The 60,948-nt window shown below is 38.9% G+C and overlaps 3 protein-coding genes across 7 annotated transcripts; 2 read left to right on the top strand and 1 right to left on the bottom strand.

Moving 5' to 3' along the window:
• Positions 1-3,016: 3,016 nt before the first annotated feature.
• LOC148880017 (E3 ubiquitin-protein ligase At1g12760-like) lies at positions 3,017-20,929 on the top strand. Of its 4 annotated transcripts, none has more exons than XM_088961812.1 (6): positions 3,114-3,992; positions 4,277-4,396; positions 4,500-4,632; positions 6,997-7,122; positions 18,583-18,747; positions 20,404-20,929. In XM_088961812.1, the coding sequence occupies exons 1-6, from the start codon at positions 3,439-3,441 to the stop codon at positions 20,575-20,577; spliced, it is 1,272 nt and encodes a 423-aa protein (XP_088817938.1). In that variant the 5' UTR covers positions 3,114-3,438; the 3' UTR covers positions 20,578-20,929. The 4 variants fall into 4 exon arrangements, with proteins under 4 accessions (XP_088817939.1, XP_088817940.1, XP_088817938.1 ...); XM_088961811.1 differs by having other exon boundaries at positions 4,274-4,396; XM_088961813.1 differs by lacking the exon at positions 6,997-7,122 and having other exon boundaries at positions 3,017-3,992; positions 4,274-4,396.
• A 10,327-nt stretch (positions 20,930-31,256) lies between these two features.
• LOC148880016 (BON1-associated protein 2-like) lies at positions 31,257-32,153 on the top strand. Its single transcript, XM_088966650.1, has one exon. It carries the CDS (start codon positions 31,479-31,481, stop codon positions 32,007-32,009), a length of 531 nt encoding a protein of 176 aa, XP_088822776.1. The 5' UTR covers positions 31,257-31,478; the 3' UTR covers positions 32,010-32,153.
• A 22,655-nt stretch (positions 32,154-54,808) lies between these two features.
• On the bottom strand, positions 54,809-56,611 carry LOC148880015 (heat stress transcription factor B-2b-like). 2 transcript variants are annotated; one of them, XM_088961816.1, is made up of 3 exons: positions 56,437-56,583; positions 56,084-56,335; positions 54,809-55,928 (listed from the first exon to the last, which is right to left on the bottom strand). In XM_088961816.1, the coding sequence occupies exons 2-3, from the start codon at positions 56,330-56,332 to the stop codon at positions 55,254-55,256; spliced, it is 924 nt and encodes a 307-aa protein (XP_088817942.1). In that variant the 5' UTR covers positions 56,333-56,335; positions 56,437-56,583; the 3' UTR covers positions 54,809-55,253. The 2 variants fall into 2 exon arrangements, with proteins under 2 accessions (XP_088817942.1, XP_088817941.1); XM_088961815.1 differs by having other exon boundaries at positions 56,084-56,611.
• Between the last annotated feature and the right edge of the window lie 4,337 nt (positions 56,612-60,948).

The raw sequence follows: 60,948 nt of genomic DNA, 5'->3' as shown, positions 1-60,948 counted from the left end.
TTATGATAGAGTGGAATGGAAATTCCTGAAACAAACCATGGAGAAAATGGGCTTTGGGGAAAAGTTCATTTCCTGGATTATGAGCTATGTTTCTACAGTTATTTACCAGTTCTTAATAAATGGCTCCCCTTTAAAAAAATTTAGCTCAAAGGGGTTTAAGATAGGGGGATCCCCTGTCCCCCTACCTTTTTCTCTTATGCCCAGAAGTGTTCTCATCCATCATCAAACAGAAAGTGACCCAAAAAAGAATTCTCTAGCATCAAAATCTGCAAACTGGCTCCAACAATATCTCATTTGTTTTTTGCAGATGACAACTATTTTTTCTCAAAAGAAAATTTTAAGGGTGCTAGTACTCTGTTAGAAGCCATCTCCCTATTTGAGAGAGCCTCTAGACAACAGGTGAATTACCAAAATTTTGAGGTTTTCTACAGCAAAAACGTGCACATTAAATTAAAGAAGATGGTATCAAATGTGTTAAAAATTAAAAAGTGGACAAACCATATATCTATTTTGGTTCTCAACCCCTTGTAAGTAGAAAAAAGAATAAGATTTTTGAGTATATTGTTGAGAGTGTTACAAATAAAGCCAAGGGTTGGAGGGGATCTCTGTAATCTCAAGTAGGAAAAGAGGTCATTGTAAAATTAGTCTTGATCGCAACCCCAACCTACTATATGTTTTGCTTCCTACTCCCCAAGAGCATATGTAATTCATTAACAAAAAGCCAAAAAATCCTTCTGGTGGGGAGATAAAGAAAATAAAAGAAAGATAAGATGGATAAACTGCAATCAAATATGTAAAAACAAATAAAATGGGGGGCTAGGTTTCAGAGATCTTAGGTCATTTAATCTTGCTATGCTTGCTAAATTAGCTTGGAGGCTTTGTTCTGATTCCACAAGCTTATGGGCAAGAGTGCTAAAAGCTAAATATTATCCTGAGCACCATTTTACCCATGCAAAGCTTAGAAACTAGCATTCATGGGGGTAGAGGAGCATTTTGGAAGGGAGAAAAATTTTGGAAAAGAATATATGTTGGAAAGTGGGTAGTGGCACAAATATTAAAATTTGGGATGATCCATGGATTTCCAAATATAAATGGTTTCAAATTAATGGGGCCAAGACAAGAAAACAGTGAGAACATCCGAGTGGCAAATTTAATCAATCAAGACAATAGAAGCTAGAACACTGAAATAATAAACTCCTATGTCCCCCTGCGTTTGCCCAAAAAATCATTGAAATGGAAATTCCTTCAAACCCATGGGATGATAAATTAATTTGGATGGGGAGCAAGAATGGAAAATTCTTTGTTAGATATGCTTACTTTTTAGCAAAACAAATGCAAGAAGAAATGATAGAATATAATGAAGAATCAAATCAAAATAAAAAATTTTGGACATTTGTTTGGGTTCTCCCAATTGAACTAAAAATCAAACACTTCTTATGGAGATGCTATGTAAATGGATTAGTAGTCAAAGAAAATGTTGCAAAAAGAGGTCTATAAATATCTAGTACTTGTGAAAGATGTGGAAAAGAACCCAAGTCAATCCTACATGCATTGCTCCTATGTGATAAATCAAGATGTATTTGGCTGGGTTCGGGGTGTGACATTAATCCAAGCTATTGCCAAAACTTCTTAGTCTTCAAAGATTGGTTTATGAACATTTCTGTTCGGCTAGGGAAGACTCAATATGACAAATTAGCAGAAATTGCTCTAGTGTTGTGGGGAATTTGGAAAGATAGAAATTCTTATTATTTTGAGAGTGACAATACAAATCCTCTAGTAGTCATCCCCTTTATTTGTAGGTCAACAACGGAGAGATATCATCTTTGGCAGTAGAGATTAGAAGACTCTTCCAAGACTAGAAAGCTCAAGAAGAGCTTTTTTTGATTACCACCAAGTTAGGAGTTTATGAAAGTCAATGTTGATGGTGGTTTTTGAGGCAACTGGACAGGCTTCTTTTGGCTTCATAATTAAAGACTATTAGGGTTGCTGCTGGAGTGTGGGGTTTGGTCCAAGTAAAGCTTCATCGCCTCTCAAAGTGGAAGCTCAAGCCCTTCTAGAAGCAGTTTTTTTTTTTTTTTATTATTATTATAGATGAAATGAACCTTACAGATTTGTGTTTTGAATCTGATTGTGATTATCTTGTTAAAATGATCAATGATACAACAAGTTATGAAGACTCGGACATCCTCTTTTGTTGTAAGGATATCCAAGAAATCATATCTAGAAGGAAATACAAAGTTCAGTACAGTCTGAGAGAAGCAAATCAAGCAACTCATGTGGCGGCCAAATGTGTTTTTTCAGGGGCTTTTAAATCTCTTTCTACAAGTCCTTTTTATCTCATTGATAGTTAATATGGACTTGGCTTTTAGTAATAGGTTTTAGTAGGTTACTGTGTCTGGGGTCTTTAGTTTCTTTGTCTTTTTCTTATTTTAGTCTGTTTCTTTCCTGTTTATGTTCAGCTGGAGTGTATGTTTGTGCCTGTCTCTGTTGTATGTTCTTTCTCTGTTTTAATGAAAATCGTTTATTCACCAAAAAAAATCATTATGAGAGAGGGAGAAAGGAATGATGAGGTGGCTTCATAAGAGAGCAAGAAAGGCTAAAATGAAGAGTGTTTGAGAGTTCTCGGTTAGGGTAAGGGAAAAAGCTTAGGCCTGACCTAAACTTAAGTTGGACATGGGTTGAGACCTTGGGCAGCCTGAGCCCGACTTGACCTAATATGAGCCCTTCCAACATTTTATGATATATAGATTTACACATTATCAATCTATTCTACATTGAAAATTGGACTACAAAGCTCAACATGCCTAAGTTTAAGCCTAGCTTAAGAGGTTGAGCTAAGCTCAAATTGAAGGGTGCAAGAAAGACTAAAATGAGAGGGGATAATGGAAAAAGTTTAGACCAAGACGTGGCATCATTCTACTTTAGTATATATTTAGTTGTGTAATTTTATAGCTTTTATAATAATATAAGATAAGATGAAACTTGTATATAAAAGAGATGGGCCCAGCCCGGCCCTAAAATTTCTGGGCCTGATGCGGACCCGGGCCGGAATTGATCACCAACAACCGCGTGTACCGTACCAGTATTTTTCCTACGGACTCCGCTTTCTGATTGAAAACGTTTTTTTTCTGCACGGAAGCGGCAATTTGGATTTTTTCTCTCATCATCGTCTTCATTCCTAACATCGATTGTTCACCGAAACTCTTCTGTGGATCCCTTAACTAAGGCTACAAGATATCGTTAATTAGCTATCTTATTCACCTGATCTTGGTTCCAGAGAGGGAGGTTTGATCGGATTTTGGAATAAGAATAGTTTTTGTTTACCTGTTTGTTTCTTTGTTCGTTGTCTCGTTTGACGGGTCGACTTGAATCGGACAGAAGAAACGGCTGGATTGATTAGGGTTAGGGTTTCTGTCGTCCGAAGTGGAAAGTTCGAGGATGGCGACGACGAGGTCCTCGAATTCAAACCCCGGCGAGGCAATTGATTCAACACCGTTGCTTGGGAATGCGGCCGGAATTCGAGATGAAGATCGAAGTCGACGGGCTGGTCGGAGACCGAGTTTACGTGGAGCAGCTAGGTTTCTCCGGAGGGCGAGCAGCCACCGGATGATGAGGGAGCCATCGATGCTGGTTCGAGAGACGGCGGCGGAGCAATTGGAAGAACGACAGAGCGACTGGGCTTATTCGAGACCTGTTGTTATTCTGGATATCATTTGGAACATGGCTTTTGTGATTGTTGCCGTTTCTGTACTGATTTTAAGCAGAAATGAGTCCCCGTCGATGCCTTTGCGTTTGTGGATTGTGGGGTATGCCGTGCAATGTATCCTTCACATGGTATGCGTTTGTGTTGAGTATAGGCGCCGACACTCATCGCAGTCATCAGAGGAAGGTGGAAATGGGAGTAATGGGAATTTGAGTTCTAGCTCTCGAGATGATGCAGAGGATGCTGGTGACTATACGACCGAGATCCAGCAGGATGAGGATGGAACCGGGTATTGATCACTGGGAAAATTGTTCACTTTACATCCTTTCATTATACCAATTTATCTTCCCCCATTAACACGAAGGGTTTGATTGTATTGGTCACAATCATGTAGACGTTTTTGCTTTTTATATCAATGTTCCGAAAAGATTTTTGCTTTACAATATAACTGCTGAAATTTCCGTAAACACTCTTAACTTAATGTAGTCAAGGATCACCACATGGTGTATTTGATTACAGTGTTTTCAATGTAATCAAAACTATTTGCCTCCTAACCTCCCTGCTTTACAGCAGTGTTGCAAAGCATCTGGAATCCGCAAATACAATGTTTTCATTCATATGGTGGATTATTGGGTTCTACTGGGTTTCTGCTGGTGGCCAAGCTCTGACACGTGATTCTCCCGAGCTTTACTGGTTAGTGACAAAAATAGATCTTTTCCGGTACAGTTTAAACTCGTTGAGCTTGGTTTGGCTTTGATGACATTATTGCTGATCCTGCATTTATCCTTTTTTGCAGGCTCTGTATTATTTTTCTGGCATTTGATGTGTTCTTTGTTGTTTTCTGCGTTGCCTTGGCATGCGTGATTGGTATTGCTGTTTGCTGCTGTCTTCCATGTATTATTGCTGTTCTGTATGCTGTAGCAGATCAGGTATTTCAGCTTGATCTCTGTTATTTATTAGTTTGCGGATCATGTTAATATGCTTTAGCTAACTTCTTATGACCTAGAAATTTGTGTGTGTGTGTTGCAATTTGGTTAGAGTACATAAAGAAAATTGAAGCACAAGATTAAGCAGAAGAAGTTAACTGAAGAAATTAAGTAGCAATTCTTATACATTTTATGTAGCCATCATAGTTGTCAAGGTGATGCCTAGGCGACAAGGCACCCTTGGAGGCTCGCCTCGCCTAATTGCCAAGCAGTTTTCTATAGCGTGTTATAACAAATTTTTATATTCTTAATTTTTGAGGTTATAATTATAAAACAGACATTTTTAAACTAAAGTATTCATTTTGTGTGTTTATATACTAATTTCTTTTTATTATTTTCTTATTTGTTAGGGTTTAATCAACACAAACATTGGTAAATGCTGTATTAATTGAACCCTCAAAGACTTCAAAACCTGAACCAATAAGTAAGGGAGAACATAAAATGTTGTCCAATCAATACATTTTCTTCTTTTTCTTTACTAATTTTGTGTGTTTATATACTAACTTCTTCTTCTTCTTCTACCTTTTCTTTTCTTCTTTTCCTATAACAGAAATAGGGGTTCAGCCTCTATATTTTTTGAATTTTCTTTTCTTTCTTCTTTTTCTTCTCATGAATATGTTGCAATATGTTGATTTTCTATACTTTAACATGAAGTTTATACTTTTCTTATGAAAATTATGGATATTTATTAAGGAAATATGATTATGGAACCTAGGGAACTACCCTAGGATACATGTTTTTACTTTAAAAAAATCCATTGCCTAGGTTAATTAAAAAAAAATCCATCGCCTAGGCAACTAGGCACCCCCTTGTCACCTAGCCTCGCCTTGGCACCTTGAAAACTATGGTAGCCATTATGATATTCTTAAATTGAATATATTCAACAAGAACTTGAAGTGCTTAAGGAAATTTGAGAGCACATTTGTTGATGTTTGATAAAATAAAAACCATTTGGTCTTTGAATTGGGAACTATCAACTAGGCTGAAGACAAAACATTCTAAATTTAATTGGATTTGAGAATTGAGACAACCATCTACTGAGAAAAGAGAGCCTAAACTTCGTATCTTGGAGTTAGTGATGCTCTCAGCTTACTGAATCCAAAGTGTTTTACTTTACTAATCACTAGGAGTCTTAAGTGTTCTATTTCAATGATCTGCAGCATCTATCCATCTTGCATTCCTTTAAATAGGATTTGTTCATGTCTCAAAAGTAGAAATGATCATCATTGGTATTTTTTGAAGTTGTTTTATTTAAATGAATGGCTGAGTTAAGACTCTTATTTCTTATTTTAAGTTCTTTTATCCAATACCTTTTTTTTTTGTGGTTAAAGAGCAACTAGAATGACAGTAAGGATTTTCCCTCCTGGAAACATAAGGCTGTGTTTGGTTTGAAAGAAAAGGTAGGGGAAGCCTATACAAATCCCTTCCTTTCTCCCCACCTTTTTTTTCAAACCAAACACAGCCTAAGGTAATTTACAGTTTAGGTAAAGGAATGAAGGTCTTGCCTAAGCATTTTTGGTCTGTTTAGGTGAGTCAATATCCAGGTGATTGTTGGACCTGGATATGTCTTGGTCTTGCTTTGGTGTTTGTTCTTGCCTGACTGTTTCAGTCCTTCAGCTTCTACAAGGGTGGACTCTCAAGGGTTTGAATGTAAGGGGCAAGCTGCTTTGGAGGATTTTTCTAGCTGCTATCCTGTGAGCTCTTTGTAAGGGAAGGAACAGCCGGATTTTTGACAATAATTATATGTAGCTTCAGTCAAGAACAAAGTTATAGGTTTTCTATGTTCTTGGTTTAGTGTATAAAAGGCTTTAAATGGCGTCCAGTTTTTATTTTTATTTTTTGCAAGCTAGACCTTTTTTAAACTGATTTCTTAGGTTTTTTTGTATATTTCCAATGTACAGGCTCTCATTGTACATGGGCTGATGTATTCGGTTCTATTTCTTTTGCAATATAATACTAAACTGGTAAGAGCTGAAAGAGGTTTGATTGACAAATATATAAACTAAGAAATTCTAAGAGAGGTATGCTCTGAAGAGGAGCCAAAACTATACCAGGAGAAGCATCATTGCCTTATATAAAAAGACTAAAGCCCCTGTTTGGGAACACTTAAAATAAGTACTTATTTTAGGTGGTGGGACCATACAATAAGTGGAGAATAAGTACTCATTCATGTTTGGCAAAAAGATCAAAACAGTGCTTATTTTGAAAATAAGCCAGAATTGAGTGGCTTTTTTTAAGTGCTATTCAATAAGTATTTATTTCTTTTTTGGGACAAGACTGTCCCCCAACGTTTTCTTCATTTTCCAGGGGCTACCCCCATCTTCAAAAGAAGATCACTGTTCACTTTCTTCTCATCGAATGGAGACCTTAATCAATGGCGGTGATTGGGCACCCTTCCACAAAACCACCGCCTCATCCTCCGTCGCTGCCATTGTAAGTTGTAACTGAGTCTTTCTGAACCAACACCTCTATCTTTCTTTTATTTATTTATTTTTCTCTTTCTTTTCTTCTTCCTCCTCTTTATATCCCCTTTATTTCTTTCTTTCCTCCTCCCTTTTTTTCTTTCCCTCATCTCTTCCTCACACCACTGCTGCAGTGAACGTGGAAACAGGTTCAGTTATGCGATAAGTATTTATTTATTTGCCTTTGTGTTTATCCAATTTATGGTTATGCTAAGTTAGGGCTATAATTGCCATTTCTGCAAATATAAGTACTTATGGGATAAGTAACCCACCAAACACTGCAACACAAATAAGTACTTAAAGTAAGTATAACTGTATAAGTGGTTTGAGAAAAGACATCCCTAAAGAAGCTTGCTGAAATGCTGATTGGAAGAAAAAAAGGAATCAACAGCCTGGGCTACCAAATGAGAGGAGAGGGTAAAATTAAAAAAAAAAGACCCCAAACTGTAAAGGCTAAAGGCCAAGTGACTTCCCTTGCATGAAGTTCTCCCACTCCTTTAGAACATGATTTTATATTAAGGGACAGGTTGGAAGAATGTTGGGCAATCAAGAAAAGCACTTGTAAATGAAGATAGCAAAGGTGGGAATTTTGAGATGGATGAGTTACAAGACTGGAAAAGTATAGCATTAGAAACTAGTGGATTTGTGGGAATCAAGTAGTGACTAAGATGGTTTGACCATTTAACATTTCATTCCAAGTTGAGACTTCTAAAAGAGCTGAGGAAAGGTAAGGTTGTAGTTGTGGTAGTGAGGGAAGACCTAAAGACTCATACTATAGCAGAAGATATGGCCCTTGATATAGTTTCCAAATAGGACTTTTGTAACTGAACCTAAATAATCTGTATGGTATCTTATTCAGTTGAGTAGTAGGCTGGGGTTGTCCAAATCATGCTGTCATTTAAGGCTTGAAGCAGAAGTTTGTCAAGGCAAGAAGGATCCAATATAGGAAGTCATGGTTGTAAGCAGCCATTGGTGCAGTTTCTTGGGCTTGGGAAAAAAAGAAGGCTTTTGTTGTAGAGTTTTCTATATTATTTAGGGAAGTCAAGTCTTATTTTCACCTTAACCTCTCACCGAGGATCCATTTCCTAGCTATGAACTTATGAATAACTCTGCAATTTTATATTGGATCATTATTCAATGAGGGGCCTGTTGGAAGAGGTTGTTCATTTATCCAGTTGATTGGTGTGAGGTTTAATTCCATTGAATGATGTTGAGAAGTGACCCCCTATGTGATGGGCCCTCATTGAACCAATTTCCTTCTGTTTCCTTCGTCCTCTTTGTTTCCTTTATTTCTGTTCTTTATATATTTCTTCAGCCACAAGTAAGTTTCAATAAGCATTTTTAAAATTTGCATTTGGCAATAATGTTATTCATGAGTACCTTAATACCTTATGTTGGCATGTACTCTTTTATGGCCAGTTGGTGTTAATTAGCTAAGGAAGTTATGCAAAATTGCATATTTTGCTTTAATTTTGAGTGCTCATGTATTTTTGTTTTCTAGTTTTTTTTTCTGCTCTGAATTAGTTGAATAGATAAGTGGGCAAGTAATATCTTCTGCATGTGCAATATCTAATACAGATTAAACATGAAAAGATAGTTAAAAAGGTTTGGAGTGAAGAAATCAATTCATGGATGAATAATTTGTTACCTTTATAGACAAGCATAGTAATATCAAACTCCAAGGAGGAGAACCATGCCAGAGATGAAGGAACAGTTCATCTTATTTACAGTAAAGATCTACCTTATTTAATATTGTAAAGGAATCATAGCATGGGAGCACATATTTTCCTCTTAAGGAATCCTAACCTGACCCTATAGGGTCGGATCAAGCCAGGTTTATCATTTAACCCGACCCATTGACATCTTATTTGGGCATAACCAATAAAAAAAGATACTCTTTTAGACATAATTGTCCCCATAATTCCTGCTGTCCTGCAATGATTGGATTGCTTGGTGAACATGGGTGATTTGTAGATTATTGATGACCTAGAATGATTTTGCAGAAAAAAACAAAAGCTTACAGCTTTGATGCAGATTCTAGAATCATATTTGAAGGTCTGTGTATAGAATGATGCATGGAGTGGTTATTGTGGAAATGGCATGAGTGACACAGGAAAGGAAGGGTGGGAACCAAGGAGGCACATAAGGTGGTCATCAGTAGGTTCCTCTGAAGATCACATTTGTAGTCAACATTCTAAGCAAGTTATCTTTCTGCCCTCTCCCCACCCCCAAAACTGATTTGTCAAAGAGGAGTTCAATCCGAATTGTGATATGACTTTTTCTGGGCACTTCCTTTGTATATTTAATGCAAGAAAATTGAGTCTTGATGTACACGTTCATCATGAAGTACAACAATTATAAAAGGTACCTCCTAATGTTTGGGCAGTGTTGTCGATGCACCCAACCTGGGTGCATGGGTGAAGGTAGGTGATTGCATTACATCACACAGTCATTTAGGTTGATATTCACATAACACATTATCCATCATATCTACAATAGCTATAAGAAGTAAGATCATAATGTTGTTATAATTTAATTATAACCATTTTTACATATAAGTAGTTATAAGTGAAGATCTTAAATATGTTTATTGGACTTCAACATTATAAGAAGTTACTGATAGCATTCAAGGAAATTTATTGGATTATTAGAAATATGGAGGTAACAGTTCATTGGATTTATAGGATGGCAAATAGCTTGGCTGATGCTTTGGCCAAACAAGGGGTAGAGAACAGTTGTTTTGGGTCCATTTGCAAAACAAAAAAAAAAGTTACTGTATGGGGCTAGGCTAGATGGGCTAGCCTAACAGAGGGTTCCCTTGTATACTTTTGTGTATTTGTTTATATTCATTTAGTTAAAGGCTTGAGTTACTGATAAAAAAAAATTATGATAGCATGTAAAAAGGTGCCAAAAAAACTATCTACTCCCTTTCTGTCTGGCTACTTAATTTCTTTGAGATTTTTCAGTTCTTTATTGAAGTTATCTTGGTCCTGCCCTTTATTGATGAAAGTGATTCAGTCCTGGGCCTCATGCATCATTTGATACTAGAATAACTGTTCTGTCCCTGATAACTTCACAATCTGTTGAACTATTTGGAAGTAGCATAAGGTGGTAACGTTTGCCAGATCAAAGAGGCTGGTGGTTGAGGTTCACATATGTGTGGACATCAGTAACTTTCTCATGGATTGGGATCTTGTGCTAAATAAGTTAAGACTCTTCAGATGTTTTACTTCTAAAGGATTTCGTTTATAATTGGCTGACTGTATTGGGTGTAGAGGGCAGTATATTGTAAAGCTTCTTAGGCTATTTGTTACCTATACTTTTAACTTCATACATTAACAAATGTTTTGATCACTTACATATATATTAGCATCTGGTAATTTTGTTTTGGGTTGTAGAGGTTTTTCTTTGCTCCTAGGAATTGCACGGTGATAGGAATAACTCCTATGTTACAGAGCTCCTCCTCCCAGAAAGTCACACAAAATGTGAAAAGGAAGAAAAGGAAAATGAAGGCTGTTTGCATTGGAGAACCCTCTGAAAAATGCTAGTTAGCTACTTGGAACACATTTACTAGTATAGCCATCCTCACTCCTGAGTCCTGACTCTTCCCCTTGGCAAACTCCTTTCCTAGTTCATTGGCTAACCTAGGCAGTGTAAGGCATATGATGGTTTTGAGTCTTTTGACTTTTTTTGGTTGCCCCTAGGATCCTAGAGGTGATCGCCTTGTTAAGAGAAATGGTTTGGATTGTTCTTTCTGCATATGAAATGATCTTCACCATCATTTTATCTTTTCATTCTCAATAATTTTCTGCAACTTAAGAATTGGAACTGTGGCGCCATGGATGCTTAACTAAGCACTCATATTTATGTTTTACTGTCTGATCTATCAGATATAAAAGAATATTCTGTGCTCTTGTTTCTTAGTGTCCAATCCTTTTGAACGATGGCGTTTTTATATCTCATATTTAGTAATATAGCTTCTTTATTGCTGTTTTTGATCAATGTTACCGATGCAGTGAAGGGATGACTAATCATTTTGGCTTCTCAATGTGATGACTAGTTGGTGCCTATGCACCAACTAGTTGATAAAAAAGTATAAATTTTAAAACATTGATGCAATCCCATAAGTAAGTTAATTATACAAGAAAAGAATGATAACATATGGTTTAAAGTATGTTTTGCAAACAAAAAGTGTTGCTCAATGGGGAACCGCAATCTTTGTTTTCCCAAAAAAGTGCAACCTTGACTATTTGGTGTGCCCTTTGTTGTGGCAACTCTGTACAAACATATTACTGTTTGGATGAAAACTTAGAAGAGCTCTTTGTCTTGTATTTTCTTGTATTTTGTCTTTTCTGTTTATACACCATCATCCAATCATATATGTTCCATCACAAATATTTAAAGCAACAGCATGAATTAACAAAATGCATCCATATTATTTCAAATAATAAGGGATACAAATTACAAATAAACAAATAAAGCTTTAAAATGACTGTGATTAGATTGACTAGTCATTATCGACTAGTTGACCTAGTAGATGCTTGGTCTTCCTAGGCAACCATTTCATGGAGTACCACCAACTAGCTAGTGAAGCAGTCAGTTGATGACTGATTGATGCTCTGATAACAGTATAGGTATTACTTTGGGCACCTATCTATTTTGTTTCCCGATTTTATGTTAGCCAAGGGTCATTAATGGGACTTTTTTGGTAAATCATACAATAGGATTGAAGAAGGTGAAGCTATTGATCATCTTCTTTTCATCTCATTATCCATTCTTGGAGGGGGTTGAAGTGAGCACTAACAATTCTAATTGAGTTCTCTGGTTTCACAATTAAAGTTGTGTTTTTTTTTATCAATAACAAGATGCTTTATTAGATAATAAAAATTGTGAAACTTTAAATACAAGAAAGGGGAGGTAAAATATCTTAACTCCCCTACAACAGAGAACAAATTAAAGTTGTGTTCTTTTCTAATATCTTGCTTTAGGTAAATGGCGATTAAAGACATATTGTCTTTGAATTTCAGCCATCGAGGGGGTAATCCCCTGCATTTTTTTCTCGTTCTTTTTCCTAAGAAGACCATGCCATCAAGAATATGGGAATAAATTCTTGGGTTTGTGTTTTTTCAAAACAAAGTCAAGATATTGCATGATGATTGTAAGAATTACCTTTGAAGGTGTCTCTCAATACAAAAAAGAAAAGGTTATCTCAAATTTCTTTTCTTTGGAAAACCCCTTGGCACTAAACTGGGATTTCTGTTTCCGTAGAGGTTTAAGGGATGAGATCAAGTGTCTTACTAGGCTGCTGAGTCTATTTGCTAAAGTTTGTTTGGATCCCTCTGAACCAGATAAACGAGTTTGGTTACCTCAGCCTAAAGGGTCCTTTTCATGTGCTTCTTTCTTTAAGTCTCTGTCAATCTCTCTCTCAACAGTCTTTTCTTGTCAAGGAAGTTTGGTCCAGGCCTATTCCCCCTAAAGTTATGGCTTTTTTCTGGGAAATATTTTATGGGAAAATAAACAACTTGGACAATTTACAAAAGAGAAGACTGCTCCTCTGTCTCTCCCCTCACTGGTGCATTCTTTGTAGATCCCATGGGAAGACTGCTATTATTTACTAATCTCCTATTCCTTCACCGCAGAGTTGTGGGATTGGCTCTTTGTGTTGTTTGGGTGCAGGTGGAGCAGGCCAGCTGAAGTAAGCTTGCTTTTTGATCCTTTTACTTTTGCCTGGCACCAAAGAAGAGGGAGATTAATGTGGAGGTGTGCAAGAGTAATGTTGATTTGGACTGTTTGGGAAGAGAGGAATGCTAGAGTGTTTCAAGAGGAGAGAAATCTACAAGAACTAAAGGAATGCATTTTGAACCGGGCTGTCCAGTGGTTGAAATCCTCGGAGCTATGCCATGATTTCTCCTTTAATGACTTTTGAAGAAATTGGGCTGCAGTGGCAAGTAGCTTTTCCCAAAATGCTAGAAGTGTAAATTGGGCACTTCCTCCTGTAGGTGTCTGGAAACTGAATTTTGATGGAAGTAGTCCAAGGCAATCCAAGTCCTTCTGGACTGGGAGGGGTAACAAGGGACGAAGCTGACAATGTAGTACTTCTTTACTTGGGTCCCCTAGGATTTGGGGATTCCACTAGGGCAGAACTGTTAGCTGCAATTCAAGGTGTGCAATTTGCTATTCAGTTAGGCATGATTAGAGCTGTTAATTGAAGTAGATTCCAAGGTGGTAGTGGGTTGGTTACAGAATTCAGTCTGCAGTGTGGTGTTAAAAGAATGAAACCAAGAGATTCAAGTGTTTAATAAGGGGACTAATTGTAAGAGTACACTGGGTTGGGAGATCAGCCAATGCTATCGCTGATTGTCTAGCCAAGCAAGGGGCAGCCAGGGATCATTTGTATTGGGCACAGTTGTAGAATGTTATTGCCTTGGAGAGTATGCAGCTCACACCTCTGTAAGAATTCTTGTATTAGTTTTTGCTCTTTAAATTAATACTGTTAGAATGCTCGAGTCAGGGGTATTTTGGTCATTCTGGTGTATTTTATTGAAAGTAAAATGTTTATTGTATCTGAGTTTAAGTTATGTGTCCCATCTTCTATGAGGGACAAAATTGTCTTTCTTGTAACTCAAGTTTTTCATGAATAAAAGTTAAGTGGGTCGGTTAGGAGAGGTACTTTTGTACATCCTCTCTTCTAGTTTGGTCAAACACTCTTCTCCTCTCCTTCTTGTGTGTTTTAGGATCTCAAGACGGGGACGAAGATTGGTGGAGGGCATGAAGCCGGTGGTTTGTATTACCTTGATGGTCATCCCTCTCTCAAGGCTTTGAAGCTGCTTGTTCCTTCATTGAGTCATCTTTCATCATTAGATTGTGAGTCATGTCAGTTGGGAAAACATCATCGAGTCTCATTTAGTCCAAGAACTGATAGTCGTGTCTCAAGTCCTTTTGTTTTAGTTCATTTTGATGTATGGGGTCCAGTTAAAGTGGTGTCATACAATGGGTTTAAGTATTTTGTAATCTTTGTTGATGATTTTTCAAGGATGACATGGATCTATCTTATGAAAGACCGTAGTGAATTGTTTTCTATTTTTCAGAAATTTCATGCTGAAATACGCACTCAGTTTGGTGTTCATATGAAAATACTTGCTTCGATAATGCCAAAGAATACATCTTCTCATCATTTTAGCAATACCTAGAACATCATGGAATAATTCATCAAACTTCTTGTGCCTACACCCCACAACAAAACGGTGTAGCTGAACGAAAAAAATAGACATCTTGAAACTGCTCGGTCCTTGATGATCAATATGCATGTCCCAAAGCATTTTTGGAGTGATGCTGTTCTTACATCCTGTTTTTTGATAAATCGGATGCCCATGTCAATCATTGGAAGTTAATCCCCTTTTTCCGTGTTGTTCCCCACTTTGTCTCCCTTTCCTTTCACCCCAAGAGTCTTTGGCTGTGTTTGTTTTGTTCAGCACTTGGGGCCTGGAGTAGATAAGCTAGATGCTCGGGTTACAAAGTGTATTTTTCTTGGCTACTCAAGGACTCAGAAATGGTACAAGTGTTATAACCCTAAGTTTCATAAATCGTTTGTGTGCCTTGATGTCACCTTCTTTGAATCAGTTCCCTTTTTCTCCAATGTCGGGGTCTCTTCTTCTCCCTTTGTGGTTCCTCTTCTTGTTCCAGTTGTGGACCCCCTTCCTGTAGTTCCCACTTCCACTGCAGATGCACATCATATGCCGGTTACTACAGAGAGGCCGCCAATTACTCAAGTGTATACTCGCAGAAATGCTTTGGCTCCTCCACTTCAGCACCCGTCGACAGATCCTGCTACTGCCCCTTCTCCCTCAGATCTTCATCTCCCTATTGCTTTGCGGAAAGGTAAACGTACTTGTATTTCTCATCCCATTTCAAACTATGTTTTCACTGCTCACCTTTCTGCTTCCCATTGCAAGTTTATATCATTACTCTCATCGATTCCCATTCCCAAGACTGTACAGGAAGCCCTTGTCTCTCCAGGGTAGCGGCAAGCCATGGAAGAAGAACTCTCTTCTCTACAATATAATCATATGCCTGGTAAGCACACTGTTGGGTGTAAATGAGTCTATACAGTGAAGCATCTTCCTGATGGCAGTGTGGAACGATTGAAGGCACGGTTAGTGGCCAAGGGCTATTCTCAGTTATATGGTGTGGACTATATGGAGACATTCTCTCCTGTGGCTAAAATTGGTTCAGTTTGGGTGTTGATCTCATTGGCTACTATTTATGGTTGGCCTCTCCTACAACTTGACATAAAAAATGCCTTCCTACATGGTGATCTTGTTGAGGAGGTGTATATGGAGCAACCACCAGGGTTTGTTGCTCAGGGGGAGGCTGGTAAGGTGTGCAGGTTCAAAAAGGCAATCTATGGATTGAAACAATCTCCTCGTGCATGGTTCGGCAGGTTCAGTGAAGTGGTGAAGGCCTTTGGGATGAAACAGTGTCAGGTTGATCATTCCGTGTTTAGCTATAAATCGGAAGATGGAAACATCTTGCTAGTCGTGTATGTAGATGATATTGTCATAACTAGAAGTGACAACAATGAAATTGACAGGCTGAAAAAACTTACATGACCACTTCAATACGAAAGATCTGGGGAAGCTAAAGTATTTCTTAGGAATAGAAGTTGCGAGGTCAAAACAGGGGGGTCAACCTATGTCAGAGGAAATATGTTCTTGATCTACTTGAAGAAACAAGGTTGTTAGGTGCTAAACCAGCAGAGACTCCTATGGAACTCAATGCCAAGTTAAGCGTGGATGCAGGTGAAGAGTTTGATGATTCTAGAAGATACAGAAGGTTGGTGGGAAAGTTGAACTACCTGACCATTACCTGACTAGATATATCATTTGCTGTGAGTGTGGTGAGTCAGTTTATGCAACATCCCTAGGTTTCTCACTGGGAAGCTGTTCTGAGAATTGTTAGGTACCTAAAGGGTGCTCCAGGTCGTGGTTTGTTATACCAAAAAGGAGGACCTCTTGAGATAGTAGGCTACACAGATGCTGATTGGGTTGGCTCTATATCAGACAGGAGGTCAACCACAGGGTATTGTACCTTCCTGGGTGGCAATCTTGTAACTTGGAAGAGCAAGAAGCAAACAGTGGTGGCAAGAACTAGTGCGGAAGCAGAGTACAGGGCTATGACCCATACCACATGTGAACTAGTATGGCTGAAGAACCTACTACAGGAGATGGGTTTCTCAATTGACAAACCCATGAAACTATATTGTGATAACCAAGTTGCTGTTCACATCTCATCCAATCCTGTCTTGCATGAAAGGACTAAACATATTGAGGTGGATTGTCACCTTGTGAGAGAGAAAGTGATAAGTGGGGTAATAACTACATCTCATGTGAGCTCAGCAAATCAGTAGGCAGATATCTTCACAAAAGGATTTTCTCAGGGAAGAATAGATTACATTTGTAACAAGCTGGGACTATATGATATATACTCTCCAGCTTGAGGGGGAGTGTTAGAATGCTCGAGTCAGGTGTATTTTGATCATTCTGGTGTATCTTATTGAAAGTGAAATGTCTATTGTATCTGAGTTTAAGATATGTGTCCCATCTTTTATGAGGGACAAAATTGTCTTTCTTGTAACTCAAGTTTTTCATGAATAAAAGTTAAGTGGGTCGGCTAGGAGAGGTACTTTTGTACATCCTCTCTTCTAGTCTGGCCGAACACTCTTCTCTCTCCTTTCTCTTTTCTTTCTTCTTTCTTCTTTCTTCTTCTCTACTTTGACCTAGAAACAATTAGGGTTTATTCACAAATATAATGAATTACTTATCAAAATAAATGATTGTAAGAATTCAGTGGCAAAGGAGGTCGGGTCTTTTTTTGGATTCTATGTTTTGAGCTCATTTGTAAGCTGAATTTACCTGAGGCTGCATCTTGCGCCTCCTTTTGGGATGCCTGTCTATACACTTTCTGTTTAATTCTTAATAAAATTCTCTTTACCTATAAAATGAAAAAAAAAACAAGGCATGTTTTCATTTCCAAAAGGTTGATGTGGCTGGGACAAGAAATACATGAAATCCTGTCATAGACTCCTCCTACAGGTTATGATTATTGATCCTAAGGATTTAGACCTATTTACCATTTACTTTAGCTCATATTTAATTGGGCTTGTACCCAAAATAATTAATAAAAATAAAAGGTGAATTAATATCATTGGACCAGAATCTGTCAAGTATTTTCTGCTTTATGGAACATAATATTGTCCATCAAGAATTGATTTTCGAAACTAGAAATTGAAGAACTTGTTTTTCGGTTGGACTTTTGGAAAAAAGAGTCACACGGCAAAGAATACATTAGCATTGTAGCTGTTGGCCTAGTTTCCTGGAAATCACAAGGAAAACAGTTCACGTTGATGAATACACCCATAATGGGAGGAGAAATGATTGGCTTGTAGCAGCTTAGACATGGTATGAGAGAAATAAGATCCTTAGCTGGCACATCGGGAGCAGCTTTTGCATGGATTCCAAGATTAGCCAACACAGTAGCTGATTCCTTAGCATGTGAAGGAACCAATAGGCATGCACTGGTCTAGGGGTGGGAGAATACCTCTTGAGAATTCTTTTTATTGGTAATAGCAGAATTTTATTGATACAAGAAAAGGGATTTGTTTACATACAAAGAGAAGATGTTCCTATCACCTCTCAGTATTCAGTTCCCGTTGTGCCTCTCCAGCATTTTTAACCACATTTTGTGTTAGCGATCCCCTAAAATAAATGGATTCTACTCACTTCCTGCCTGGCCAATGTGTCTGCCATGCTATTTGCAGTTTAAGGGGAACACCCCTCGAGTTAGAAAAAGAAAATTTGTATTGGGAAACATTTCTTTAAGGCTGTGTTTGGTTTCAGTGCGATTTTATTTGCACTAGTACAAATGCAAGGGAGTGCAAATGTAAAAAAATGCAATTTTTTGTTTTGGGTTTTACTTTATTCTGCTTCATATCTTAATTTACTTCATTTGCACTGTAATCAAACAAAATAAGCTGAAATTTGAAACAAAAATATGTCAGAATTTACACTCAAATCATTTGCACTATCATGGTTTTGCATCAGTGCAAATTTATTTGCATTGCAACCAAACACAGCCTAATTGTTTGAGGCAGCATTTATCTTACTCTAGTCTACATATATATTATCTTTTAACACATTTTATTTAATAAACATCAAGTTATTGTGTATATGTTTAGTTAATAAAACTCAAGTTACTTATAAAAAAATTGATAATGAGCAACATATCACTAGTCTTCAATACAGAAAGCTTCTGTATGCATTAGCTGTTTCTTTTTGTGAAGATGGCATATTGGGCAACACTAGATCTGTGATTGAAATTCTATCAGTCCATCTCTCAGCCTTTCTGAATGCTGTGCATAACCTTATGAAAGCAGGAAGGTGCATCCAAAGAGGATATTGATCAGCTACCAAAGTACAAATTCCGGAGGATTAGCGATTTTGAGAAAATTAGTGGTGAGATACAAGGCCCTTTTGGAGGAATGATGACCGAGTGTGACACTGAAACACCTATTGAACATGTTCTCTCGCTGGAGGATGCTGTAAGTTGCACAATTCTGGTTTTATCATCTTGAATTATACTAGCTTATCAATGCGCTATCTAAATATATTTGTATTTCCACCTGTATCTATTAGTTGATTAGTTCTCAATTCTCATGCACTATAATTACTCATAATGCTCAGTTTGGAAAGACTGAAAGAGTACAAATGCAAATATGTAGAGTGCAAAACCTTGTTTTTAAATGCTGTGTTTGGTTGCAGTGCAAATAAAATTTGCACTGATGCAAAACTATGGCATTGCAAATGTTTTGGATGTAAATTTTGATATTTTTCAAAATTTACCTTTGGTTGGTTGCAGTACAAATGAAGTAAAACAAGACCTAAATCAAAATAAAGTAAAATCCAAAAACAAAATTAAACAAAATTTTGCATTTTTTTTTCATTTGTACTAGTACAAATGAAATTGTACTGCAACCAAACACAGTCCAGTGCACAAGGCTTATGCCCTTTCATGGATATTCTTTTTCAAGCCTAGAACAACGCAACCTAGATGTTTGAATTGAGACCAAGGTTCTAAATATCGATACAAGGTGCTTTTTTTGTGTTTTATTTATTTATTCTTCAAAATCAGTTCAGAGGGATCAGTTTAAGTCCTGGCTACTCTCTGAACCATGGCGTGACCCGATACGATACGTAACGATATTTTGAACCTTGATTGAGACTGGTCCAGTTCCTACCACGATTGTTTTATTTTTTTATTTTTTAAATGTCCAGATTGTGTAGCCTGGGTTTAAGGCTGCAACTTGGGCCGGGTTGGCCCGAACCCAACCCAAAAAAATTGGGTTGGGTTGATGTTTGGGTTAGGGTTAGGGTTGAAATTCATGAACCTGACTTTACTTTGGGTTGGGTTCGGGTTGACCCCTTACCCAACCCGACCCAACCCGAACCTGACTCTATAGTATGTCATATATAAATATATGTTATATGTAATATATAACATACATTGATTTGTTTAGATGCATGATATTTGCATAGCCCCCACCACATAATATCATGTATTTCTTTTAAGATAATCACTTCACTTAATCCTAATCAGAAAGACTAAAACCTTAATAATATTATTATTTTTTTTTAATTTTTTCATCTCCTCTGTTGTTTGCTGCCCAAGAAAGATCTATTGTAAGCCATAACTCATAATAAACTATAGTTATTTCTAACACTTGTTTTTTTTTGAATTTTGTACCAAAAAAAACAAAAAACAAACCGTCAACAAACAAATACTAATGAAACATAGAATTAATATATGTAGTGAAAGTTGAGTTAAGATCTAAAATTGAGAAATTTATGAGGTTTTAAGGGATGGGAAGAAGGTTGGGTTGGGCCCAACCCGAGCCCAACCCAACCCGAAATTGACTTACAGGTTGGATTGGGTTGGGTTAGGGTTGAAGGAATTTAGTTAGGGTTAGGGTTAGGGTTACGGTTGGGTTGGTCAGGTTGGGTTAGGATTAGGATTAGGTTTGAGGTTTAGAACTTAGGGTTGGGCTAGGGTTGGCCTCAACCCGACCTAACCCGGCCTGACTTGCAGCCCTACCTGGGTTGGGTGGACCAATTTTCTTGGTTTCTTAATGGGGTTTTGCCAGTAAAGGCCTGACTCGCCCCAAGTTGCATTTGTAATTTGATTTTGTGGCATTTTGTAGGAATGTTGTATCTGCCTTTCGACCTACGACGATGGAGCTGAGCTGCGCGAACTTCCATGTGGTCACCATTTTCACTGTGCCTGCATAGACAAATGGTTGTATATCAATGCTACTTGCCCCCTCTGCAAGTACAACATAATAAAAAGTGGCAGTCAAGGTAGGGAAGAAGTGTAAAGGTCAGTCAGGTTAAGGAGTCGCAGTCGCAGAACCTCTTTGTAGATCGTGGTATATGTGCTTTGTACGCTGACTTGTGTTCATGCTGTGGTATAATACTTTGTTCCAGCGCCTGTGTCCTTGTGTTGCACGGTTGAGTGTGTCCGCTGGCACTTGACGGTTCAGTACATGCTACATTGGCTATTGATGCAGGTTTTGTCGTTGTAAGATATGTTTTTCTTTTTTCTTTTCAATTTGGTGATCAAGTCCTATAATTTGTTTCTTATACGTCTTGTAAGCTACAAGGGAAACAACCGGTACCGGCTTGAGTTATATGTGGAAGGCTATTTTCATCTCCTTTTATTCATGAAAAGTGATAAAGTTGTTTATAGAGGAAACTATACTAATTTAATACATGCGGACTCAAGTTACGTGGTTCAGAACTGAAAAGGGATAGCGGTTGCTACTTTGGTATGGCTGCTGCGTTTGTTTCTCTGTAGATTTGATATGCCCGTATTTAACACTGAAATATTTCAGCTATTATTCCTGTTTCTTCTACAGGAAAAAAATTTGGTTTCCAAGCTTTCCCATTTGTTTTGATGTAAATGACAAAGAAAGCAACTCTTCCGTATCCTATCCCGGTGGGCCGGTGCATTTCTTAAAATAGCCTTTTTTTTTCGATTTTCCTATTTATTTATTTTTTGGTGTATAATCTTTCTGATACTCTTTGAACCTTGATCTCTATTTTGAGCGAAGTGAAAATATCATGAAATGTTTCAGTTTGAGAATTATCACCCATTGTGTTGAAATAAACAGAGTAGAGATGGGTACGCATTGAACTCTCATACATCGGGCCCAATCGGTTATCCCTTTGTAGCTGGTCAATCAATGAATTTATATATAGGGGATGTCTGGAACCGTGGCCGTTCTTAAAAAAAAACAGTGTCACGTCGGATCTACATAGGTGTTTCAACAAACACCCATATAAATGAATGTTTGGTTTAGGTGTTTATTGAAAAATTGGTCATGTCTCGTAAATTGGGACTTCACCGATGTATAAATCGGGGTGTTTCATTCATCGGCGAACCGTTTCCCCCAACGATTGATTGATGTGTATCCTATGCGGTGTTTACCTGTTAGTATATACATGAAAAATGGTGATAAAAATCACCTTACCAAACAGCATATTGTTGTTCATTACCTACATGGCAGAAGCATTTTTTTGTGAAAACCGAGTCTTGGAAGCATGAGTTTTTTCTTGAAAATTGGTCCCAAACAAATCATTTTTTTTTTAATTCTTAGATGGGTCAATACTTTTTTTTTCAATTCTTAGCCCTTCTAATCTCTTCCACTTGCAACAGATCATTTTTTTTTTCTAATAAGCGTTATTGGTGGTCTTCTATGTACATGATCAAATCATCTCATTTTTTTTCTCAGTTTATCATCCAGTGGAGATAATGACTTCATTTTCATATTTTTTTCTTTGTAGGGCTATAAAACTGGGGTAACCTATCCTCCATTCCCTTCCCACCCCCCCAACTTGGTGGCAATGAGATTATTTGATCCTAGGTCCTTGGTACAAGTTAGAATTTATGTGTATTTTTTCTTACAATGTAAATTACATTTCATATTTTGATTTATGTCTAGTATATCAATTGCAACGTTTTAGTTCATGGACACTGCTAACGGCATGTGTTTCTTACGTGTTTATTCCTCATTTATGACAAATTAAGTTGTAAAATATAGAAAAAAACCCATAAAATTATTGTTGCTTTGTTTGTCAGATTTTTACGAAGACCCTGCATGACATGTTGACATCTATCTTAATTATTCCACTATATCCTAGACTTTCCTAGTGCAATACCTTCATACCAGCACTTCAACTTTGTTTGCTGGTGATTCCTACTCCTTTTGGAGAATTTACTGTTAAGTGCAAAGGACCATGGTTTTCAAAATCGGATTGAACTGTATGGTTGGATTGGAAAAACCAGGAATTGATCATATGATGGGTTTCGTTTTACTCCAAAATCGTTATTTTATTAAAAAACGTTGATTTGGTCAGCAACGGGCTGTTTGGATGGATGTTTTTATTTTTTATTGTCAGAATAGACTGTCTGTTCGGTTCAAACGATCTAATTATTAGACCTGGGACCAGATCCCTGACCAGTTCATTGTTCGATTCAGTTTTAAAAACGTTACAAAGGACTATTAGCATGGGCATGTTAAATGATTATTATTTGGAATACTTAGTGTGTATGATGCATGCATGCACAAATATATGCCTTTGATTATAGTTTAGGTGCCAAAAGGATCAAGATAGCATTAGAGGTGTAAATTGGGCTGGGCCACTCGTGGCCCGACATGAAATTGGACCGGTTTGGCATGATTGTCCGTGCCATGCTGGGCTAGGGGCCCATCCGAAGACTAGTCGTTGCCCCCCCCCCCCCCCCAAGCCCTAAGTCCCCCCAACAGCTAATTTTAGCTTTTTGGGGGAGGGTTTACATAAATACCCCCTAACAACTATAAACAATTATATAGGGGGTATTTATGTAATTTGCTTATAGAGGGGAGAAAAATGACATAAATGCCCCCCAACAGCTATATAACAACTAGTTTAAGGGGGCTTTTTGGGTAAAGTCATAAACCAAAATATCCCTCCCAACAACTAAAACAGTTAGTTTTTAGGAGAATTTGGGCAATTGAATTATTTTCAATTCCTATAAATAGCCCTATGGCTCCTATCCTCCACCATTCTCTTCTCATCACACCCATTCAACAATCAACATCACAATTTTCTTATTCTCTTAATCTCTTCAGTCTTCCCTCTCTCAGTCTCTCTCAGTCACTCATACATTCTTTGCAATCTAAGTGAACTTTGATAGTTTCATAGTCTGATTGGTTGATTGTTTGATTCTCCAAGTTAACAATTTGGGAGGCTTGGAGCCTTGGATGTTGAAAGGTTTTAACCATTGAAATCAAGTTGTGATTCTAAACCGGAAATCTGGGGTAAGTCCAATTAAATTAATTTTATTTTTTTAGAATTAAAAAAAATGGCCAGTTCTTCCCAAAACCCTAGGTTTAGTAGCCCGATTTGGAAAATATTTAAAATAGAGAATGTTGAGGGGAAGGGGAAAAGATCAGTTTGCCAAAAATGTAGAAAATACTTTAGCTATTGTAGTAAGGGTGACACTGGCCATTTGACCAGACATTTTCTCACACATGAGAAGGAAGAAGAAATAATCCACAATTTAAATGAATTGTAGAAATAATGGAAAATAAATTTTAAAAATATTGGGAGAAGTCGGAGAACATTTTGCGCTGCTAATCCCACCATGGCACGTGATTCGTGATCTACTAACCCCTCCAGTGTCTACAGGCTATAGTTCCATCAGAGTTTTGTTTAGTTGTTTTAGTGCAGGACCTGTAGGTACCACTGTACCAGGGTTGGCTAGATGTAGTCATGATGCAAAATATAGATTACAACTTTACAATTATAAGACAAAGGAGTGCATGATACTACTACATACACTAGATATTTCACCAGAAGCAGATGATGAAAGTGTGAATGCTTTCATCATAATGTATATGTAAATTTTGTTTAAATTGTAAATTTTAACAAATAACCCACATTTTTTATTTTTTTTCAAATTATTGTAACTTTTGTTTTAATTTTACTTAATTTATTTGCTATTAATGTAATTTTGTATTTTCAATTTGTAACTATATTGTATTTCTTTATATTTTATTAATTTATTCAATTTTCATATTTCATTCATCCAAGTATGAAATATGAAATATCCAACCATTGTATATTTCAATATTTGTATCATTGTATGCTGTGATTTGTATCATTCATCATTCAAATTTAAATGAAATAAAATTATTATTTGAATTGTTTTATACTTTTATTTATTCATTTTTTGGGTAATCATAAATTCACAATCTATAACCATATCCATATCCATTCAGTCTAGCTCGGTTCGGCCTAGGCCCAAGGCCCAGTCCGGCACAGGCCTGGGCCGTGGGTCGTGCCAGGTTGACCCCCAGAATTTTCATCGGGGAGGGCGGCACGACCCACACTTTGCGCGAACCACCCACATGGCCGGATTTACACCTCTAGATAGCAGTGATCAAAGGATCTACATGAATAAACCAAATGATAAGCATTTGGACTTTTACTAAAATAACATCATGATGAAATATCATCATTCATAAAATAACAAGGTTCTATTTATTTGCAGTGCAAATTTAAATTGAATCCAAAATTTGCACCCAGTTTAATTTTGCTTCTTTATTTGTAATTAGGATTTATAGTCCTATTTGATACAAAATGTGTACTTTGTATCTCATTTGTATTCATTAGTTGTGCAAATTTTGCATCTAAAACAGACAACTGATACAAATTTTGCTTCCTACCTCCCAAACGAATAACCCTCCTACCTCTGTTCTCTTTCATATAAGGTGGGGCCTACATTTTATTTCTCACAAACAAATAAAGCAAGGTTAAATCTGTAGCAAAAGTTGCAACCATGTGAATTTACATCAGGGAAAATATGAAATACAACTAAATGAAGATGCAAATTTAATCCATATCCAATGTTGTAATTTTATTAAAGAATCAGATTTTGAATCTCAAATAAACTACTGTTAAGTCATTTTGTCAGGTTAGCTGATGACCTAGTAATTGATGAGATGATTGCATGGCACCATGGAAATCAAATTTGCTCCACACACCAATCTCACAACACATCACAATCCTGAATTGGGAACATCTATGACAATATACAAATATGGGACCCAATGCATGGCTGTAAGTGCTGTGAAGTTGGTGCGACAGCGAGGAGCGCCTACGAGGAGCAAATCCAAATTCCCCCTTTTGCATTCTATGGACCGTTGGGTCAACCTTTTATGTGTACCTTTCAATAAAATTTTTCCATGGATGGGATCATGGCAGATTGGATCATAATCCAATCCGACTATTTGGTTGAATTCGAACCATCCTAGTTTGAATCTTCCGATCGGATCAAATAACAGGATCTAATTAGAAACTAGATCAGATACGAATAATCTCTTATCCGATCTGAGAAGATCTATATATATGTATATGCTATTTATTTATTTATAAATATATTATTTATATTTTATTTTTATAAATTTATTATCTTATTTATTTATTTATAAAAACATGTATACATGTATTGAAAATAATTAAAAAATATATTTGTATTTTTTTTTCTTTATTTAAATTCCTATATTTTATTTTTATTTTAATAATGTATTAATTTTTAAAGAAAGCAAATCGGATTGAATTAGATCCAAATATCCGACTTCCCGATCGGATTCGAATTCATATCCATATCTATTAGATCTGATCGGATCAGATCTGCAATTAATAGTGTTGCATCGGATTCAGAAATACCCTGATTTGAATCCGATTTGATCTATTTGCATCCCTACTCTATATATTTGCATTAGAAAGAGTATAAATACAAATATGTAGAGTGAAAAACCTTGTATTTTATATTATTTTGTATGTATACAGTATACATATTTGTATTTGTAGTTTTTCCAAACTGAGCCTTAGTGGCAGTTAACGACAAACTCTGCCTCCTTTGGTTTTTCGTTCAAGAGAACACACGATTAAGGGTGTCAATGGACCGGTTTTAGATTGGACCCCATCAAGTCCAAAATCAATTTGGATGGATTGGACCGACCAATAAGATATATTGGATTGAACCAACCTGGTCCAAAATATTTATTAGATTGGATTAGACCTGGTCTGTCCGTAACAAATTTATATTGGATAGGTTGGGTCAAGCCAATATCTGGTCTATTGATATAAGACAAGCATATATGTGTCAATGGATTGGGTTTGGGTTGAAACCAATCTAAATCAAAATAAATTTGAACAGATTGGACGGTCCAAACATTGAATTGGACCGATCCAAATTGATCCAAAACATTCATTGGATTGGATTGGACCTGGTCCATTTATAATGGACTCACATTGGAGTGGATCGGATTGAATCAAATCCAGTCCACTTGACACCCCTACACACGATTGCAGAGGTTTAATGTTCAATGGTGTCCAAGAGCACTATAGACATAAAATCGGATGTCGCTGTTTTGCTACTCTATTCTCTCTCTCTCACCGTCTTATCACGCTAAAACAACTACTTTTGAGTCCTGCAGAGAAGAAGCTTTTTTCCTTCTGAGATTGTTTCTCTCTCTCGAGCAAGAGATTTTCATAAATGGATGATGCTTAGGGAAATGGATGAAAATTTTCATGGATTTGAAAAGGCTGAGAAAGGCGACCATGTAATCTTGAATACCCATCTCTTTTTCTTCTTCTTCTTCTTCTTTGTTTTGTTCCCTTCGTTTCCTGACCTTTGGTTTCTGGGGTTTCTCGACTTCTGTAGGAGAAGGTTAGCAGTAAGAGCTGGAAGTGGAAAAAGTATATGAGCAGCATTCTGTAACTGTTCAATCGATCACATATAGGTCATTGTAAACATTAAGGGGGCATTCTACAACATGAATGTTTTTGTTGTAAAACAAACAAAAATATGTTCTTGAACCCTGTTTTTGTTTTCCAAGGGAAAAACAAGTTAGTTTTGTTTCAAAAAACAGCATATTATTTTGGAACCAAACAAAGTATTGGTTTTTTAAAACAAAACAAAATTTTTGGTATAGAAATTATATAATTTATGGAGCATGATGTTGAATAATCAGATGAAAACATGTTTTTGAAACTAGATTCAAGAACATGTTTTGGATTTCAATTTTGAAAACAGAAAACACATACACAACTTGGGGTGATCAAGAAAAACAAAAAAACCGAATCGAACTGACGAGAACGAACCAAAAATTCCGGTTAACCAAACTGATTGTTTTGGTTTTGGTTGACCAATATTAAAACCCGGCAGTTAACTGAACAAAGTGGTATATATTATATATTATATATATTATAAATGAGTATATATGCATTATATATACAAATATATATTTATAACATACAATGTATTATTTATTATTTATTATATAATATTTTGTATGTATTTTTAATTTTTTATTATATATTTATTTATAATATATATTATAAAAATTAGAAAACCAAAAAACCAATTAATTGAACCAACCGGCTTTGGTTTGGTTTCAGCTACCAGTTTTCCAAAAACTAGTACTACTAGTTTGGTTTGAAAATTAGGCCCATGATGATTCAGTTAACCAAATTGTGAACATCTTTACAACCAACAACATGTTTTTTGTGTTTTTGTTTTAAGAATGTCTTTTTTTTTTTTTATTTTAAACTGATAGAAATAAAAACAGTTCACTCTGTAGAATGCCCTCTAAGTGATCATGAACTTGTGTCCAGCTGAAACCTCCAACCTTCAAGTCTCTAATTCGAATTAAGTTTGTGTTTCACAATTTTATGACAAAGCAAGCTTGAATAACTAGATATTCAGCTTAATTCGACTTGAATTCACCCCATCCCTTGAAATCATTGTCGTTGGATTATCCTTCGACTTCCAATAAAAGATGGCCGTGCCATTCAATTAAGGAAAATTCAAATTCATCGGAGATGAACGTTAAGGGACGTAAACAAAAGGTATTTATTTCTTCTTATTCATATTTTGGGTTAAATGAACTCAATGGATTTATGTTCTAAGAGAGAAATAGGAGCCACAATCTCCGATCACCTGCTACACATCTTGGGAAGGACAAACGGAACCAAAACTCTTTAGTTCTTTCTCTCTCTCTGAGAGAGAGAGAAAGCGAAGAAACCCGTATACTAAAATCCATTTTCAAAACTCGATGGAGAACTTGGAAGAGACTAATCAAATAGCATTTATGTCTAGTCTGAGAAACACTTCTATGGCTGTGGTTGTAGTTTATTATAGATGTTCATGTCAAATGGAGGTCTTTTGATTTCTATACATCAGCAAGGAGGAGGAAGATTTTTGTTTCAGAAATGTTGGGAAGATTTGTGATATCTGGAGGCTGCCATAAGTGATGGTTTCCTCCATCTCTGCCCTAGGCTAACTGTATATGCATGTGTTGACTTCTTCGCTGTTCGCACCACTTATCGGGTTTCCTTTCAGCTTCGCCTCCATCGTCATCGCCCAACCGCCACCTCTAAAACGTCGGCGAATGCTCCCCAGGCGCTAGCAGATATATCATACTCACAGTTTGTGTGGCTGGGACTAGGGGTGCAACTTTTCTAAATTAGGGTTAAGATTTTGTCAAAATTTCAATGAATCCAATCCAAAATCCGAGCCCATTAGAGTGTTGACTTTTAACTCGGCCAACCCGACTTGCACCCCTAACTGGGACAGTAGCTTGATTTGTTGCAGCTAGCGAAATGTGTGCAAATGGTAGCCGGTAGGTGTAATGTTTGGTTTTCAAGTGAAAGCTAGCGGTGGCTGTGGTGGAGGCGTAAGTTTTTATAATTATACTAATTCGTAAAAGCTCATGATTTTAACAAGATAATCTTAAAACCAGACTGTACGTCTTCAGTTCTACGTGGATACGCTGCATGCTATCAATGGCCTAATTATATAAAGAGCTAGGCCGGCTATATCTCATCATCTTCATCAGCACATGAAATTATATGTATAGATATTGAGCTGACATTCTCGTTTACATTTATAATTAATATTTAGATAAATTAGATTGATTGATCAACAATGTGGCTGCATTCCCACCTGATTAATTACTTTTCAAGTGCTGAGTAGATTTCAAAAACCCACTGCATGTCGTAGCATTCTCTGTTCATGTTTTTCTATTTCTGTTTTGGTTTGAGTGGATGATCTTTTTTCAAGTTTGAAAGCTATCAGTCTATGATTTTTTTCATAATATATTGATCACGTTTATGGCTGTAAACGGATAGAAATCGAATCAGATTAAACAGTATTCGAATTCGAATTTCATTAGAAAATTCAATATCCGAATTCGAATTTGATTAAATATTTGAATATTCGATTTGATTTGAATTCGACTAATTAATTATTTTAGATAATTAATAAATATATAAAATAAATATTTTGTTTATATAAAATATATAAATATATAAATTAATTATTATGTATATAAATTATATAAGACATTTAAATATTTTATATATTATATATAAGAATTAAATAATTCATCGAATTTGAATATTTATCAAATTGAATCAGATTATATTCGAATTTGAATCTAATTAACTATTCGATATAAATAATATATCCGATATTATTCAGTATGAATAAGACACCCCTAATCACGTTAGATGCATATTTATTATTTTATTGTTAATTTGTTACCGAGTCTACATATATGATTAAAGGTTAAACAGCCGTTCTCGTTCTGATTCAAAGCGAAGTTTGGTACGCATCATGTTATATTTTAAAAATAGTAACTTTTCAACTCAAGGAATTGAGAAAATGTTGGCACAAAACAAAACATTAGTAGGCACAATGAGTGTACGTAATAACTGTGACACATGTCTCCGATAATATATCTTTCATCCAAACATTTTTATTCCATTAGAGAAAAATTATTCATTATTTTATTATTTTTGTCAAAATAATTAAAAATAAAATAATAAAAAAGAAAAATCTAAAATCATTAATTAATTAAAGTCAAGGCAAAAAGGTCTGGCTAGCGCTTCCATGTTGCATGTATTTGAGTCAAAAACGGAAACGCAGCACCACGGTTTCCAAACATGCAGATACCATGCACTCGACTCGTTTTAGCCTTGGACCAAAACCGTAAATCATGGCCTTTGATGTATTATTGGCCCCCACCTTGATGTCATTTCTTCTTCTTCAAGGTGCGTGGATCACACTCACAGCAATACATCAAACACTGTAATTTCACAGTATAACCCAAATACAATTAGATTTAGATTGACGTCTCAGAATTTTCTCCCGTGGGTTGGAATGTTGACGTGGTCAAATCGGTCAAACTAATTCTATCATCTGTTAAGTTTCATCTCACTTTCCTGCTAGAATTTTGAATAAACATGCAATTCAATCGTCATCCATCCAGTTACGTATACGTACGTGGTTTATTATTTATATATACACTAAGAATGACATGAAGCAATTATAGTATTATTTAGTTTAAAATTTATTATTTAATTATAAAAAATAAATTAGAAAAATTAATATGAGTCTTATATTTTTATAATTTGCAATTTATTATGACCTATTTTGTTTGAAAATCAGTATTAATTTATTATGTTTTTAATATGATTTAACAGATTTAAATATAGCCTTAAATGTAAACAATCACCCAATTTAACTGGCATTTACTATTTATTTGATAAATTTATTTTGATTTTTTTTTATGTATTTCCTTTTTTAATAAATAGCCAAATTTGTATCACTTCAAAGTGGATTAAATGTGTTTGAATAAATCATTTCTAAGGTAATTTATTCTATTTGAAAGCTGAATTAATCACTTTTGAGATTCTCTTTTTTTTTTTTTTTTTTAAATTATAGTGTCACGTATTTGAATAAATTACTTTTAGCTAAGGTAGTTATTCCATTTAAAAGTGGAATTAACTATTTTTGAAATTCTCTTTTCTGAAAAAATGGAATACCCTATATTGAATAGGAGGTACTCTTGACTGACCGCATTACTCTAATATATATATATATATTAAATAATAGATGAGACGTGAGGGCAAATTAAGATCATGTTGAAGGGTCTTTTATAGGAGGAGATTGAGACTCGAGAGACGAGGACTGAGCAATAGTAAAAGCTTGTATTTTTCAACTGTAGTGGTTTCGTCTCCCTTTCGCCACAACTTCTCTCCACCACCCAGCATTCTTCTCAATGTTGTACTTCGTCTATGGATTGATGCTATAAAAAAGGATTGTAATGCATTGTTGATTCGTTCTGAAGTTACTAATTTCAGAACTTATTAATTGGAATAAATGGAGAGGACATTGCTGCATTCCTTAGAATTAGAGATCAACGTTATCTCCGCTGAGGACCTTCGCCTCCGTCACCGGTCTATCAAGAAAAACGCCTTCGTCGTTGTCAGAACCGATTCCCACAACTATCGCTCCACCAGAGTGGACACAGAAGGTGGCAGTTACCCCTACTGGAACGAGAAGCTCAACCTCGCATTGCCCAACTCCGCCAAGTTTATAACGGTGGAGGTGCAATGCAAGACTGCTTCCGGCCGGGCCAGGCCGGTGGGAACCGCCAACATTCCCGTCTCGGATTTTATCGGTGATTATATGCCTGCTTACTACTTGCACTTCCTAAGTTATCGGTTGAGGGAGCAGAATGGCGAACGTAACGGTATTGTCAATCTATCTATTAGGACGCTGGTGCCACCAGCTGCAGGATATGTACATCGGTCGGTGATGCCCCAGTTTGTAGGGTTTAATGTCGCTGAGAAGAACTCCGGTGGGTTTGCTATTATGGGGATTCCGGTGTCCTCCGGTTATAGCATGTAGTTGGGATGGATTTGTGTTAATTTGTTCGACCAGCGCTAGGAAACAGAGAAATTGGACTACCTAAGACTACCCAAAAGAACAAGATTTTTATTTATTTACTTTTATGTGATTCAAACACAAAATTAAACCATTCTTTCCCTTATTAATTTCTTGTTTGTATAAATTATTCATTTTGTAAGTGCATGGCGATAAAGACCCCTTATTGGTTTTTCTCTAAAGAAAATATATGTTTGATTTAAAGGATTTTAGGGTTTTAGGAATTTGGGAGATGAGATTATGAGAATTTCAAATAACCTTATATTTAGGGTACTTTAGAAATTAATATTAAACCTAGGGTATTTTAATATTATCGGTATGTTGAAGGAATTATATGCATAATTCTGTATGTAAAAGAAATTAAGGTGTTATTGCACCCTCATTTGAATAGAATTAAGGTGTTATTGCATAATTAGGTAGAAATGAAAATAATGGATTTGGATTTCTTTTCCATATGCCTTGGTTACGGAGCCCGCACATCGTCTGGCCAGTGGCCACCCTCTCCCAAATTCATTTGAAACCGACGGTGCTTGGATTAATCAAATACAATTAATACTTTATTCTCTTCACCTCCCTCTCCCAAATTCATTTGCAGCGGCAAGACCCTCGCATCCCCTCTCTTCTCTTCACCTCCCTCAACCCTTGAATATGGGCAAGGCTCATTGCTGCAACCCTTTTTGGGTCACTTGTCATAAAGTGAATGAAAGTTGCTTCATGTTGAGAATCTGCATGTCAGGAGGATCATTAGCCCTAGGCTCACCGCAGTTCAGGAATTCCTTCACCTTGCTTCATGTTGAGAAGTTTTCATAAATCAAATTTAATCTCCCATTATTAACACCTTCATCATCGACAATCATCTCTTAGATTCTTCTAATTGGCGACGTTCACCCTTTTCTGTATCAATGCAAATAGCAATTAGCAAAACATATTATAAGCCCTGGCCCTTCTACATCAAAATAGAATATTTCATCTTCGAAAGTTTCCTGTTGATATAATCTGTTGATAATATTTCTATCCACCACCCAAGCTGGACGATGGACCTTGCTTTTAATAAATTCATCATGAGCTTTGTGACGTGGTTTGGGTTAGTTAAAGAAAGAGCAAAGAACAATTCTAAACAATGTAAGAACTTGTATTTCTTCTATATGTCGACCAAGGAGTTTGGGGTACAATATATATACACAAAGGAATGAAATAATAATAGAAAGAAAGAAAACAATAGGTAGTTGCCTATGAAAAATATTTTTTAAATGGTTTACTTTCTATTTCAGCTATTTTTAAACTTGAGTGAGAACCTGCATTAGTAACTTGCACTTTTGTAGAGTTACCATGTATATCTCTTTCCTTCCTATTGGAAACTTGCATTATTGTAGAGTCACCATCTTTAGCGCTTTCCTTTGTTACATTAGCCAACCCATAGCTTTGCTTAATACACCCCTTCAAGCGAAACTGGACTGGAAGCACATGAAGCTTGGACCATAGGAAGTCAAACCGAACTGGAGAAAGTGGTTTGGTAAACACATCAACCAAATGATCATCAGTAGGGATATATCGAACCACCATATTTTTGTGAAGAATATGATCATGCAGAAAATGAAAATTTGTGCTTCGTATGAGCATGAAAACCCGAATGCACAGCCAGATTCATAGCACCAATCTTATCAAGGTAGAGAATGGGCGGAGGGGACTGATGAACACCCAAATCCCGTAAGAGAGACTGAAGTCATAACACTTCAGTTGTGGTATTAGCTAAGGAGCGAAACTTAGCTTCAGTGCTGGAACAAGCAATGATGGGCTATTTCTTAGCGCCCTAGGAGATCAAATGAGAACCAAGGAAAATACCATAGGCACCAATAGACCGATGGTCCTTAGGGTAGCCGGCCTAGTTAGCATCCAAAAATGCGACTAAAGATCTAGGAGATTTAGCAACAAAGAAGAGCCCAAGTCAATGGTACCTTTGAGATAACACAGAATACATTTCAGATCATGGGGAGAAGTAGAACTCTCCTGTGCACCATCAACTGAGGGGACAAGGAGCAAAGTGATTGGTGCTGAATCTAGAGGTACAGAGGAAAGACTATCTTAAGTGATCACAGGAAACTGTTTCTCATAAAAAACCACATGTTTGATAATAATTTCTTGTGAAGTTACTAGGATTATAGCATTTATACCCTTTATGAGATGAACTGTATCCAATAAAAATGTAGCGAACAAACCTATAGTCCTTTTTGTGCTTGTTATATGGCTGAATAAGAGGATAACAAAGACAACCAAAACTTTGTAACATAGAATAATCAGGTTTATGACCAAACAACCTTTCATATGGAGAGAGATTACCAAGAATTGGTGTAGGCAACTAGTTAATGAGAAAAAACACAGTTTCTGCTGCTTCAGTCCAGAAGGATTTGGGGAGAGAGGAGGACGCCAGTAGAAAGAGAGTGGACTCAATAATATGCCGGTATTTTCGTTCAACACTTCTGTTTCGCTTATGAATATGAGGACAACTCACTTGATGCAAAATTCCTTCACTATCCAAGAAAGGAGATAATCTACAAAATTCTCCTCTCCAATCACTTTGAAACATTTTAATTTTAGTAGAAAACAAATTTTCAACATGTCTCTTAAATTTGAGAAATGTATCAAAAACATCTTATTTCCTTTCAAGGGGATAAATCCAAGAAAATTTTGAATATGCATCCATAAACAGACATAATATCTATAACCTTTTGTAAACAAAACTGGGGTAGGTCCCCACACCTCTGAATAAACCAATTCCAAAGGTTGTGAAACACTACTAGAAGAAATAGACAAACTTAAACGATGGGCTTTGCCTAATTGACAAGCCTCACAAACAAAATTGTCAATGACATTTTCTGAGTAGGGCAAACCAAATTTAGAAATTACGAATTTAACAATTTTTAGAGAAGCATGTCCAAGTCGTTGGTGCCAAACCTGAAGAGAAGCTCTTTCTCCAATTAAAACTTTGACTGAATTCTCTCTATCACCATTAGTGCTTGGAAATCAATATAGTCCATCTCTACTAGGTTCTCTGATTAAAGTTCTCCCCATATGATCCTTCAATAAAAAGAAATCCGGGTGAAATTCAAACACCAAATCATTCTCTTGTAAATTTACTAACAGAAATCAAATTCTGTCAAAGAAAGAACATGATAAATATTTTTCATTTTAAATTGATGTTGATCATAATTTAGAGAAGAAGAACCAATACTCTTAATTGCCAAACCGTCTCCATTACCAATTTTCACTTGATCCATACCAAAAAATTTAGACTTGTTCTATAAGTTGTCAATGTTTGGAGTCATGTGGTGAGTTGCTCCACTATTGGGGTACATGTAGGATTAAAATTAGCCATTGAAACATTGTAGGAAGATATACCACTATGAAATGCAGTTACAAGATCTGGAGAATTATTATTGTTTTCACCTTGGTACGAAAGATCATGATGTTTGTAGCACTTCAATACTCCATGTCCGGGTTTATTACATAACTGGCAAATAATTGGGTTACCTCTACCTCAACCTTGTCCTCATCCAGGCTGATTGCCATGCCCCCTACCTTTTCCGTGGCCATAGTTCTCTCTATAGTTTTGAAATTGAGGATTGTTATTTCTGCTCTTACTACTATTATTTCCATTATTTGTAGCAATATTAGAATTGGGAGCTTCACTGGAGACATTGTGTTGAATAAGCCATGATTCATGACTAAGAAGTAGAACAAAAATATCATTGATTCCTAACTGATTAGCATTGGTTCTATTAGTAATAGCAGTAATGAGAGATTCATAATCACTTCCTAGTCTTGATAAAACATATAGAACAAGTTCCTCTTTTGCTATTGGTTCAAAAACAGCAAACTGGTTGTTTGCAATAGTTGTTGCTTTTTGAATATGATCACTTATGGACAAGTGGCATTTCTTAAGATTTTAAAGTTGAAGCCTAAGTCATAGCACCCTAGATTGTGAATGAGAAGAAAACAATCTTTCTAAGGCACTCCATACTTCGGTTGCAGTAGAATCCAACAATTGGGGCCAATACGCCCTCTGTTAGAGATGCAACAAGCCAACTCAAAATGAGCTGGTCCAACTGAACCCAAGAAGAATAATTTGGGTTAAGAATTTTCTTACTGCTATCATTCGGATCTAGGATCTCCTCTAGTGGTGCGTTGGCCGATCCACCAATCAGACTCATCAACTTGCTTGCTTTAAGCTTTGTAAAAGTTGAGCTCTCCACAGTAGAAAATTTTCTCCATTTAACTTGATGGTGAGATAAGGAGATATGCTAGGAATAGAATTCATGGCCACCGTAGTAGTCATGTTCTAAAGATCATATGTATTAGAGCTCATAGCTTCAAATGCATCATCACTGTTTGTAGACATGATGGACCTTCAAGTCTTGGCTTTGATACCAAGTTAAAAAAGAGCAAAGAACAATTCTAAACAATGTAAGAACTTGTATTACTTGTATATGCCGAACAAGGAGTTTGGGGTACAATATATGTACACAAAGGAATGAAATAATAATGGAAAGAAAGAAAAGAATAGGCAGTTGCTTATTTACAATATTTCTTAAATTGTTTACTTCCTATTTCAACTATTTCTAAACTTGAGTGAAAACCTCCATTGGTAACTTGCACTTTCCCATTGGTAACTTGCACTTTTCGTAGAGTCACCATCTTTAGAGCTTTCCTTTGTTACACTAGCCAACCCATAGCTTTCCTTAATAGGGTTATTAGTTCATCAAACATGCACGAACGATGGAGCCTTGTCGTCTCCAATGGTTGATTGGATCTGCTTACTACAAAATGCTGACCAAATTAGTCTGCATATAACACCACAGCTGCACGTTAGGAACATCTTGCCATGCATGAATGACAATAAATATTACAAGAGATGTTCCCAATCTGTAGCTATAGATTGTGTATATACAATATTTTGTGGTCAGTAGATCTGGGGTTCACAGCTTCAACATGTGATAGCTCTCTATTTATCTCTCATACAAGTTCGATTACTATTATTGCCTTGGTTTATGTTGACGATATACTTCTCACTTCCAACTCTCAAGTGGCCATTGATCATTTACTTGCTCAACTTCAATCAGCATTTTCCATCAAAGAGTTGGGGCCTCTTCATTTTTTTCTTGGGTTAGAGGTTCATTCCAGTGGTGATCGCCTCTTTCTGTCCCAATGACACTATATTCTCAATTTACTTAACAAAGCTGAAATGCTAGGCTTCAAACCTATTTCCACTCCACTTCCACAAAATGCCTCTTTGTCATCTAATGATGATGAGCCACTTGATGATTCCACATTGTACAAAAGTATTGTGGGATCATTGCGGTATGTGATGTTGACACGACTGGATCTTTCCTTTGCAATCAACAAGGTGTGCCAGTTTCTTCATCGGCCGACCAGTGTCCATTGGCAGGCTGTCAAACGCATCTTGTGATATCTAAAACACACCATCCAACTGAGTCTTGTAATCTATCGCTCGTCTCTCACTTCTCTCATTACTTTCACTAATTCCGATTGGGTTGGGTGTCCCGATGACAGACGATCTACCGGTGGTTTCTGTGTTTTCCTTGGTGGTAACCTCTTATCTTGGAATGCCAAGAAGCAACCAACGATGGCTCACTCCAGCACGGAATCTGAACTGCGGGTGCTTGTCAGTGTTGCCACCAAATTGATATGGCTCACTTCCCTACTCAGAGAGCTCCATGTCTCTCTCTCGTCACCTCCCATTGTTTGGTGTGACAATGTTAGCACCATGTACCTAGCTACGAATCCCATGTTTAAGGCACACACCAAACACATTGAAGTGGATTTCCACTTCCTTCATGACATGGTTCTACAACGACAATTGGACATTCAGTATATCAGCTCACATGATCATGTGAAGGACATTTTCACCCAAGGCTTGTCATCTTCACGCTTCACTCAATTGTGTTCCAAGCTCAACCTTGCCCCGTTGATCTTGCAAGGAGATGTGAATGATAAGGATAACTCTTAGAATAACTCATTATCCTTATCACTATCCTAAGAGTCCTACTCAAGTGATTCACCTCTCTAATGTACAGCTATATCCTTATTTGTTGTATTAATTTTTTAGTTTAACTCAAACACTTTTGACACTCTATAAATAATACAACTCTCTTTCACTTGGTGTGCAATTCATATCAATCTCTAAGTTCACAATTATCACATTCCAATAATAGTGGTGATGTAGCGCAATCCGGTCACTCCTAGCTGGCACTGGCGTGGCTCCTGAGAGGTACCTGAAACGAGAGGAAAGAGGAAGAACTCCCGGGGGGTTTCCCGGTGGGAACACTCCGATGCTTAAGTTAGTATTGTGTGCAAGAAGCTGAAGGAAAATGAAGGCTAAGAGTGTGGGTTACGTGAGTGATTTGATGATACCTTGTTCCTTGAGAATAAGCCCCTTATAACTGAATTCCGTTGCTTCAGGCCTTCTGACCTCTGACAGGGCAGGTATAACCGCCACTATCAGTCTGTCACAGCCGTTATAGGCAGGGTTGAGGTGGCACGCGCGGGGCTGTTGTTGCAGGGTACGTGTCTGTCAAGTGCAGGACGCCTTTCTAAAGGTGGCAGGCGCGATGAGGGGGACATGTTTGTTGTCCACAGGTTTGTCGGGTATGGCAGTCGAGTAGGAAGCCCTCCTGTGGTGTACCAAACTACTCTCCCAAGAAATACCCTAAGCTGGGTTATCCTTTGAGTGACGGGCCGCCTGTGGCCGGTTATGCCGAGCTAGCCGACCCGAGGTCTTTGTGCCTCGGGGCGTCCAGAGAAGAATCAGTGCATTCTTGCCTAGGAGTGACCCGAGGTCCATTGGGAGGAGCTCGGGCCTCAAAAGAGGTCAGGGTGCCCCAAACTCGGGACCCCTGAAGTGCCTTAACCCCGGGGAGGAGGTGAGAGCAAGGCGGCTTTCGACGAGTAGTTTACTTGCCGAGTTGCCATGCTGAACTCGGCGGGACTTTCCATCCGAGTTGTGCTCACGTTCGTTGCGCTGTCATGCTGAATCACTGTTTTGAGCAAGGTCACACCCACGTATACCTGTGCTACGAGGTTGGGCCAAATCACCCTCCATCAAGTGGTATGAAATTCACTCTATCATCATCTTTAAGTGACAAGTGAAGATAAAAGTTGAATGTAGAAAGCTAAAAGGACTATATTTAATATATTTTCAATCTATGAAATTAATAATCAAAAGTGGAATCAATTTGTTGAAGAACATCCGGTGCTGAAGATCACTGGGGATGTGATGATGCTCTTGCCTTTTGCTTTTGCAGCTATTATCATAGAAGCGTTGTGTGGATCATACAATAGAAAGGAAGGCTAGTAGGTGTGTATTTCAGGTGTAGATACCAATTTTCCAGTAAAACTGAATGACTGTGATGACTAGATCAGTGATTTTTTTTTACTGTCTTTATCTCTTTTATTTTTTCAGAAGTTTTATTATTCAAAGTTACCGTCATGTGCACTCTAACATTAGTCCCACACTCTAATATCAGTCCTAGATATGAAAACTCAACAAAAAAAAACTTAAAATAAAAAGAAAAGGATAGAAAGAAAGAAAAATAAAAAAAAAAAGAGAAAGAAAGCCCTAGATAGGATCTCCCCTAGACTGGCATGAGGAGCTTATCATCTTGATCAAACTTGTTCTAGCATTGGTAATTGGATGATAATAGATCTTGTTTGCTTTCAGTTTATTTTGTGTTCTTGTTTTAGTTTTGGGAACTTTCTTGTTTGGTTGCCTTGGGTGTTTTGTGGTATTGCTTTCCTTGTATATGAATGAAATGGTCCTTTTCATTAAAGAAAAAAAGGAAGAAGAAAAAGAAGGAACATGAATAGGACTAAGTGTTGTTTTTTCCCCTCGACCAGTGCATTAAAAACCTACTTAGAGGCTTATCCGTTTTTCCTTGTGGACCACCCATTCAACTATCCAGGTGCATAGATAAAGGCAAGGTTTTGAAAATTGACCTAGAAATGGAATCGCTTTGGTCACTAGTTTTTGGATCAGCGGTTTGACCATCTAGGTTTAATGGTTCAAGCAATTTATCCCTTAGATTGGAATATTAGGGTAGAAATACATATATCTCTCTTCTTTTATGAGAAAAGAGAGAGGTAGGTGGATGTCGGATGAGAAAACAAGAAAGATGTTCATTGGTGATGATGATGGTGATAGTTCTCTCTTTCTCTGAACTTAGATTTGACACCTCTCTCTCTCTCACACACACACACACAGATGTGAGATCTTGTCTCATTCCCTCCCCAGTCTCTCAATCTCCTTTTCTTCTTTGTTAATAATCTTAAAAACCATTGCCCAAGTCGAATAGTTAAGCGGTTTGACCATCAGGGTGAGTGGTTCTTTAACAACTTAAACGTTTCTTTTTCAAAAAGCAGTCTAGTCTATAAACGGTCTCAGAAACATGACTGGTTCTAGTACAAATAGTTCGATCATCTAGTATAGTCCGGTTTTAAAAACAGTGTGAATAGGTGCTGTCAATCAAGTTAATGATTCAATCATCTGCATTGATGGATGGACCAAGGCAACCGTTTTGTCTTATTGACATGGTCTTTTGCACATACCATTGCATCTCACATACCCTGGTTTGTAGGTGTTCCGTTTCTCCTTTTTTAAAAGGGGTTGAGCGGTTAAGGCCCTTATGGGTATCTATGTTTTTCCTGCACCATAGATAGGAACGGCAATGGGGCGGGTGGGGATGGAGAGCCACTCCCTATCCACGTCCCCACGAAATTCTCATCCCTATCCCCATTGTTGTCCCCACCAACAGGGATAAGGTTATCCCCACCCCTGTCTCCATGGGGATCCCCACTCCTTGTGATTTTTTATAATGTCAACCATTTTGTTTTTATTTTTTATTTTATTTAAAAAAATAAAAATAAAATAATTAAAATTTACAATCCTATTAAAAATGATTCAAACATATTAAATCATATTTTTAAAAATATTAATATATAAACTTATGTATATATATATACATACATATATGTGTGCATATATACATATATATTAGCAGAGATTGGGGTCCTTGAATGGCGGGGAGTGCTCTCCACATCCCCGCCCCATCCCCACCAACAGGGATTAAAATTTCCCCATCCTTGTCCCTATGAGGAAAAATCATCCCCATCCCCACCTCGATGAGTCCCTATGAGGGTTGGGGAAATAAGAAAAATTGACATCCCTAACCATAAATTTTTCCAATTTCATTATATATTCATATTGATAACCGTATAATATCTAAAAAAGTTACTAGTTTTTTTTTTAATACAATGCTCAAGAATTGTCAATTTAATGATTAAGAAGACTCCTTTCATGAATCCGGAAGCTAGATATTGTAGCAACGTTCGGCTTGCCAACATAGCATTTCCATTTTCTTGATATGACAAACTTGTGAAATAGAATACTTTTGAAAAGCTACGGGCCCAAACACCCATTAATGGGTTTAGAGTTAATCCGAAGTGAAATGGTTGCCTGGTGATGGTTCAAACAGTTTGACTGTCGAAATCAGCCACTTATGGCTACGGGCCCAAACACCCATTAATGGGTTTAGAGTTAATCCGAAGTGGCCTGAGAAATCAGCCACTTATGGCTATTGATAACTTTCCCTTGACCCCCTTTTTTATACAAAGTGTTGGCTGCGGGATTCGATTCTATGACAATGCTGGAATGAATCAGCTAACACACCAATGAGCCAACCCTCAGTTGATATTCTCTTTGTCTCAAATACAACAAGTTTTAGGGCTGTAAACCGATTAGATTAAGAAAATTTTGACTATGATCGGATTAATAAAAATTAAGGCCCCATTGATTAGCAGGAATAGGGGACTAGAATCAGAATTGGTACGAATCATTTCTATTCCAACTATTTGGTTGGATGGAATCGGAATCACATTTCCATTCTAGGAATGGCCATTCCCCCGTTCCATTCCCTCCCTTGGGAATTGATGTGGCGTAATCCGGCTGCTCCCTGCTGGAGATGATCTGGCTGCCAACAATGATGTGAACTGGGTAGTCTGCAAGAGAGGAGTCAGAGATCCCGGGGTGGCTTACCCGGCGAGGACACTCTGATGGATAAGTTAGCACATAGTATTAGTAGAGAGCTTGAAGATGATAATAGTGAATTAGAGAGCTAGAGAGCAAAGGTTACGCATAAAAACATACCTTCGCCCTCGGGGGGTGAAGTCTTTATATACTAAAGTCCTGACGGGTTTGGTGGAGTAGGTCCTGAATTTCTGCTGTGTCAGGTCCGTTACCGTGTTAGTTGGGAGTAACACCTCCCATTGTGAGGTTGGCCATCTCCGTCTGAATGGGGAGTGGATGAACTAATGTAGCCGTTACAAAGTACGGTCCTGTGGGATGCATAGTACGGAGGTGTGCTCCTTGAGGTTGCCATGCGGAGGTCAACCAGACTAGGCAGCGGGTTGCTTGTGAAGTGTCGGGCTGCTTGGTGGCAAGCTTCCTATTGGCGAGCTGCTTGAGCTCGCGTTCCACAGACTTGATCTGCCTCGAATGCCAAAGTGCTTTAGTACCGAGGTGTTCTTGCGCCGAGGTAGGCCTCTCTCGAGGTGGCTCATCTGTCTGAGCTCGACCTGTAGTAGACTTGGCACTGCTGTCCTGGTCATAAGCTAGTACTGGGATGATCTTGGCCCGGAGTAACTTTAGTTCGGGGTATCTGCGTACCCAAGGTCGCTTTGTAGCGAGCTGATTTATGCTGAGCTGTCACCCGCATTGAGTCATGTCCATGTGCCGATCTAATCATGTCGAGTTGTCACTTATGTTGAGTCACACCCACGTGTCTCCTGATTATGAGGTCGGGCCAAATTCCCTTCATCAATTGCCCCCACTCCCCGAGCTAGGGGTCGTGACCTGGTACAGGGAGTTCACGATATGACAAGTGGATTTGGCTCGGAGCCAAGGGCCGCCCTATCAGATAGGTTGCGTGCAGTTTACGCGCGAATGTCACATGATCTATGAATTCTGCGGATGCCAAAAAACACGCTAACTGTTTTTGATCTCGAGGGTCGTGCAGCGGGTTTTCTTAGGAGCCGTCAGATTGCTTTGATCTTGACCGTTGCTTTTTTGGTACAGTGGCTATAAATAGGGGGGCTCGTGGCTCGTTCTTCTCACTGTATACTCTGAGATTGAGCTCTCCCGAGGTCTTGTAAGATTCTTAGCTCGGTCTTCCCTTTGTTTCCAGAGTCATCTTTCCCTTTGGTGAGTCTTTGTTCTTTAGTCTTTTTTTTGTTCTATAATTCTGTCTAGCTCTAGTGTAGAGAGACTGTTAGATAGTTCTAGCGAGGTGGAGGGTGCTGCTATCCCTACTGAGAAGGTCAGCTCTCGGCAGGGTGCCTCCCCTCTTCGGTCTTTATAGGGAGCCTCTAACCCTGAAGTTGAGCCATCTCGGCTCGGGGAGATCGAAGCTCAGGAAGAGGGTCCGTCATCCAGATCAGAGGCCCCATCTTCTTCCCGAGGTCGGGATCCTGATGACTTCGGTCCTTCCTAACTGTCTTCAGACATATTGTTGTACTTAGTGTCCCATTACCGCCTTCCTGACAACTTATTTTTTAGTCTTCCTTTAGGTCAATTCCCTTGGGCTCATGATCACCATGAGCTTGCCATCTTCGAGGAGTAGCTCGCGGTAGGGCTGTGCTTCCCTCTTCACCCCTTTCTGATAGAAGTAGTTAAGTTTTACAACATTACTATCGACCAGCTTCATCCGAACTCCATTCGGAACATAGTTGGTACTATTTCTTTGTTCCATGCTTATAACCGTCCTTTAACCCTTGATATCTTTAGCTCAATCTGCGCGATCAAGCAAAACTCGGCCTATCTGTGCGGGGATGTAAGACAAAGCTACTGCATCTCTCCTAGGCCTCGATTCAAAATCCTGTTTGGCTGTCCAAACAAGGTTCCAGCCTGAAAAAGGCGGTATCTCATTATTCGTAACCCGGAGGGGTGGTCTTTCCCAACCCACTAGAGGGTAGCTACCAAGGACCCCGAGGTGTGTTTGGATGCAGAGACCAGGGTAGTAATTAGTTCTTGGAGGGACCTCATCCTTGAGATGTAAAGCTTCTTGGCCGAGGAGGCACTGGTACGAGCCGGTCTGAACCCTCCCGGTAGGCTTCTTTTCAGGTATTTATTCGAAAGAGTACTCTAAGTTCTTCGACTGACCTTTTTTATTTGTGCAGTTACGATGTCGGTCAATGTAGAAAGTCTCTTGAGGAGTTCCCAGAAGGGGAAGAAGCGGAGGGCTGCAAAGAGACCCCATTAGGAGGTTGGGCTTTCAACCGAGGTCTTGGCCATGGAGTCAATCTCCATTCAGCCCTCCAGGGTAGAGGTACGATCAGCGACTTCCGAAGTGGTTGTGGGCGAGGACCGCGGGGGGGGGGGGGGGGGAGCTCATCTCCAGGAGCCAGGTGACTCGTCTACGCCTGAGGAAGCGGATGCTGATCCAGAGAGTGCTCCCTCAAGTGCGCAAGAAAGTATACTGGACCACATACTTGCAGTGCGTAAGAGTTGGGACGTTGTCTTCCACGACGAGATCGTGAAATGGGCGGACATGCCTACACGTCGGCTTTTGGAACTAGCCGCTAGCCATTGTATGGTGGTAAGTATTCTGCCTTCAACTCTGTTTTTTTTTTTTTTTTACTAACCTCAGTCTTCTTTTGCTAGGCCAATTCTACTATTCATGCACTAGTCTGTCAATCTACAATCCGTTTAAAGGAAGCTCAGGATGCCAAGGTGGAGGTGCGGAAGCTTCACCGTGAGCTAGACCTGGCTCGGGGTGAAGTACTTCAAGCCAAAAAAGGAGCTGAGGGCCAGAGGCAGCTGATCTTGACCCAGGAAGGGTAGATCTCTGCGTTGACTGAGGAGAAGGCATGACTTCAGCGAGAGGTCACGAACCTCGAGGCCATGGTGAAAAAACGCACCAAAATCTTTGAGACCGCCATCGCAGAAGAAAGGAAAAAGGCCATTGAGAGCTTCAAAGAGTCCTCAGAGTTTGAGGCCCTGCAGGTTGAATATAGCTTGATCTCCTATCGTACTGGGTTCAAGTTGTGCAAGTACCTGGTCCGATAGAAATTCCCCGATCTCGACCTTGGCGGCATCACGATGTTAGGTTTAGCCTACGGAGTGGCCAAGGCAGCGGACGAGGAGCCCGACTCGTCAAGGGGAATAGCTTGTTGTTCTTTCCTTTCTTTTTGTTTTGTGGATGTACACCCCGAAGCCATTGAGCTCGGGTCATAGTAAAATTCCTGTACTTGAACTTTTTCATTAATGAAATATATTGTTTCTGAGTAACCTAAGTGCAAAATAATTCTAAGTGTGGGTGAGCCCCGAACTAGGCAATTTAATGTATAGGTTTCCCAAATTGTCGAGCTACTGAGTAGGATAACCAGTAAGGATAACCAATAATAAAATTTTCCCAAGTGTTTGTTACTCCAATCTGTGTGGGTTACCTCGAAATGTCAAGTTACCGAGCTTGGTAATAAGTAAGGGTAACCAAAGTGGAATTTTTTCCAAGTGTTTGTCACCCCGAGCTGCCTGCTATGGCTGTTAGTAGAGGTAACATCATGCAATGTACTCCATGCATGGGCTACTTGCTTAAATGCTGGTTTCTTCTTTCTAGGCCCGACCTGCCAAGGTCTTTGTTAGTTTGGTGTTTTTAGCCCTTAGGCTCTAGGAGCGACTTAAGGTCCACTCTCCTTGGGTTTGCCCATGCCGAAGAGGCGACTAGGTCTTGAGCAATAACTTAGCCCTTAGGCCTTGGGAGCAACTCATAGCCCACTCCTGTTGACTTTGCCCATGACAAAGAGGCGGCTGGGTCTTAAGCAGTATTGTAGCCTTTAGGCTTTGGGAGCGACTCATAGTTCACTCCTATTGACTTTGCTCACACTGAAGAGACAACTGGGACTTGTTGTGGCCCTTAGACTTTGGGAGCGACTCATAGTCCACTCCTGTTGACTTTGCCCACGCCGAAGAAGCAACTGGGACTTGTTGTGGCCCTTAGGCTTTGGGAGCAACTCATAGTCCACTCCTGTTGACTTTGCCCACACCGAAGAGGCAACTGGGACTTGTTGTGGCCCTTAGGATTTGGGAGGGACTCATAGTCCACTCCTGAACTTTGCCCACACCGAAGAGGCAACTGGGTCTTATGTAGAGTCGAGATCTCTGCCTGTGAGGTGCTGGGCTAACCAGGTGCTGGGCTGACCAGGTGCCGAGCTGCCTGTGAGGTGTCGGGCTTACCAGGTGTCAAGCTGCTTGTGAGGTGTAGGACTGGCCAGGTGCCGAACTGCTTGTGAGGTGCTGGGCTGGCCAGGTGCCGAGCTAGATTGATGAGCTTCGTTGCTCTTTAGAGACCTGCAAGCAACTAAATGTCAGAGGACCCGGCTAACCTGGTAAGGTCACTCCGATGGCTAAGTTAGTATTCTCATAGTAGACTGTGAGCTAAAAATCACATTCTGAGAGCTAGAACTTGCTTACTTGTTTTTGGGGTTGGTGCCTTTACAGTTCGCAACCAGAGGTAGTATCGCCTTAGATTGCTGATGTTCCATTCTCAAGGTACTTGCTTTTCTTCTAGGGTTTCAAGCTCATACGTATCTTCCCCAAGTATCTGTTTTACTCAGTAGGGAGCTTCCCAGTTTGGTTCGAGCTTACCTACACTGGGCTCAGGTACCATAACTTTTCGGAGGATTAGGTCCCCGACACGGAAGTTTCGCTTCCTGACCCAGGCATTATAATACTGAGCCACTCTTTGCTGGTAGGCTGCGGTCTGGATATATGCAAGGTTCCATACCTCTTCTACCAGGTCGAGGTTGGTGTGGGGCTCATCATCATTTTCTTCATCATCGTAGGCTTCTTGGCGTAATGTAGGTACCTCGATCTCGGCTGGGATTACCGCTTCCGTGTCATAGGTGAGGTTGAAGGGGGTTTCACCTGTGGCGGTCTTGATGGTGGTTCGGTAAGCCCATAGTATGCTGGGCAACTCGTCTACCCATAGCCCCTTAGCTCAGGCTAAGCGAGCTTTCAATCCGCGGAGTATGGCTCTGTTTGTGACTTTTTGGGCAAGAGACTTGCCCCCAAGTGTTCGCCGCACAGGCCTTCATGAGTGTCGTGGAGAACGAGCTCACCCTCTAAAGGTCGCAAGCAGCGCAAGTAGGGGAGCGTTTAGGATCTTCGGTACATCCGTCCGTCTATCATGACATACTTGGCTGCCTGTCGCTCTACCCTTCTAACCGTGTTGCAATATGTGGGTTGGGTTCCATGAAGCAGGTAGCTCGCAAGTGGATCAGTCTAGCTCGGCTCTGTTTGTGTAACAGGAGCGACCTCTTCTACCCCCCCCCCCCCCCCGAGAATGCTGAGCCGAGGTAAGTTCTCTATGTACACAGTCATCATGATGTTGCTGCTCGTGATGGCTAACCGGGATAGGGTGTCGGCCTCATCATTCTTGGACCTTGGAATCTGCCTGATGAAGTATGAATGGAAACTACGTAGAACTTCCTGGACCTTAGCTAAATAAGCAGCCATGGTGGGGTCATGAGCTTCGTAATCGCCGGTGACCTGGTTGACCACGAGCTGGGAATCGCTGCAGATGATGATGTGTTTTGCTTGTACCTCTTTCGCCAGTGTGTGCCTGGCTAGTAATGCTTCATACTCTGCTTTGTTATTGGATGTTGCGAACTCGAACTGAAGTGCGTACTCCAACTTCACCCCGCTTGGCCCGTGTAAAATAGCGTCGGCTCCACTTCCCTGTTGATTGGATGAGTTGTCTACATGGAGGATCCATGGCTTCTCGTCCCAAGTTGGCCTTGCTCTAACCGGGGCCAGTGCCGCACTCGTCAAAGCCTCCTCTTTGTGTTCGAGCTCAATTAGTTCAGGGGCTGCGGTGCTGAAGGTGCATTCTTCTATAAAGTCAGCTAAGGCTTGGGCCTTAATCGCTGTCCGAGGCTCATATCAGAGGTCGTACTCATTGAGTTCGATGACCTACTTCGTCAGTCTACCGGATACCTCGGGCTTGAGTAGGACTTGCCTCAAAGGTTTGTTTGTGAGGACTACGACTGATTGAGAAGTTCTCAAAGGTTTGTTTGTGAGGACTTGTCAATCTCTGGGTACTAGTTGAGAACGGAGAGGCTCCTCGATCGCTACTCCGATCTGGAGAGTTCTGTCCCAACTTCGAAGTTCGTAGGGAACTTCATAGCCAAGTAGTAGGTGGACACCATCATGCGAAGCACGTGGGTGATAGGCCGACCTATAATGGCATTGTATGGGGAGGGAGTCACGACTACTAGAAAGGTGTGCTCGAATCTCGCAATGCTAGGCCAAGTGCCAATCTCCACAGGTACCGAGATTTGCCCTAAGGGCCTGACTTCCTCTCCGCTAAAGCCTACCAGTGGAATACTCGTTGGCTTGAGGTCGCTTTCTTGGAGCTGGAGCTTGTCGAACACATCTTTGAATAGGATGTCTGTTGAGTTGTCGAAGTCAACCAGGATACGCTTCACCTTGAAGTCGTTGACCCTCATTTTTATCACCAATGCATCATCATGGGGGTACTGGACCCCTCCTGCGACCGAGGTGCAGCCTACTACTATGGATCCGCTGGTGATTGTGTTGATCATCCCGTGGATTGGTCTCTCCTCGGAAGGATGTCTCTATGGTTGCTCGTTGCGCTGGTTGCTGGGCTTGGGAGCATCTCTCCTTTGCTCCCCCTATCGATCTGCCTGGTTTTTATTACGTTTTTGTACAAAAATTTTCAGGTATCCGCGACGGATGAGCTCTTCGATCTCGTCGCGGAGTTTTTTACAATCTTCGGTACTATGACCGTGATCTCTGTGAAAGTGAAAAAATACATTTTTATTTCTAAGGGCCGGGTCCCCCCTCAATCGGGGTGGCCACTTCACAAAAGAAGCATCCTTGATTGCAATGAGAATTTCCCCTCGCTTCGCGTTGAGGTGATGTCTTTGGGTTTGTTTGCCATCACATGCCACTTGAATTCCCTGTGGGTGACAAGTCTTACGACGGGGTCTAAGTCCGGGATTAGTAGGCAAGTGTCGTTGAAGCGTTTGATGTAACTTCGGATCGACTCTCCTTCCCTCTGGACTATACTGAGAAGGCATTCTTGTGACCTCAGGCACTTCTTATTGGTGATGAAGTGCGAGGTGAGCAACTGTACGAGCTGCACCCAACTTTTAATTGTCCCCGGTGCGAGGTTTCTGTACCAAGTGCGAGCTACCCCTTTGAAGGTTGTGGAAAAAGTAACGCACGTGCAGGCTTCGTTAGCCCCAGCGAGGTGCATCTGGGACTGGAAAGAATCTACATGATCATTTGGGTTGAAAGACCCGTTATACTTATCCAGGGGGGGACTTTGAAGTATGTTGGCATCGGGGAAGCTAGGAGTTTGGAGGATGGTGAAGAGGGTACAGAGAGGAGGAGAGCGATTTTTGTGACTCCCGAGCTTACCTCCATCCTACCTTTAGGCTGCTCAAGTTGGCCAAGTTTCGCGAGCTGGCCTGGATTTACTGTGCGAGGTGCCCTAACATGTCTCCTTTCCTGCTGTTGGACTGGCTCTGCAACAGTGCTGCTGACCTCCACACTATCAGATGGTGCCTTGGTTGGAAGTGATTCGGACTGTCGGCTACTACGGACCGAAATTCCTTGTCTGGAGTCCTCGGCTAGGACCTCGAACTGGTTTCCTACAAGAGTGCCTTCAGGTTGCGAGGGCCGAGGTGGGCTGGTTCTGGTGGGTCGAGTATCCCTCGACCTGCTTACTTGCTGCGAGATGGGAGGAACTTGTCTCTCTTTCCTGCCGTGAGACGAGACCTAGGAGGTCTCTCCCTAATAGGGATGGCTGTTTTGGCGGCGAGGCTTGCTCGGGGTGATTGGACACTGAGGTGGGGTTGGTTGTTGGTTCTGCTGCAACGGTGGAAACTGCTACTGGTACATGTGGTGCAAGACTTGTTGTTGGTACTGCTGGAACTGTTGGACCTGCTACATTTGGGCTTGGATAGTCCGCACACAGTATACCAGGTTGCTAAACTGGCTCGGTCCAACTCCAGGGGGGACTACAGAGGTTTCAACGGAGGTCGCACCCAATGTAGGAGGAAGTGGGGCATTCACAGGCATAGTTGGTTGAGGTACAGTAGGTGCTGGAATCCCATCCGCGGGGAGCGGTATGGTGAACTGTCCTATGCAGATAGTGGGGAACTGAGGTTGCCCCCCGGAGACGTTTGCTTCGTTGTGCTATCCAGCTTTGCTGGAGGAAGCCATGGGTTTGAGTTTTAGGTTTTTGAAATAGAGATAAAAGGCTTTTAGTAACGATTTCCCACAGACGGTGCCAAATGATGTGGCGTAATCTGGCTGCTCCCTGATGGAGATGATTTGGCTGCCAGCAATGACGTGAATTGGGTAATCTGTAAGAGAGGAGTCAGAGATCCCGGGGTGGCTTACCCGGCGAGGACACTCCGATGGCTAAGTTAGCACACAGTAGCAGTAGAGAGCTTGAAGATGATAATAGTGAATTAGAGAGCTAGAGAGCAAAGATTACGCATAAAAACATACCTTCGCCCTCGGGGGGGTGAAGTCTTTATATACTGGAGTCCTGATGGGTTTGGTGGAGTAGGTCCTGAATTTCCGCTATGTCAGGTCTGTTATCGTGTTAGTTTGGAGTAATGCCTCCCGCTGTTCGTTGGCCATCTCCGTCTGAATCGGGGAGTGGGTGAACTAATGTAGCCGTTACAAAGTACAGTTCCGTGGGATGCAGAGTACGGAGGTGTGCTCCTCGAGGTTGCCATGCGGAGGTCGACCAGACTAGGCAGCGGGCTGCTTGTGAAGTGTCGGGCAGCTTGGTGGCAAGCTGCCTATTGGCAGGCTGCTTGAGCTCACGTTCCACAGACTTGAGTTGCCTCGAATGCTGAATTGCTTTAGTACCGAGGTGTTCTTGCACCGAGGTAGGCCTGTCCTGAGGTGGCTCATCTGTCCGAGCTCGACCTATAGCAGACTTGGCACTGTTGTCTTGGTCGCGAGCTGATACTGGGACGATCTTGGCCCGAAGTAACTTTAGTTCGGGGTACCAGCGTACCCGAGGTTGCTTTGTAGCGAGCTGATTTATGCTGAACTGTCACCCGCGTTGAGTCATGTCCACGTGCCGATCTGATCATGTTGAGTTGTCACTTATGCCGAGTCTCATCCACGTGTCTCTTAATTATGAGGTCGGGTCAAATTCCCCTTCATCAAGAATGAAATCCCATTCCAGCTTGTTTCAATTCCGATTTTGATTCCTGCTTGAACCAAACAAGTAAAGAGAATAGATCATTTCAATTCTGATTCCGGTTCCAAATCTGGCTCCCATTCCTCCCTCTCCCTTGGGAATGAAATCCCAGTTCAGCTTATTCCAATTTCGATTTTGATTCCTATTTGAACCAAAGAGGTTATGAGAACAGACCATTTAAATTTTGATTCTGGCTGCAAAGCAAATAGACCTTAAAATCCAAATTCGATCGAATTTGAAGATCTCAGACCAGATTTAATTTGAATCCACTTTATTTTTTGAAATAAGGAAATTAAAAAATATTTTTTTTAATGTACACACGTAATCCAACCTAATTATATAAATACATCATCTGAATCAAGAATAATCAGACCGCATATGGAATACAATTTCGGAGCACAATGCATAAATCCACAAATTTATTAATTTAGAGTCAAATACATTTATTTATGGATATGGTTATCAGTTGCGAGGTGATATTTATGAAAATTCATAAGTGGATTTTGACCAGTAAAGCTCTTTCAACTCAATGCCATGTCTTTCCCGTATCATAAATTTTTTTTATATCCATTCATTTTGACGGGACTTTTAAGGGCTAGCAAATCAAGTGTTACACTTTATTAACACCTTTTTGACTTTTATATTATTGTATATGCAATATGATTGCCACTTAAACCCAATACCCGTCGTGACCATTTTGATCTCTCTCTTTCTAATTCAAATGGGTGATTTATTATGCATATAATATTGATGTGGTTGCATCTGTATCTGCTTGGATCGGATTGGCTGAATTTAATGATTGATTGGTAAATCGTGGAACCCATCATTTTGTTCCACGACATAAATGCAAGTGAGAGATTGAGTGGTTGTAGTTCATATGTACTTTATGGCTGTCATTGAGCAAACTGATTGCTCCTACAATTAATACAATGGAGAAGTATGGATTTATATAATGCAGATTTCTAATTTACACTGTAGAGTTATAAATATTTAAAAGGACCACAATCTCCACTCTATGCATTAATACCCACCCATGAATTAACATCAATTCTGATCCGGCACTTACTTCGATAGTATTTTGAGCCTACAAATAGACCTTCCCCATGAGTACAATTCGGACATGACCACTTTTTCCAATTTCATGCTTTGAATTGACATTATGATGCAATTCTTCCGCAGGCCAAGTGAGTGAAAGCAATCTTCTCTGTCTTCCATCCATTGAGTTTACGAGATTATCTCGTGGTTTCCAGTTACCGCCGGTGGATGGATGATGGAAATTAAGGTGGAAGCTCCTACAGAGAGAAGTGGAGGTATCAGCAACGATACATTGAATGCTATATGGAGTCCGATGGATAAAATAGATAGTCGGATCTCCATGTATGTAGATTTTCTTTTTGTTTCATTTCGTGCAGGAATCTAAATATTCGTCACCACAAGTTTTAAAAATTGAATAAAAATATCATACAAATACTACATTGGATCTCATGTTTATCATACAATACTACTTTGGGTGATGTGTTACCCACGTACCATTTTCGTATATTGGCAGCATTTCCTTGTGAGTGACAAGGGAGATGTTTCAAATGCGCAACAGTAATGTGAGTGACAAGGGATATACGAAAATAGAAATTTTGGACAACAGTAAAAAAAAATGCCCAAATGTCCCCTAAGAAATTAGGATGTCTTGGTAAATGGAGGCCGGATCTCCTATCAACAGCTTCCTATCCACACCATAAATTTTGGATACATGTCCAGATGTCCACTAGCATGTGCCTCTTCTTCACATGTGCACAATTGCATGTGAATTCAATGGGATGTAATTATGTAATAAGACGGGTGTTATGTCCATCCCGTCAGAACTCACCCATTAACATAATTAATTTTTTAACCTAAAAATTATTAATCTTTCCCCTTCCCAAGATCCCTAATAATCTCGTTCTCTCCATTCCATTCTCCGTAGTGTACTGTTCTAGGAAACTTTATTGACATCCTACAATCGGGAACTGGCAATAAGCGACGTGCTCACCGGCATCTTATTCTCTCCATACTCCATTGGTTAATCTTCTTCTATTCTCCATAACGTCCTATTCCAAGATATTTCATCGACATCCGACAACTAACAATCGGTAGCCGGCAATAGAAAATGTGCTCACTGATACGCTGGTGGTTAAGTAACCTTAATCAATACAAGAAAAAATTGAGCATTATTTTCTTATATTTCTTCCAACTAGGTTCTTCTCACCAGTAGTTATATATGTTCTATTTTATTTGATTTACTTATTTTTTGTTTTCTTTTGGTTAGGCATAGTAATCTCTTTGGTTGCTGGTTGTCAGTTGCGGGTTACAGGTTGCAGGTTGCCAAATATCGATCAAATCTCTTGGAATAAGACGTTATGGAGAATAGAAAAAGGTTAGCTGATGGAATACAGAGAAAATAAGAAGTTAGTGAACATGTCGTAGGTTGTTAGTTGCCAGATGTCAGTGAAGTTTTCTGGAACAGTAAGCTGTGGAGAATGGAATGGAGAAAACGAGACTATTTAGGGTTCTTGGGAAAGGAAAAAATTAATTAATTTTAGATTAAAAAATTAATTGAAATAATGAGTGAGTTCCGATGGGATGGACATAATGTCCGTCCTATTACATAATTTTTTTTTTTTTTTATAGTTAAGGCAAAATATATTAGAGAACAGAAATAGATACAAAAGAGTCTATGAGGAAGAAAAGAGGGATAATGGGGAAGAGAGATGTTCGTGCACTGTATTTTTACACCATTTTGCAAGTTCACGTGCAGGAACATTATATAAACAATTAATATCTACAAATTTTAAGCTATTGAAGCAAGAAAATAAGTTGAAAGTTTCTGACAGCAGTCCAAAAAGTGCCAAGCGATGTCTCCTCTTCTGTTAAGAGCATTGATAATTGATTGAGAATCAGATCAAATAACTGGATTGGAACTGTTCATTTGGCGAGCTACCCCGAGTCCTTGATTTATCGTAAAACATTGTGTCCAAAATTTATAGCGTGAACAGAAACGTGGGTAGGAAGCAGTGGGCAGGAGATCCGGCCTCCGGTAAATCACCCGATAACAAACTACGAGTGTGCCTATTCGCCCCCTTCTTTCCCACTTTATGGGAGTTCGGATTCGGATCCACTTGCCCAACACATCATACCTTTTGCCGTGAGGTGAGACCACCACGAATCCTGACAAACCCTCCTGATACTTCGATCTAGGTCAACATCTATTCTCAACCAAATAAAGGATCAACTTGCTTTTAATATATTATATATAAATCTATATTATATACCTCTCCGTCTGCCACGACAGAATGATAATACTCATTAGATATCCATAGAGAGAGAGAGAGAGAGAGCGCTAGAAGTTTCTTTCACCACGAAGGATCATAAACATTCATCATCCCCAGTCCCCACCATCGAGATTCGAGAGCGTTCCAATACAAATCCTTTCGTTTCCTTTTTCTTCTTGGGCTTTCTCCCATTTACATTACCCAACCAAAACAACCCACGAAGGGATGATTTGGATCAATGCCCAAAAGGAGTGGGGCCCATAATAAAGAACAAAGTATATATTATAATTTATAAAGAAAAAAAATAGAAACAAAACAAGAAGCTTCTTGATTCATTCATTCTACTTCCACCTAGGGTTCTTTTAGGTTTTACTCCCCGACCCCGAGGTTAGAACTTGGAATAGATAGATTATAACTTGAAGTAGAAGACGCAGGATGATGAACCACGTGATTTGTGCACATGACACGTGTCCAGTCATCATCCTTTTCTCTCCCTAATGCGCATCCCGTATCTGCACTCTCTCTCTCTTCCACTGAAATTGCTCGATTCTTTACACCGGTCACCTTCAATTGCATACCCTCTCTGGTTAGATTGGGATTTTGAGCCACGAATGGTTCTGATTCTCCGACTTCTGCTGATCCCACGGCTCTGCTTCAGGACCAGGTGGCTGCAGCTGCTCTTCCTGTTCCTCCTCCTCCTCACATCCTCTTGCTCTTTTAACGCCGATGGGAACACCAAATAACCGTGGACTGATCTCCTCTTCAGTCTTCACTCGGCTCTGCCCCACCAAAGTGTCGGCATCAGAATCTTCCGAAATACGCTTCACCGGCAAGAGATCGAGCGGCGGCTTCTCTGCCAAGAAGCTACAGTTTTCTTGCTGACTATTGGCGTACTTCGTCATCAAAACGAGGATACTGTTGCAAAGGTTCTTCAACTGGGTTAGTTCGTGCTTCAGGTGCATATTCTCTTTCCTAAGTCGTTCGTTCTCATCGAGAAGCTCCGCCGCGCTGTTGCAGCTTGTTGCTCTACACGCCGTAGCGGGAACGTTCGAAGGTGGCGAGGTGGAGGTGACGACTTGCTCGTCGCTCGAATTCGTCGGGGATCCCGCCCGCACGACCGGGACTGCTGTTGTGGTAACGGCAGCCGCTGTGACGGCCGGTGATATTTTACGGCGGTGAATGTCGCAGAGAAGCTTTTTTTCTCCTCTGCGGAAACAGTCATTCGCGAATTCCCATCGATCAGGAACAATCTTTCGGAAGCCCTGCATTGTTAACAAATTTAATAAACAAAAGGGGTTATATTCCTACCCGTTGAAAATGAAGGAAAAAAACAAATTTTTAGACATCGAAAATCGAAAAGCGAGCAAATCTACAATCTTTCTTTCTTCTTATAAATAAACTAAGAAAGGATACTCACGTATGTATTAAGCTGTCTAACGAAGCTTGAAAAATTGTTGTGCTTGAAATATTTCGGTAGCAGATCTCTGGCGAACTCAGCTGGTCGCCAGACGATGAAAGTGGAACCATCCTCATTCCATGAAATCACGTCGTCAATAGAAGGATCATCCACGAGCTGGTATGTTTTCGTCAGAAAAGGCGTCGGCAGAGACCTCTGCCCATCACCAGCAGTTGATTCACCCATCTGTTCGACCGGCGGTGGAGCCATGGTCTAAAAAAAAAGAAAAATTATAAAAAAAATAAAAATAAAAAATCTAAGATCAAAGGAGAAACCAGGAACAATCACTGCTAAGAGAAAAAAAAAATACAGACAAAGGGATTTCGGTGGGGTGGTGGAGAGGGGGAAGAGAGAGGAGAGAGGGAGATGAGCTCTGTTGTTTCTAGAAGCTTCGTCGTGTATTAAATTATAGGGGGAGGGATAGTAAGCGGCAGAATGAAAAGGAAGGAAAAGGGGCGCCCACATCCCACCACCAGGATTACAGAAGAGAAGGCACGAGAAGGTCCTCTTTCGTCTTTTCCAGAAGCTTCTCTTGGTGTTTCGTTTACCCGGTTCTTTCCTCCACGTGTCGGTAAGTTCGTGGAGGCCTTCAACTACTGGAGATAACGTTACCATATCCACTTGTGAAACCAGTCATGTATTGAAGCAAAGACAACACGTGTCAAGGGTCCGGTTTCTTCGACCCCTAACCTAAAAGAAACTCTCGAGTGGTTCTCTCCAGTTTCGGCCCCTCTGTCTATTTTCTTCCATTCTAGTTTCTAAATCTCTCTCACCTCACGTCTCTCACATCACACGTAATTTTGTTTGGTCAAGTGTTGACCATTAAAATACAAGGGTCCGGTCGACCCTGAACACAACAAAACCCAGCCCAAGCCAAGAAATTTTCTGGCTGGGCTGGGCCGCTTGGGTGAGCTAAAGGGATCACTCCTTTCTCAGTCGATAAAGGGAAAAAAGACAGTTGGGTACCCTGAATCTCACGTAGAAAATGATTGGCGACATATCTGGTGCATCGATGACATCTTATCAACACAATAATGTACATTAAAAGTTATGTTTGCTTTGAAGGTAAAAAAATTGAGAAATTTATGTAACGCTTGTAAAGGATTTTCTACTTTTCAAACCAAACTTAACATAAGAAGAAAATGAAACATTATGACGTAGTTCCGTTGTAGTCTAGTTGGTTAGGATACTCGGTTCTCACCCGAGAGAATCGGATTCGACTCCCGGCAACGGAATATGTAACTTCATTTTAAAGAATTTTCATGCCAACTTCTTTATTTCTCCGAGAATGAAAAAAGTTCTTTGCCCTTCTTGAATTCTCCCAAGCTGTGTTTGGTTCATGTTAAGGCTCATGCCATTTAAAACCATACTTATGATGTGAGGGAAAATCTATAATGCAGAAAAAATATGGTATGAGAAGAGTTTTGACCAATCAAAACCCATCTATAAATTTTACATAATCTGCAGTTGATTGATCGGACATTTATCGGATATCAAATCTTATTCATATTATAGTTGAACCCACATATAAAATCAATATAGAATGAAGGTGGTACGAAGTGTACAACTGTCAATGAATGCAATTAAGACAGAAAGGCTCAGTTTAGAAGAAACACAAATACAAATTTGTAGAGTAAAACCTTGTATTTTGTTTAAATTTGTAGTTTTTATACTCTTTCCAAACTGTGCCAAAAGTGCAAATTTTATATAAGGTATGAGTGCAAACTATAGTTACAAACAAATGGATATAAATATATCAAGTAGTTAGAAAATTAAATTATATCTGACTCAGATTTAAACTGCAAACCAACAGAACCTTAGGAACTCAGTCTTATATAATAAATAGTAATCAGAATGCTGCCCATGCCCATGCAAATGACCCAAATACATTTTGCATGGGCAAATGTGACATAAAAGGCTCAATTTCTATTTTTACTCAAATTAGTAGATTAAGTTTTCATTAATACATGTAACTATAAGATAAATCTTGGCAAAAAAAAAAAGCAAATTTCGTTCCAAGTAGATGCTGCATTAGCCTTTTATAGGCATTTGTATGCTTGGCTATAACCACTATTTTCAAAATCGGACGGTCGGATTGGAAAAATCGGGAATCGGTTTATTTTCCTTTAAAATCATTTTTTTCCTTAAAATCATTGATTTTGGTCAGTAAATCGTTGAACCGGCCAGTTAACAGTTCGAACGGTTTTGACCATTTTCTAATTTTTTAATTTTTTTTAATTTTTTTTAATTTTTTATTTTTTTTGTCAAAATGGGCCAGTCGTTCGGATCGAATGGTCGGACCATTCGAACTGATAAACTGACCCCTGACCAATTCGTCACTGGTTTGTTTTTAAAAACCATGGCTAGAACCCATGTAGCAAAGACAAACTCATTGAAGCATAGTGGAGAGATGGATTTATTCCCTTCAAAGTAATGACCCTGCTTCAAATATTTCTACTTGTACATTAGTGCATGGTTTTCAAAACTGGACTGGATCAGATGGTCAGACCAGAAAAACTGGGAATCAGTCAGGTAATCGGTTTCATTTTCCCTAGAACTATTATTTTTCCAAAAAATCATTGATTTGATCAGCAAATCGTTGACCTGGGTGGTTGAACCATTCAAATTGTTTAATGGTTTGATCGGTTTTTATTTTTTTGTTAGAACAAATTGTCCGTTCAATTTGTAGAATCAGACTGTTTGACCCAGAAACTAGACCCTTGACCAGTTAGTTGTCCGATTCAGTTTTAAAAATCCTTGCATTAGTGTTTTCAACTCACAATTGAATCAAATAGTTGGACCAATTAACCTATCACCTAGTCAGGTTTTGAATCTGTTTCACCCTAAGACACTTTTCGCAAAAGTTGTTGATGTTGTTAGATTTATAGTTTTAAAAGAGAGTTTTGTAAATGGCATTTTTTTTAACTAAACAATGCAAAAGAAGTTGTTCTGTTGATGGTTCATTTTCAGAACCATGACATGTGAGCACTGACTTTTTGATTCATGTTTACATGTACATTATCTAGTTCTGGTCATACTGTCAGTCATCAAAGAGAGGCATTATGACCGGAAACATATTGTTGTGTGTGACACATCATGTAACCACCATGTCATACTTACATCAGCAAACCATGTTTCCTAAAAAAATAAAAAAAATAAAAAAAAAAACAGTAAAAAACGAAAAAGCTATAGAAAAAGGCCATTTTATTGGTTTTGGAACCACGGTTGTCGGGTTTAGAACTAGAGTTGAAAAATAAACTTGGTTAATGATCCAATGGTTGAGCCAAATTGAAGTATTGAGTTGTTAGACCTAATCAATTAGTTCATGGGTTATAAATTAATTTTCTTTATTTTTTATTAAAAAGTAATTCTTATTTATCAATTTATTTTTGTTTAAATGATAAAGAGGTGTCTAACGTTTTTACAAAATCTCTGTATTATCTTTTGTCATTTAATTATAACATCACGAATTGATCCATTTGATCTAAACAATTGAACCACAAATTCATCACTTATTTGTGGTTTATTTTAAAACAAATTGGTTTTATTCTATTAAAATCATGGGGAATAGTGTTAATTTTAATGGTGAACTGAAAATAAGAGTAATATCTTAAGCACACAGAGAATTGTATTTTTCCAAAAGTGCATTTTAATGAAAAAGTAAAATGCTATTTTTTCCATCATTTATTTTAAAATTCTAAACAAAAAATTCATAATTCTAATTAGGAGCTATCGTTAAGGCTGCATTTGTTATTCCTTATTTTAAAGATTTATCTCCTTTTTGTGATTAAAAATTCAGTGTTCATAGGGATATTTTCACTGCAAAAAGATGTAAATCCTTAAAATAAGGAATCCCAAGTGTAGCCTAAGGCTATGTTTAATTTAAAAGAAAAGGTAGGGAAAGCAAGGGAAAAGGTAGGCTAATCTAATTAGCAAATTTAAAAGAGAGATGATTAATAAAAAAAAAATAAAGATATTCCATTCATTCATACATTTAATAATAAGGAAAATTCCTAATTAATACCCTGTACTTTGTGTTTAGTGCCACTTTTGTCCCCTAACTTTAAAAGCAACAATTCAGTGCCAAACTTTCAAAACGTGCCAATCTAGTATCTACCTGTTGTTAAGTGGTATTTGAGAAAACACAAATGCCCTTTGAGTGTCAATTATCCAAAAGTTGACAACAAATGAACAATCCCAAAACCTTTTCTCTTCTATTTAAAAAAGTTGGGGTCACTAGATGCCCATTGAGACGTAACCCCAACTTTATTGAATAGAAGAGTCAAGGATTTGATATTGTTTATTTCTTGTCAATATTTGGGCGATTGATAAAGAAAATTAGATGACACTCAAAAAACATTTGCACCATTTCAAATGTCACTTAACAGTTGATTAATGATAATTGCTAAATTAACATGTTTTGAAAATTTAGATATTAAATTATCACATTTTAAAGTCTGAGACAAAAAATGATACTTAGCCTAAAATATAGGATACTAATGGAAAAAATTTTCTCTAAATAATAATAAAAAATAAAAATTAACTCTTTTCCCAGTTTTGCATGCGTCAGTGGCGTGGGCGTATTGGAATGAGAGAAGTGAAACCTTGGAAGATGTATTTAATGACGTGCTCTATCTCTATGTTTAAAATTTTCTCAGTATTTCATCCTTGTCATTTGTCAATCATGTAACATGATGGATGGAAAAAACGTGCAAGTTAAAACTTGTGGAAACAAACTAAAGAGCAAAAGTGGGAGGTGGAAATGGAATTGTCTGACGTTATGGGCTGCTATTATTTTATAATATATCCATCTCAGATAGCTTACA

Source organism: Nelumbo lutea, chromosome 1 (assembly GCF_056320005.1).
Source record: "Nelumbo lutea isolate HS-2025 chromosome 1, American lotus-T2T, whole genome shotgun sequence".
Lineage (NCBI taxonomy): Eukaryota > Viridiplantae > Streptophyta > Magnoliopsida > Proteales > Nelumbonaceae > Nelumbo > Nelumbo lutea.
The sequence above is the reverse complement of the archived record's forward strand: the minus strand, read 5'-3'. Positions and strand labels throughout refer to the sequence as shown.

What these genes read in the sequence shown, in the direction of transcription:
- LOC148880015 (XM_088961815.1), bottom strand. Translation starts at nt 56,332, where the DNA reads ATGGCTCCACCGCCGGTCGAACAGATGGGTGAATCAACTGCTGGTGAT. An exon ending in TTAGACAGCTTAATACATAC is followed by an intron (nt 55,929 to 56,083) that starts GTGAGTATCCTT and finishes TTAACAATGCAG; the next exon opens with GGCTTCCGAAAGATTGTTCC.
- LOC148880016 (XM_088966650.1), top strand. Translation starts at nt 31,479, where the DNA reads ATGGAGAGGACATTGCTGCATTCCTTAGAATTAGAGATCAACGTTATC.
- LOC148880017 (XM_088961811.1), top strand. Translation starts at nt 3,439, where the DNA reads ATGGCGACGACGAGGTCCTCGAATTCAAACCCCGGCGAGGCAATTGAT. An exon ending in TGTATGCTGTAGCAGATCAG is followed by an intron (nt 4,633 to 6,996) that starts GTATTTCAGCTT and finishes TTCATTTTCCAG; the next exon opens with GGGCTACCCCCATCTTCAAA. An exon ending in CATCCTCCGTCGCTGCCATT is followed by an intron (nt 7,123 to 18,582) that starts GTAAGTTGTAAC and finishes TTATGAAAGCAG; the next exon opens with GAAGGTGCATCCAAAGAGGA.